Source organism: Vicia villosa, unplaced genomic scaffold (assembly GCF_029867415.1).
Source record: "Vicia villosa cultivar HV-30 ecotype Madison, WI unplaced genomic scaffold, Vvil1.0 ctg.002981F_1_1, whole genome shotgun sequence".
In the NCBI taxonomy this organism is placed as follows: Eukaryota; Viridiplantae; Streptophyta; class Magnoliopsida; order Fabales; family Fabaceae; genus Vicia; species Vicia villosa.
The window spans coordinates 71,451-143,539 of NW_026706082.1; the positions used below are offsets into that span (position 1 = coordinate 71,451).

Below are 72,089 nucleotides of genomic sequence, written 5' to 3' on the forward strand. Positions count from 1 at the left end.
TGGGGGCAACCAGAGTCGAAATTAAAGGAGGCTCTGAATTGGTCATTAAACAACTGACAAAGGAATACAAATGCATCAAAGAAAATTTGATCATGTACTTTGTCATAGCAAATAGGTTGCTCAAGAAATTTGAATATGTGGAATTAAAACACGTCTCAAGGACCAACAATCAAGAAGCAAATGACTTGGCACAGCTAGCTTCAGGATACAAGGTATCAAAAGAGAAGTTAGAAGAATTAATAGAAGTAAGAGGGAGAGCAATGTCTACTAAACTTTCCCCAAGTGATCTGGAGAATTCACAATTAGGTTACGCCAACAAAGAAGAGTTCGAAATACTAAACATAGACTCGTTGGCAGATACAGATTGGAGGAGTCCAATAATAAACTATCTAAAACATCCTTCGACAGATACCGACAGGAAGGTAAAGTATAGAGCCCTGTCATATTTCCTGATGGGAAACAAATTGTTTAAGAAAACTCCTGAAGGTGTATTGTTGAAATGCTTGGGTGAAGCAGAAGCATATTTAGCTCTTTCGAATGTACACAGTGGAGCATGTGGTGCACATCAAGCATGACACAAAATGAAATGGCTTCTGTTTCGTTATGTAATGTATTGGCCTTCCATGTTATAAGACTGCATAGAGTTTGCGAAAGGGTGTCAAGAGTGTCAAGAACATGCAGGTATCCAACACGCCCCAGCAAACGAACTAAGTACAATAGTGAAACCTTGGCCTTTTAGGGGATGGGCACTAGATTTGATCGGAGAAATTCACCCCAAGTCATCTAAAGGTCAAAGATACATATTAGTAGGAATAGACTACTTCACAAAATGGGTCGAAGCAATACCACTGGCGAATGTGGATCAAGAGGCCGTGATTGAGTTTATTCAGAAACATATTATATACAGATCTGGAATCCCAGAAAGTGTAACTACTGATCAAGGATCGGTCTTTACTGGGCGGAAAATGCAAGACTTCGCCAAAGAAATAGGTTTCAAATTATTTACTTCTACACCTTACTATGCTCAAGCAAATGGACAAGTTGAAGCAGCAAACAAGATAATAATTGGCCTTATCAAAAAACATGTGGGGAAGAAACCCAAGAGTTGGCATAAAACTTTGGACCAAGCACTTTGGGCTTGTCGAACCTCTCCAAAAGAAGCTACAAATACAACGCCTTTCCAACTGCCGTTTGGTCATGACGCAGTACTCCCAATCGAGATATATCTACAGTCAGTAAGGATACAAAGACAGGCAGATATTCCTCCCAACGTATACTGGGAGTTAATGATGAATGAGTTAGTAGATCTGGACGAAGACAGGCTTCGAGCGTTGGAGATGATAAAAAGACAAAAGGAAAGAGTATCCAGAGCACACAACAAAAAGGTGAAAGGTAAAACGTTTATTAATAATGACCTAGTTTGGAAAGTTATTTTACCTATAGATCGAAAGAATCAGGCACTTGGTAAATGGTCCCTACACTGGGAAGGACCCTTTCGAATCTTAAAGGTATTTTCGAATAATGCTTACGAAATTGAAGAGTTAGCAGAAGATCGTAGGATCTTAAGAGTAAACGGGAAATATCTGAAGAGATATAAACCAAGCATGTACGAAGTAAATATTGCAAAAACGTAGATATTCAAGGTACTACGAAAGCCAAAATGGTCAAACCATTACCAAAATGGCTTTATAATCAAAATATATGATAGGTAAAGTAAAGAGACAGAGAAACACCAAAATATTTGTCATTTAAAAGGAAAAAGTGCATGCATTACAAAAGAGATCTAAGAACGTGACCCAAGAACATTTGAGATTACAAAAAAGAAAACATGAAAACCTAGGGCAAACACTTGCTAATTGATCCTTTGATCTAGTCCTTCTAAGGACAGCACAGGCAAGCTTTCTGCCTCGAACATATCTATAGATCCAGAGGTGCGCATCCTCCTCACTATACCCTTTTTGAGGAATATGTAAGAGAGGAGTCTCCCATATGGAAGACACGTCACACTCCCTTGACGGGCAGCAGCCATAGAAACGGCTTCAACGAGCCCTTTGAAAATCATCAAGGGAAAGTTGATTTTTTTCCCTCGAAGGCCACAGAGAATGAACTCTAAGTCCTCGACCATGATGCTATTTTCGTCATGCTTCCGAGGATGGAAGTTACCCACAAGCATTTGATGCCAAATCCTTATAACCTTGGCACTGGAAGGATCATTGTCCATGAGAGTCCTCAACAAAAGATGAGTGGTCATGTTGAAGCAGTTATCATCAAAAGTCTCCCCAGAATTGTTACATCTCATCAAGTTAGCAATGGTGGTAGGAGTGATGCTAAGATGAGCACGTCGAACCTCAGAGACTATCGTGGTTCTACCTTCCGGATCTATGTGTAGAGACGCAAACATCCAGAAATCTGCTAGCATGCTAGGGTAAACAGAACCCTCCAGGATTTCACCATAGTAGAAATCCAGCTCTTGGTTAGCAAAGAGAGTATTGAGGCTGATGAAGTTGTCCTCAAGCTCTTCCTCAGAAAGTTTGAACTCTTTTTTGATACAAGCTTTGATGTTGTTATAAGAAAGAGGTACAGCCATTTCAGAAAAGAAAGCTTAGAGGAAAAAAGGATATTTTTTCTGTTGTTGGTGTTTAAGGAAATGCAGGAAAATGAAATTGTAGACGGAAGTTGATAAAACAAGAATGAAGAGATAAATGTGATGTTAAGCCCTTATAAAGACCTAGGGAAGTAAGGGGCGGTTTAAATTTTAATGATTGATTGGACTGCATTTGGTATTCCAAAAAGAGAAGTTATGGCTTCCGCCGTTTCCCGCCCTTGGAAGTTGAGAAGTAATCATGAAAACTGATGCACGCACGTCTCAAAGAAACGTTTTGAAGAAAGTGATGTTACCATTTAATGATGATTACGGCTAAGGGAGTAGAAACGTCAAGTCTAAAAGTAAGGATGCTGCGAAGGATAGTCAGATCATATGTGTTGCATTAATTGAAAATACTGTGGAAAATCTGAAAATATATTTTGGCAGAATCTGAAAGATTTGCTGAAAAAATAGTGCTTGCGAATATTGGAAATATGGACAAAGTGAAAAAATAAAAGTCAAGCATACATATATATTTCCACGAAGGGTTTGGTTACAAAATGAAGGTGCAGCATTATAACAAAATACAGAGTTTGAGGTAACTAGTTAAAGTCCTCAGGGAGACTATTTTTGATCTTCGAATATTGAGTTTCCCATAAAGACATACGAAGCTCGAGTAATGCTTGTTGTTGCTTCAGTCCTTCAATCTCTGGCACTAACTTTTGGGCAGTTTCGAAATGTTTAATCCCCAATTGCGCCACTTCGAGCAAGTCTTGTTGGTTGGCCTTTTGAATGGTTGCCTGACGAGTTTCAGCTTCCTTTATTTTCTTTTCGAGTACTTTTATCTCTTGTTTCCAGGAGTTGATATTCTTCTCACAGTCGTCATATACTTTCTGATTCTCTGAATGTTTAAGCTTGAGGGCCTCACCTTGTTTGGTTGCATCCATAGCAGAGTTCCACGAAGAGTTGTGAGAGGCCATTTTTTCGCTTAATTGATCGTCGACATTTTGTTTTCGAAGAATATTGGCCTGGAGTTGTTCGACTAGAGAACCTAGCAAGACAATTACCTCTGAAACTTCTTTTGAGACTTGAAACAAGTCCACTTTCTTCAAAAGTTGATTCAAGCTATGACTCTTAGTAGGATTCTGACCAAGAACATCCGCAAGGTTGGTCTCAAAGAATTTTTCTTTTATCTGATGAAGGAGACCAGAGATGTCCTCCTTGTCACCAGATTCTACAGGAACAGCTGGAGAGACATTAAGTTCAGAAGATGAAGTAGTGTTCACATTCATCATGGCCTTCAGGAAACTGAGGGGGTCAGTTTGCTTAAGCTGTTCCAGTTCTGAAGGAGTAAGTTGCACAGAGATAGGCGTCGAAGTTGCCCCAGGAACAACTTTTGTGTCAAAGGTTGAAGTTTCTTGAGGATTGTTTTTATCCGGTTTAGAAATTTCCTCCATGGCATCTTGTTCAGACACAGTAACTTCACTACCATTTGGTCTCTGATTCGCATTATCGCTACCTGAGCATGGATGATCTTCTCCCAGGTTTTTACCTTGGTGGGTAGGTGGGGATTCATCAGTGGAATGGCTTTCTTCGACTAGCGTATTAGGAAAGATGGTGGCAAGAGGCCTAGCATCTTCAAGAACTGGTGAGAGAACATGAGATTTGTTTTGAGAAACATCTGCGTTAAACAAACCAAAATTAATCATAGTTACAAAGTTCTGAGGAGTTTATTGATGAAAATGAAGAGGTTATGATTACCTTGGAGTTTGTCGACATTAATGGTAAGGTCAGAAGCCTTAAGATCCGAAGTAGCAGTGCCAGTATCATCCTGCAATAACAAGGTAAGATGTTAATTTGGTCGTTTAGTTAAAATTTATAAGATGATTTCGGGATGAAACCCAAATACCTTGGGTGGAATGTTGTCTGGACTCGAATTGTGGCTTTCGACAACGAAAGCATTGCTGGCAGTTTTTAAAGGTGATTCTTCAGAAGACGCCTTGTCGCTAGAGGAAACGACTTTAGAGGAACCTGACCCTTTCTCTTTTCCCAAAGGGGTAACAACTTTTTGTCTCTTTCTATGTCCTTGCCTAGTACGGGAAGGAGATTTGTCTCCATCATCTGAGATAACCGTTGAAGAGACTTTCCACTTCGAACCTACCGGGGGTTTCGAGCTCTGGAAAAAATGAATTGAGCAAAGTAAGTACTACTCATAGATTGTACAAGATTAGAATATAAAGTGGGTATGTACCGTGGGCCTCTTATCAGTGGTGACAGAATCACTCTCATTCGGCTTGTTGCTCTTAGACGCTTCAGAATCCTTCTGTGCAGAAGCTTCTTTGATCTTTCTCTTTCGAGCAACGGCTGTAGTTGAAGCTGGGATCAGTATATCATCAAAGAAAAGAAAAAGTTAGTCGAAAGATTGCCTGAGCCCAAACCTTCAGGTATTGAAGTCAAGACACAAACATGTACAAGATCTATATGAAGATGCCCTTTGAAAGTATCTAGGGTATGCTTAGTCGGAACCACTCGTTCGGCGCGTTTTTTAGTACTTTCTTGAAGAATTTTTAAAGCGTTTCCACACACAAACCAGTCAGGAAAAGGAGGGCTTAGGGCCACACCAAAATCAGCACTTGGCAATGGAGGGAATCTTGGAGGATTAAGTTTGAAAGGCACTTCATAACGTAGTCCTGGTCGAACAGACGGGGGCAATTTCAACTTATCCAGTTTAGCAGAAAACTTTTCGCGTAAAATGACTGCAGCTTCACGAATGGTCCGACTAAGATCATCAGGCCTGTAGATAGTTTCAAAGAATTTTTGAAAGGCTTGGATTTCTTTAATATGAGTCAAAGTACCTTTGTGAAAATTCTCCTGCACATCAGCAAAAGCTGTAGTTAGTTCTTGAGTAAGACTATCGGCATCAAAGATTTGTGTGGTGTAATAACTCGCCCACCATTGGTGAAAATCTGGTGTGGAATAAAAAGCAGGTTCGAAGGAAATAGGAGAGAGATTGGCAACGCCAACATATTTTTTGATTTTTTATTCACACTCTTCTTCAGATAAATGCAAGGTATGGAAACACATATGGTTCCTTTTATCGTACAAACATTTGGGTTTTATTTGAACCAACCAAACTGTCTCGAGACTAGATTTGGTTGGTAGCATACAAGAACACAATGGCCTTTGGATGGTCGAAGACGGTGATAAAACAGCCTTGGAGTAAGAAAGGCTTTCCAAATTTCCATAGACTCAGTTTGTTGATCCTGAGATATTGATGGGAACCTTCGAGTGAACCACTCAGGACCGACTGTTCTGTGTACGAACGGAGCCATGGAAGGATCGAATCGATTACGCTGGGCGAACATCATTATATATGCTAGGAAATGTTCAAGGAGTTTCCCAGTCTCTTCTTTCGGAGTTAGGTAAGCCAACCTGGTTCCTTCTACAGTTCGATTTTTAATCTTATTATCTTCTTCATTTACAATGCCTCGAAAGGGAAGATGAGTTTTAAAAGTAGCGTTAAGCCACAACTGCAATAGCCAGAAAGGACCAGCAAAAAGCAAAGTTCTATTTTTGTGGTTTTTAGTAAGGTTCACGGCTTCGCTAAGGTTCTCATAAAGAAATCCTAGGATTAGCTGGTTCAGGTTGAGTTTCTTTCCAGCATGTAGCTGATTAGCCATACAAAGATATCTCTTTGCAACCTGTATGGACCTTGAGCAGAAAACACATCGTGAGAGCCACAGTGCTAGAAAAGCAATATGCTCCTCATCGGAGACCTTTGTTTGCGTTGTGTTATGGTAATTCTGAATGAATGCAGTATAAGTGACTGTTGCCTCATTGAAATTAATAGTATCAGTATCCATATCATTTGGGTCAAAGGTTTCCCCTGTTGGTCGAAGTCCTGTAATAGCATCTATATCGAAAAGAGTGGGGGTAATCATTCCACATGGAAGGTGGAAGGTGTTGTGGGAAGCATCCCTGAAGTGAACCGCTGCTACTAACATGGGTTGGTTATACTCTAAGCCTGTTTTGGATAATTGAATTAAATCATATATTCCTAATGTTTTCCAGAAGGATTCCTTATTTCCTTCTACTTTCGTTAACCAGGCATAGTATAGTTCAGAATCTTTGGCTAACGGGATTGACCTAAACACTTTCACAAAGTTGGTCATATAGTTTAACCTAATTTTCGTCAAGACCAAAGGGGTTGCAGTTGAAGCTTCTTCAGCATTATCAGGTTCTCCTAGAGATGAATGTTCATCTTCATCTATCTTAATCTTACTAACTAAGGGCCTAGTTCTATAATAAGCAGGAAAGAATTTGTTCATAGATGGATTGTTTTCGCCTGGTAACGGACCCATAAAAGCAAGAGGTTTTCCAGAATGTTCAAAGGGGATGATTACCTGAGAAGCGTAGATAGCGCGCGCCTCTGCAGTATTAAGGTTTGGTATGTGTTCTTGTTCTCCTAACTGCGTTGGATTTTGGAGCTTTAGAACAGGATGAAGAACATTTGAAGGTGAAGCCATGGAGAAATTTGATTAAGCAAATAGGTTTTGAAGGGACTGAAGTTGTTCTTTTGAAGGAGAATAAAGAAATAGGAGTGAAAGGTGTATAAAAGTGCAAGGTCAAGTATTTAAAGGTTTAACGGAAACCCTTTTAAATCTTTTGGGTAAAAACCAAGGGACACGCGGCAGGCATTGATTTAATCCAACGGCGGTCGAATAAACTAGCTTTACTCCTAGTATGTAGGAGTAATGATCAAGAAGTAAGGTCAAAAACGTGGGAATGTAAGTTATGAGAAGACATCTTTGAAAATGACAAGACGTATTAGAAACAGGGTCATCAATGATTATGACGTCAGTCAGCAATCTTGGAACTTTCAAAGATAAGTAAGGGACGAAATCTTATGACGACAAGAAACGCCTATTTCTCTTGTTTTTCGAAACAGGCATTTATTGGGGGCAATTTGTTAGCTGAAGATTTCGTTTTGCAAACATGGTCCTTCGAAGGATAAAAACTCGAAGGAAGGATGGTTACTGATGACCATCTTTGAAGATAAAAATGGCTCCTGATGGCCATGCTTCGAGAATGAAGATTTCAAAGTTATAACGAAGATAGTGAATGCCGAAGCTAGTAGGAGTATATGTCTTCGAAGACTTAGACAAATTTCGTGAAATATGTTAAGTATTGACACTTAGCGTACTTTTTTAGTGTTTTAATGTTAAATACACTGCCACGCGTCGAAAAAGGACTTAGGCGGGAAGATTTGAAATTCGAAGACGGTTTCGTAACTGTCTAAAGACAGATGGCATTCCTGAGGTTCTTATGAGAAACATGGCATTAGATTAGCGTAGGACCGTTAAGGTCGAAACTAGTATAAATAAGGGTCTTAATATTAGGATTCCGGGTGTTCATTTTGTACAAACCACTCACATATCACTCAAGTATCAAGTGTTAAAGAGAAAGAGTTCGCTGAGAAATGTACGTATGACACCACCATTTTAATACATGTGTATTTTCCCTTTATTATCAAGTATCTTTCAATATTATTGCATTTCGTTTACTTCTTGTCATTTACATTTTTGTACTCATTATTTTCATGTTATTTATCTTTAAAGTATTTAACATTTCTGCACTTTAAGATTTCTGCATTTTTACAGTTTCGTCTCATATTTTATCTTGACTTACCTTTCGCTGAAGTTATACTCACGTGTATAATGAAGTGATTGCTAATTTTATTTGTTTCGTTCGAAGTAATTCTTATTGACAAGATGAATCATAGATATGGTTCGAATGACCATCAATAACAATCTTTTTGACTATGTCCTAGGATCAATCTAGTCGATCCTGCGAGTAACCAAATCATATTTATTATAGTTTGGAAGACTAGCGGTTGTTTACCGGAAATCACCGTAAACACATACATGCATCATAAATGAAATATTGTTTTGCCATCATGTTTCTGCATGTGTATGGATCATTAACCCTCAATCAATTGCTATTTATCTTGCACATACACGATTTCATGATCAATCTCAGAATTAGGGTTCTTCACGATTTCTAGAAAATTGATGATCTTAGAGTGAGAATAAATGAATTGTGAGGATACCATCATGTTCCTTGTGAAAAATCGAGCAAGATAGGCTATTCACTTGGTCCAAACAATTCAGTTTTCAGAAATTTCAAAATCAAATTGGGGATGTGTTCCTAGCGCCATTTTTGTTCAGAGAATTCAAATGATTCGTTTTAAAATATAATTAAATCAATGTGTATTACTTAAAAGCTGCGCGTGCAGCTCAGTTGGTTGTTGTTTTTGTTGGTGACCTCAAGGTCACGAGTTCAAGTCCCCTAGAGACCAAACCTCTTTTTTTAACATTTGTTTTCTTCATTTATTTTCACAACTTTAATTAATTAATTAACCAATCAAATTAATTCATTTTGACTTCATTTTTTGTACACTCTTTATTTAATATGTATATTTTATGAATATCCAAAAAATCACATAAAATATTTATTATTTGGTATATTTTTATTAGGTTTAAAATGACATGTTTTTAGGGTTTTTTTTAATACTTTAAATATTGTTTTTAATCACTTGTAAATATATTTTTTGTTTTGATCAAATCCTAAACATTTGGATCTTAGTTAAACATAAGATTTGTCTTTGTTTAAATTAAGTTGATTTCTTTCAAATTTCAAACCGTTTTGAAACAAACGATCACAGTTTTTCAAAACAAATAAACCATTTCTTTTTGGTTTTCTTTTCAAAAACTCTTGATCAAATCTTTTTGGATTAATCAATTGATTTTCAAAACATGGGCATCCCTTAAGGTGTAAGCCCCAAACCTCTTTGTAAATTTTTTTTTTCATTTACCTACATAACTTTAATCAAAAACAAATCTTTTTTAAAAACCTTTTTTTTCTAGGGTTTTCTCTTTCAAAAAACTCTTGATTAAATCTTTTTGATTGATCGAGTCATTTTCAAAACATTGGGCATCCCTTATGGTATAAGTCCCATTCCTTTGTATAAATTTAGGTTTTTCATTGTATATATGCCTATCTTTTTATACCGCGATCAATTTGATTTAAACCCTCGAATAACAAGATCAAAAATTAGGGTTTTCGTCAAGATCTTAGTGGGCCTCTCCTTATGAGTTGTAAGCCCCATCCCTTTCTCTTTGTATAGTTTTTCTTTAAACAGAAAACTTCTTTCAAAACAAACTTTCAAACTATTTTCGAACGACGAAACCTCGCGTCTCTTTACAAAACAATCAACCATGTTTTATAAAATAAAACATGGGCCTCCATGTAGGTATAAGTCCCAACCCCCCTTGTAAATATTTGTTTACATAGCTTGAATAAACTCAATGGGCCTCTCCCCGAGTATAAGTCCTGAGTCCCGTGTATACAAACGGATCATCCTTACAGGTATATTTCCTTCATAAACTTCATTGTATACACACACTTTGTTATATATATGTAATTGTTCATACTTGTTCATGTTTGTCCATGTTTGTTCATACTTGTTCATGTGTTTGTTCATGTTATATATACTTGTTCAACTTAGTACAACACTAGGTTCCCCATAGCCTCCTATTGGGCTTCGTGCAAAGAACTCCCTTAGTTTAGGTTAGGACATAGAGTATGGTTTCTCGGTGAAACCGCTCTAAGAGCTCAAACCAACTATACCATGCCTCCTCTTGGGCTTTGTACAAACGACTTGTCCCTCCCATAGCCTCCTCTTGGGCTTACAATGCAAGGACCCTCGATTGTCCCTCCCATAGCCTCCTCTTGGGATTACAATGCAAGGACCCTCAGACAGCCTCCTCTTGGGCTTCGTACAAGGACCCACGGGCTTCTTATAAGCATCCCCAATATCCAAAACAAATACCCTAGGAGATTAGACATTTATCATCTCTATGATAGGAGTATCTCATCTATATCATCACAATCAATCAATCAAACTTCTTTTTGCCACAAGGCTGGCTAATCAATCAAACCTTTTGCCACCAGGCTGGCTGATTAATCAAAGTTTTTGCCACAAGGCTGGCTTCGTCGAAACTTTTGCCACAAGGCTGGCTGATTAATCAAAACTTTTTGTCACAAGGCTGACTTATCAAAAGTTTTTGCCACAAGGCTGGCTAATCAAAATTTTTTTTGCCACAAGGCTGGCTAAACAAAAACATCTTTATCATTCTAAGCACCATAAGTGGCACAGCCCAGGTCTTATAATGAAAAGATTTCAAACAAAATCAAACAGATGTATGTGATGATATAGATTAGATACATCGAGCATTAAGATGACATTTGTCTCTTATCCTTTGCTTCCACTAGCATAAGTGGGAACTACGATTGCTCTGACTTTCTCAACATTCCTTTGAGAATACGTAGGCACAAGGTCGTATCCTTGGCGAGCAAAACTTCTCCCTCAAACCACTCAAACCTTAGCACCCGTAGACCTCGAGCTACAGATGCTCTAATTCCCTCTAAGGTATATGTATGCAGAGGATCGCGATGATCTTTGCGAGCATAATCAAACAAACACCTTAGGTCCCACCTATCTCACAAAAGAACCCCACCATAACATAGAATGAAATAAACATGATAAAGAAACCTATAGAGTACTATAGATACGTTGGGTGCTAATACCTTCCCTGCATATAACCAACCCTCTTAATCGGAATCTCTCCCCCACTTCTGCATTGCTTTTAATTTTGTGTTATTTGCTTTGCATTTCTTTTAAGGTTATTGCAACTTTTCCCTTTTTCATGTTTTGGAAACAATAAAAAGTTTGGTCGTGACAAAAACAAAAGAAAAATCTATTTCTTGAGCATCGAGCCCAAAGAAGGCATCAGGTGTCTCATCCCCGATCGATTTTTCCCCGCGACACTTTCCCAAATGTCTCTTCCTATCAATATGGTGCCAAGCAAGCACAAACCGATTTCTCATATCCGAATTTCCCTCTTGATTAAGATAGAAGATTCCTGACACAAGAATATTAGCGGGTCTCTGCTTCATGGGGTAGCAAAATTGACGCCTTGCAAGAATGGGGTTGTAGGTAATTCCTCCTTGTATACCAAGAAGAGGTACATTAGGGAATTCTCCACAACTATCAATAATCTCACCAATGTCATAAGCAGGATTGTACCAATGGATATTCCCATTAGTAAGAGGCATGATCTTCTGAGACCATGATAGACCATCAGGATTGCTCAAGAAATTCTTAGCCTGAGGTAAGTGCGAAATAAACCACTTATAGAGTAAAGGAGTGCAACAGTTAATAAGTCCACCTTTCTTATCAGTCCTATAGTGAATGGAATGATATGTATCCCCATGCAAAGTAGGCACGGGATTCCCAATCATGAAGATCCAAATAGCATTAACATCGACAAAGTTGTCAATATTGGGAAAGAGTATCAAACCATAGATGAGCAAGGCCAGAAATGTCTCAAAAGCAATCATACTTCCTTTACTAGACAACATAGAAGCATCTCCAATCAAGAACTTAGAAGTCAACCCCCAAATTCCTCCTTTTTTAGCCATGTTTGCTTTCACATCTGATATTTTCAACTGAAGAAGCTCTGCTATCTCATCAACTTGAGGCTCTTTCTCCAGACCACTAAATGGTATATCATTCGTAACTAGCAAACCAATCCAATAAGAATACTCCTCCAAAGTGGGCATAAGCTGATAATCAGGAAAGGTGAAACAATGATAAACCGGGTCATAGAACTGCACAAGAGTCTCAAGAATCCCCTTTTCCACTTTGGTCTTCAAGATAGAGATCAATTTCCCATAACGGTTTTTAAAGTTGTCAATATTAGGAACCAAAGTTGCTAGCTCTTTCAAATCTTTCGCATTTGAATTCCTGAAAGTGTAATTCTTGATGCTTCTCTTTTGATCCATGGTACCTGTGATGTTTACAAACAAAGTCTCTAAGTTCCTTGAAAACCATTTGTAAAGGACATTTTTTATGAATGCATGTATGCATGGTTTATGCATCAATCACAATCAAGAGCACATAATATCACATCAAATCACACAAAAAATCACACAATCCAGGTTCAAAGGTTCGGCATCACGAGCATGGAGCCATGGGTCTACCCATCCCACAAGGCGTGATCTAGGGAATTTTGTACCTGCCAATCGGGTTCTACAAAGGTTCCCAGAGTTTTCAATCTTCTATCGGATACCACCGGCACGCATAATTGCTCATGGGCGCCAATAATATGCCTAAAAAGACCTCGTCTGAGCGTAGTATCGCATGACAACAAGCTCAAATTGGTACTTGATCTTGTTTCTGCACTACATCCTAAAAAGGCTTAGATGGGTTAAAAAGGTTCTAGGTCATTCAGCTTCTACGGACACTCACTATTGAAAGTAATAGCGTTCTTACGATGGTTCGTAACAACATCTACCACCTTCCATGAGGCCTCCACTGATTGGGGTTCCACCATATGACACTCATGGTAAGGATTGCTCCTGACATGCGACTATTGGTCTTACCACCTCCTATCTCAAGTTACTCACCAAAGTTCGGGTTAGAACTTTATCTCATCACAGAGGAACCATCGAGTACCAAAAAGAAAAAAGAAAATAAACACACAAAGCACACAACAATATATACAGATAAAAACACACAGATAAACAAAAATATGCTTAACACACTTAAAACCGGATCCCCAGTGAAGTCGCCATTTTTCTGTAGCGGGGAAAATCTGAGATCGAAGCCACAGGATTGACTCGACTCAATATTTCGTTTGAAATCGCCACCGCGCTTTATTTTTTCAAAGGAAAAGGGAAAAGAACGTAAAACCCAAAGTTTTATTTTTAAAACAAGAAAGAGATCTCAGTTACGGGTGTTGATTATATGAGGGGAAGGTTTAAAGCACCCCTCATATCTGTGGTACTCCACAGGAACCTTTTTGAAATTCTGTGTCGTGTGTGCTAAAAAAAAACGGTTTGTTTTATTTTTAAAAATAAGCTCGGCAAAGCGTTAAGCTTTGTGCCTACATACCTCCTCGGTGCAATGGAGAAGTCAGAGCTAATGTAGTTCCTCTTAAAGGGAAAACTTTTTTTAAAACGAATAAACACTTTATCGTCGTCGGAGAGAAATACTCAACCATTGATCTTGAGCATGAGAACAAACGAGTTCTTTGCATCGCAAATGAAAGAAAGGCTCCAACTCGGATAAAATCAACGAGTATGCCATTAGCTCTCTCACGCGGAAAAGATCTCATTATATCAGTCAATTTCAAAATCGTGGGGTATAACCACTCGTTTCAACAATTAATCGTGTCTAAACTTTTGAAGAAAAGGCCATTAAGGGCAAAAGATATTTTAAAGAAAAGGTTTTGAAAAGATTGCAAACATAAGAATATTTTGGAAAAAGGGAGAAGATTTTGAAAATAAAGAAGGGGAGGAGATGAAGAGGCTAACCTAGTGCATAAAATAAAAGCTTAAGGAAAGAAACGGTCTAACCGAAGAAGAAGCCAACACTTGACATTATGAGTCAAGGTAGATTTCCCATCCTTTGGAATATTAACACTAAACCGGAGCATTACCACTTAGGGATCCAGATGAACTTATTATCTTTAGCACCACTTTGCATTAAGCACATTAAAATTCTGACGAAAATTGGGCAGAGTAACGGCTGTTTTCGGGTAAAATCCTTATCTCAATGCCTTGGAACTAACCATCAAGTACTTTCAAGGAAATACCTGCATACACAAACAGACAACAATCCAATGCCAGACAGACAGAATAACAGCAGAGTAATAACAGAATAAGGGTCCAGAGGCACTAAGTCCATAAGTCCGAATCTCCAAAATGCTCAGGATAGTAACTGATAGTCCGAAAGAGAGCCTTATGTGTTTTTTAGATTTTGGTTGATTATTAGTGTTTTAGCATAAAAGTAAAGTATGGTCCAAGTGGACAAAAGAAAAATAGCGGAAACATAAACATATGTCCAAATGGACAAAGAGAAAATAACGGAATGTAAATATGATGAAATGATAAAATAAAGCATAAAACAAAATATAAAGAGCAATATAATAAATTGCGGAAATTAAAGTCAATTGTTAGATGTTAAAGATAACCATCTTGAAACATGTCAAGTATGTTATCAAAGTTAGTAATAAAGATCGATGGTGAGTGAAGGATGTACTCGGATTTAAATTCAATGGACATTTATCAGAAGCTTGATAAAATCATAGCGACTACACGATAAATTTCCATAAGTCTTAAATCAACCGCATACAATTCTCTTCCATATTTGATCTTTTTTATTTTGGACACGAAATATTGCACTATGTTAAGCAGATCACCAAGTGATTTATGTAGAAATCACCCTACAACGAGGCCGGTCAAAACTTTATGTGCTAATGCATGCGAGAGAAGCGATATATAGATCACTCTCCGAAAGCAATACCGCACGAAAAGAAAAAAGGTAGCGATTTAGTCTTTACCAAGAATCATAGAATTCTCAAGGTGTTAAGACTTTCATCGATCAAAAGGAAAAAAATAAGAAGAAGAAGATAAAATGCATAAAATAAAATCAACTCACACTATCATTAATATCATTCATCTAATATTATGGATTTGGTCATTTAAAACCTATTAACATCCTAGATCCAATGATATTAATGAAGTGGAGGAAGAAGGAAGCCAAAACAAGCATAAAAAAGGCAAAAAAACCACATTCTACCAGTAGGAAATCGATTTCATGCAGGGGAAATCGATTTCCATAGTGCTGTTTTCAAAAAAACAAGTTACGTACAACATGAAATCGATTTCAGCCATGAGGAAATCGATTTCACCAGTGTAAATTTCAGCAAAAAACATCATTTAAAGGCATGAAACTTGATTTGAACAAATATACAAATATCTTGTGGTCACACATCAACTTGAGCACGAAATTTCCATCACAAAACCAGCAAATATCATCAATGTAGCATCTAAGATGCATTAAGCCAAAACAACAAAGATCTACATCATGGATTTAGCAAATTACCACTTCTTGAACAAAAATCTTGGAGTAGCTTCAAGAACAAGCACAAAGTGTGTAGATCCTTCAAATTTGGAGATGAACAAACAAAGAAAAGAGTGAAATGTTGGAGGTTTAGTTCAAATTTAGCAAGATTCAATGTGAATCTCACTAATTCTATGAAAATGAACTTTGGGTGAGGGTTTTGGAAAGGGTGAGAAATGAATTTGCAAGCAATTTTTTGGCTCTCCAAGCTTGAGAAATGAGAGAGTAGTGACCTCTATTTATAGGATGAGAGCAAGAGTAGTGGCAATTTGGTCATTTGCTCTTGGTTAATTAACTTGTGTTTAATTGGTAATTAAATGGCATTTAAATGGTAAAAAATGGTAAAATGAGGTTAAAATGGAATTAATGAAGGGAATTATTTTGGTGAGGTGGAAAATTGGTAAAATGACAAAAATGGTCAAAGAAAATAGGTGCCAAAATCAAATCAAGCTTCCCTCTCTATTTTTTTTTTTGAATTTCGCCTCAAGGAAATTGATTTCCCCAGGAGTGAAATCGATTTCACTCTGTTCCAGAAGAGAATTTGGCGCAAAATACACTAGGGAAATCGATTTACCCAGGAGGGAAATCGATTTCATGCTGTCCAGAATGTGATTTTGTTGAAAATTGCTATAGGGAAATCGATTTACCCAAGAGGGAAATCGATTTCATGCTGTCAAAGTGTGGAAAATGCCTTGCTTATGGATGTCTTGGTTTAGTACATGCAAAAGAAAAGCGTACAAAGAAACAAAACAATATTTTTGGTATTTGGTTAGTATAAAACAATCATTGGTGCTTGATGATTCCCCTCAGAGATGATCACAATATCAAAGATAGAGCTACAATATAGTGCTCTTGATTAGTGCAAATGATGTATGATCTTAAGGTCAAAAATTGGGGTATGACAGTTCCTCTTCTGGGGCAGGGGGGAAGAAGCCATACAACGGATTTGCTAAGAAAAGAGAGGGTGAAACGAGTGCCGCCTACTATGGTAAAGGCAAGAGCCATGCTTATCAACAAGTAGTCGTTGTGACCATACTAAATGCACCTCTTCAACAACAACAACAACAGAGGTATCCTCCGCGTCAGTATCAGCAAAAGCCGAGAGCACCCAGAAATTTTGACCCTATACCTATGACATATGCGCAACTGCTTGCCCATCTTTTACATCTTGAGTTGGTGCAACTTCGTACCATGGGTCCTCCACCTGCTAAGCTCCCTCCTAACTATGATGCAAATGCTCACTGTGATTTTCATTCTGGGGTTGTTGGTCATGATATTGAACATTGCATAGGATTCATGCATAAAGTACAAGATCTGATTGATTCGAAGGCTATTGAGTTCACCCCTACTCAAGGGCCTAACGTTGTTCAGAACCTTATGCCTCCCCATGGAGCTCATGCTGCAAATGCCATTGATGTTGTTGAAGATGCTCACCTAGTCAAAGATGCGATCGAACTAGGTTCGTTGTTGCCATTATTGAAGAAGGAATTATTGAAGATGGGTCTATACTCTGGTTGTGGAGAATTCTGTATTGACTGTATGGTCATTTCCTTAGTTTGTGATAAAGTGAAAAGTGGGGTTCAACAGATGATGGATAGTGGGTATCTACAGTTTGAGCGTGTGCGACAATCCTGAAATAGTCGAGAATGAAGTCAATGTGGCATCCGTCCCGTATACTCCTGCCAAGATTCCAATTCATGCCAGAGCACCTCCTTTGGTCATTACATTGCCTGGTCCTGTCCCGTATAATAGTGAAAAAGCAATCCCATGGAATTATGGGGGAGAAGTGTTCTACCAAGGGGCCAAGTATGAGATTAAAATGCCAGTTAAGAAAGAAGATGTGGATAATGTTGTTGGCATTGGGAGAATGACAAGGAGTGGTCGTATTTTCAATCCTCCCCAGAATGCCCGTGATGATAATGCCGAAGCTCTAGCTCAGGCTAAAGGGAAAAGAGTGGTAGAAGACACGGTGGAGCAAGGGCAAAGCTCTAATTCGGAAGATACTGTGGCCAAAGAGATGGAAGAGTTCTTAAAGATCATCAAGAAAAGTGAGTATAAAGTGGTTGACCAACTGAGTCAAACTCAGTCAAAGATTTCAATTTTACAGTTGCTTTTGTGTTTGGAGACACGTCGAAATGCTTTGTTGAGACTTCTAAGTACTGCCTTTGTCCTTCCGGAGATCTCAATGAATCAACTTGAAGGAGTGGTGTCAAACATCAACGCTGGTAATGGATTGGGATTCACTGATGCAGACTTGCCTTCCGAAGGCAGAAACCACAATAGAGCTTTGCATATATCAGTAGAGTGTAAAGGGACTATGTTATCACGTGTTCTCGTGGATACTGGATCTTCTTTGAATGTATTACCGAAGTCGTCTTTGATGAGGCTAGATTATTCTGGTGTTGAGATAAGGCCAAGTGAATTGACGGTGAGAGCCTTTGATGGCTCGAAGAGATCAATGTTTGGGGAAGTTGACTTGCCAATAATGATAGGTCCCCAGCTCTTCACCATTACTTTCTTTGTGATGGATATCCACCCGTCTTATAGTTGTCTCCTGGGACGTCCATGGATCCATGCTGTTGGGGCCGTGACTTCCACATTGCATCAAAAACTCAAGTTCGCAACTCAAGGAAAGATAGTCACCATATGTGGGGAAGAAGAACACGTGGTAAGTCATCTCGCGTCTTTCAGGTATATTGAGTTGGAAGGAGAGGTCCATGAGACAACATGCCAAGCTTTCGAGGCTGTCCAGACTATCAAGATCCCCTATGTTGAAAATAAGAAGTTGGAGGCCCCCATGTCTTCACTAAAGGAAGCTAAAGCTGTGGTTGAATCTGGTCATCCCGAAGGATGGGGCCGAGTCTTGGACTTACCGATCAAGTAGGATAAATGTGGGATTGGATATCAGTTTGGTCAGAGTTCATCTAATGGGGCCTCCGAGAAGCCCGGAACCTTCGTTCCGAACAAGTTCTCTAGTGCTGGCATTGTCAAGGATCATATTTGTGTTGCCGATGATGATATGGATAGCGATTATGACATCGAGGAATGGATCAAGCCGTGTGTCCCAGAACAGAAGCTTCTCAACTGGTCGTCCGAGGACATCATCTCAATTTCTTTTGATCAAAAGTAATACTGTTTGTTTTTGTTTATCATGCAATAATTCCTGTGTTCTGCCCAAGACACAGTGAACACATGTAGGGCATTCATTTGTTGTTTTTCAATGTTAAAATCATTAATAAAATGACGTTTTTGCATTCAAACATTTTGTTCCCTGTCTTTATTTTTTTTTACTTTTACATTTGTTATAAACAAATAAAAAAATGGCAACGTTTCTTATTCATCATCATCCCTCCATTCTAAAATAAAGCATAAATCATAATTCATGCAGATCCACTTCTCCTCCAGATTCTGTTGATAACGATCTTGCTATGCCTCGCTATGACTTCGACATTCCTATTTATACCGCTGAAGAAGGGGATGAAGAAGACTGTGAACTCCCTGACGAGTTGTCTAGATTGTTGAAACAAGAAGAGAAAGTGATCGTGCCACATCAAGAGCCTATTGAGACGGTGAATCTTGGCACCGAAGAGATGAGAAGGGAGGTTAAAATAGGGGCTTCTTTGAATGAGGATGTAAAAGAAAAGTTGATTGGAATGTTGAAGGAGTATTCTAATATCTTCGCTTGGTCTTACGAAGATATGCCTGGATTAGATACTGATATTGTTGTGCATAGGTTACCTCTTAAAGAATATTCTCCGCCTATCAAACAGAAACTCAGAAGAACACGTCCTAACATGTCCAAGAAAATCCAGGAAGAGGTTCAGAAGCAGTTTGATGCAGGTTTTCTCGCTGTAACAGTTTATCCACCATGGGTCGCCAATATTGTACTAGTACCTAAGAAAGATGGGAAGGAACGAATGTGTGTCGACTATAGAGATCTGAATAGAGCGAGCCCGAAGGATGATTTCCCGCTTCCTCACATTGATGTGCTAGTAGATAATACTGCTCAGCTCTCGGTTTTCTCCTTCTTGGACGGTTTTTCTGGTTCGATCAAATAAAGATGGCGCCCGATGACATGGAAAAGACAACATTCATTACGCCTTGGGGCACTTTTTGTTACAAGGTCATGCCGTTTGGGTTGAAGAATGCTGGGGCAACCTATCAGAGAGCTATGTTGACTTTGTTTCACGACATGATTCATAAGGAGATCGAGGTCTATGTGGACGACATGATTGCAAAGTCCCATACTGAGGAGGAGCACCTTGTTCACCTTAAGAAATTGTTTGAAAGGTTAAGAAAGATCAGGTTAAGGTTGAATCCCAATAAATGTACCTTCGGAGTGAGATCAGGAAAGTTTCTTGGTTTCATCGTAAGTAAAAAGGGTATTGAGGTCGACCCTGCTAAGGTAAAAGCTATACAAGAGATGGCTGAACCGAGGACTGAGAAACAGGTTCGTGGGTTCCTGAGAAGGTTGAATTACATTGGGAGATTTATCTCACACCTTACCGCCACGTGTGAACCTATCTTCAAACTGTTGAGAAAGAATCAGGCAATAAAGTGGGATGACAATTGTCAGAAGGCATTTGATAAAGTTAAAGAGTATTTGCAGGAACCTCCAATCCTTATGCCTCCAGTGGAAGGTAGACCGTTGATCATGTACTTGACAGTCCTCGAGAATTCAATGGGATGTGTGTTGGGACATCATGACGAGTCTGGTCGAAAAGAGCATGCAATTTATTACCTTAGCAAAAAGTTTACCGATTGTGAATCAAGATACTCACTACTCGAGAAAACTTGTTGTGCTTTGGCATGGGCTGCTCGCCGACTGAGACAGTATATGTTGACTCACACCACTTTGTTGATTTCGAAGATTGATTCGATCAAATATATATTTGGGAAGCCAGCATTGACAGGAAGGATTTCCCGATGGCAAATGATCTTGACAGAATATGACATACAATACACTACTCAGAAGGCCATTAAAAGTAGTGTGATTGTTGACTATTTTGTGCATCAACCAGTGGATGATTACCAGACTATGCACTTTGAGTTTCCTGATAAGGATATAATGTGTGTGGCAGAGACTTCCAATAGTCAAGATCAAGAGGAAGGACCTGAACTAGGGGCGTGATGGACGCTGGTGTTTGATGGTGCTTCTAATGCATTGGGAAAGGGTATTCGGGCTGTGCTTACTTCTCCGAAAGATTTTCATATTCCGTTCATAGCCAGGATTTGTTTTGATTGTACTAATAATGTGGCTGAATATGAGGCTTGCATATATGGTATTGAGGCTGCCATTGATTTGAGGATTAAAAATCTCGCAGTTTATGAAGATTCCGCCTTGGTGATTAGTCAGATCAACGGAGATTGGGAAACGCGCCATCCCAACTTGATTCCCTATAGAGAACATGTTATGAAATTGGCTCAATATTTTGATGAGATCACCTTTGATCACATCCCACGAGAGGAAAATAATTTGGCTGATGCTTTGGCCACTTTAGCATCCATGTTCAAAGTTAAATGGGACAATGAAGCGCCTTCAATTGTGATCAAAAGGTTGGATGAGCCTGCATTCTGTGGCGTTATTGATAACGTGCCTAATGAAAAACCATGGTTTTATGACATTAAGAAATTTCTGGAGACCCAAGAGTATCCCGAGGGTGCTTCCCTTACGGATAGGAAAACTCTGAAGAGATTATCTTCCAAGTTCTTCCTTGCTGGAGGTGTGTTGTACAAGAGGAATTTTGATTATGTGTTGCTCAGATGCGTGGATAGACACGAAGCAGCAAAGATCATACAAGAGGTGCATGAAGGATCCTTTGGTACACATGCCAGTGGACACACCATGGCTAGAAAAATATTAAGAGCAGGTCATTATTGGTCGACCATGGAGCATGATTGTTTCAGCCATGTGGTGGTATGTTACAAATGTCAAGTGTATGCAGATAGGGTTCATGTACCTCCGGTTCCTCTGAATGTGTTGACATCTCCTTGGCCGTTTGCTATGTGGGGCATCCATATGATTGGAGAAATTAAGCCCACCGCCTCTAATGGACATCCTTTCATCCTCGTTGCTATTGACTATTTCACCAAGTGGGTTGAAGCTGCTTCTTACGCAAATGTCTCCAAGCAAGTAGTGACTCGCTTCATCAAGCACAATATAATTTGTCGTTATGGGGTTCTTGAGAAAATTATCACTGATAATGGACCCAACCTTAATAATAAGATGATGAAGGAATTATGCGAGAACTTCAAGATTACGCATCATAACTCCTCCCCGTGCACGCCAAAGATGAATGGCGCAGTTGAAGCGGCCAATAAGAATATCAAGAAGATTGTGCAAAAGATGGTGGTCACCTATAAAGATTGGCATGAGATGTTGCTTTTTTCTTTACATGGTTATCGTACCTCGATGCGTACTTCCACAGGGGCAACTCCCTTCTCATTAGTATATGGCATGGAAGGGATTCTTCTGGTTGAGGTCGAGATTCCTTCATTAAGGGTATTGACAAATGTGAAGCTCAGTGAAGCTGATTGGGTTCAGACCAGATTTGATCAACTGAACCTCATTGACGAAAAGAGATTAGCAGCCATATGCCATGGGCAAGCTATTCAAAAGAAGATGAAGAAAGCCTTCGACAAGAAGATTCGTCCTCGACACTTTCAAGTTGGTGACCTTGTGCTCAAGAAGATCCTACCTATTCACAATGATCCTAGGGGAAAGTAGACTCCGAATTACGAAGGGCCTTATGTCGTAAAGAAAGTCTTCTCAGGTGCATACCTCATGTAGGTCATTCGTATAACACTTGCATGCATATCATTGTTACTGAGCAAGAAAATTGACAAAAGAGGGGCTGAGGTTAATGAAATTCTTGATGAAGAAGAAAATCTGAGGTCTTATTGAAAAGGACCATTTCCATGGACATACTCCTAAAATCAGGGTTTCATTCTCTCCAAGTCAAAGATCCGGTTAAAAGATACAATCCTTAGGCCCATCAAGGTTTTCAAAATTTAATCAGGAGTCGATTTTGAAGGTGAAATGTGGTTGTCCTGAAGAAATGTTCACTGAAGCTTCTTTGGTTGAAAATTGATTAAGAGTTAGATCAGAAACGGATTAATCGGGAAAATTCATCTGGAATCGAAAAAATCAGGAAAAGCTGACTTTTTGGTCGAAGTCAAAGTCAACTGTCAAATATTGACTTGCGGTGGAAAATCGGTCAAAGAAAATCAAAGAAATAAATAAAATCAAGAAAATGTCAAAACTGCCAAATTTGGAAATTAAATTGAAATGAGAACATGCCAAAAGAGGGAAGTCACAACACTTAGAAATTATTTTGAAATTTTTGGAATGGATAAGCAGTCAACTTTAAGCCCTGATTACACGTGTCTAAAGGGATTATTTCACATAAAGTTCAACATCAATATTGTCCACCTCATGGAGATGAACAATTTTGTAGTTGACATGTTTTCTATTTGAAGATTGGATCAAAAGTTATTGGGGATTAAAGTTGAATACTTTCATTGGAATACAAGTTAAGTAGCAAGGCAAGATTCTGGGCATCGTGACACATTTCATCAAGCACGTGGTGTGCGAACTTTGAGGCTGATTTTAGAGAAGCATAGAGGTTCATAAAATACAAACTTGATATTCACTTCTTCATATCCATGTCCTCTATCCATTGAAACAAGAACCAAGCAAATTGGATGTATATTGAATCATTCATGGAGCTTCAAAGTCTCATCCTCGCAAAGTCAAGCTTGCACTGCCGGTCAGGCCAAGACCCATGTCATGCGCGAGACATTCCACCAAACACCTGGCGCGCCAATTTTAAGATCATTTTTCGAGCTCTACAAATTTCCAGTTGGGATCAATCTTGGTATCAAAATACTCATTGCCATGTCATCTATCCATTAAGCTGGGGATCTTTAATTTTAGTCATATGGTCGATGAGATATGAATGCTCAAAGTAGTGCCCTCGCAAAGTCACGTTTTGATAAAGACATGGGAAGGCATGGACACACGCGCGCGCATAGTCTTGGCAGTGGTGGTTCCATGAGTTCATGGCCATGTTTCTTACACTTGCAAATACTATGTCAATATGTCTTCAACACCAAATCTCATCCCCCCGCCTCCTCTTTGCATTGATACCAAACTCGAATCCAATGATGAGTCATAGAGAGAGAGAGAGAGATAAAAGAGCTTGAAATGAGCATGTTCGAGTGATAGTGTTAACAATGCCTCAGGCCCGAAATGTGTTACACAACCTAGGAGCACCAGCATCTTTCCATAAAAGCCCATGCATAATCTAGCACACGTAAAAAGGTCACCAAGGATTTACCAAAAAAAATGCTACACTTGTTCATTAAGTTTAGAAAAGAAAAGCTACTCTACAATGAGTCACACTACAATACCATACACACACACTCTCTATATAAGCTTTTCACATCTCACTCTCACTCGGGCACGATTCATTTTCTCCTCTCTCCCATTTTCTTCTCACCTTTCAGTCTCTTCATTCTCTTTTCACCCCTTCTTTACAAAAGTTTGTTACGATTTGTAACTAACTTCAGTTCACCACTACTCATTCATCATCTTCTTCATCACCTTCTACCACCTTCACCATAACCAACTGTCCAAAAAGCTCCAAGATCCTCTATTGCCATTGTTCATCAAGATCTAACGAAGCATCATCATCACCATATCTTCACCTAGCTCTATTTTCGTTTTGTTGCAAGCAAGTATTGTCTCTGTTCAAGACTCTGAAAGTTGTTCTGAAAGACTGTGTTCGCAAGCATAGCAAGCTAGATCTCGGCACTACCTTCAAGATCCGGATTCAAAACGTGAAGTCTTTCGAAGCCAGTCATCCAAGAACTCTTTCAGGTACGTGCTCAAATCATTACTAAGCATGCTAGCACCATGTATAGATTGTACGTGCATCTGGAACGTGACTAATTCTTGTTATATTCGCTTGAAATTTTCGTTTGATTGAGTGTGATTCTTTTCAATATGATTGTATGTCTGCTAGGTTAATTAGGTTACCTCTTGAATGTTGCTTATCATATAGATCATCTCTGTGCCATTTTGTTTAAGCTAGGATTTTGCATTTGCTATCGGTTTGTTACTTAGAGTGGGAATTGATGAAAATTAATGGTAGAACCGTGAACTACGCGAAAAACCGAGGCAGGCTGTTACGACTGGCTTTAAATTTTAAGTTAAATAACCTAAATTACAGAGTCGCCACCTATATTTATTCTATCCTAAGGATAAGAGAAAATATGGGATAAAACCTATTTAAGAGTTTTCTAGGTAAGTTGAGAAATTAGGGTCAAGGGAAGGTGTTAAGCACCCTTAACCCTTCCTTAAGGTTTACAGTGTCTCTATAATAAGGTTTATAATAAGAGTTTTACGGTAAGGTTTATAAAAAGTTGTGGTTAAAAGTATACAATAGGGTAGAGAATAAAATCTCAAACCTACTTAATTTTTGGGGAAGGGGACTCGCCTTGTTACCAAGTGCCTACGTACCTCCTTATGGAGGATCAGAGTCTACGTAGTTCGGTGTTGGTTGGTGTTTTTTATGAGATTGTATGCATTTACTTGTATGTTGAAAGTGTTTTAGAATGTTTACGTAGTTCGCAGTTCGTAGTTTTAAGTGGTGAAAATAAGTTTTGCATACAATCCATTTTTTGTATTTTGTTTGTGTTAAATAGTTAAGGTTTTAATTGAATTAGAATAGTTGTATTAGATATGTTAAATTGCAATTAGAAAATTTTAAGCGTTTCAATGAATAGAATTTTAAATTGTGAATATAAATAATGATGTCTTTAAATGTTTTAAGTTGATTTACGCATTCTTAACGACATGCATTCGATTATCACTCAAAGGTATTAGCCAATTGCGCATGATTTTTTTTTATGGGGCTTCAAATATTTGACCGGTGCGGCATAAAGAGCTGACCAATTCGAAGACGAGATGAAATAAATATTCACCCATCATTTATCTGTTAAAGGGGGAATTAGAATTGAATATGTACAAACCAGCTAGTTTAATTAATCTAGAAAATACTAACCTAATAAAATGTTTATTTGTTTATTTTAATTTTTTAATTGTGTTTTAGAGTTATTTTTATTAAAGCCTAATAAAACTAGATTAGCTAACTAAAAGTAGCTAACTAAAACTAATAAAAAAATCATAACAAAATTAAAATGGCTGAATACGACTAATAAGATAAAAGAACATTTTTAATCTTTTAATATGTAAATTAAAATAGTGTGATATTATTAACATCATTATTTTAACAAACTCTTATTCTTCAAAAGAAATGTAGAGACAATTTGAAAAGAAAAGGAACACGAGCAGTAGCGTGAAAAGTTGCAATGTGATTCATACAAAATCACAATTAACATAAATTCTAACTTTGACATTTTTTTTGAAATTTTTTTCAAAAACAACCACATATGATGTGACACTTGGCAAACCAATAAAATAAAATAAAATAATTAACAAGCACACCACAGCATCAGTACCAAAAACATATACATATAGTAAACCTTAAAAAAAACCTTGTTTGTCTCTACAACACCTCACTGCCAAAAGCTTCTTTCCATTTCCTTTCACAACCAAGACCTATCCTTTTCATCTCCCTACCTGTTAGAAACAAGAGCCAAAAGCCAATGTAAATCAAAACAAAATAAATACTACAGCTAACATACCGTGTTCCGTCGTAGGTGTGCGGTGGTGGTTCAGCTTTGAATCAGTGTCGAGATCTATCTTTTTTCCTCTATTGAATCTGATCCATTTTTTGTACCTGAATCTGCGAATATTGTTAGTGCAAATATTTGTTTTTATTTGTAGTTTAGAAATTGTGGTTAATGAAAAATAAAGATACTGAGATGTTTATTTAAAATAAAAAGTGGGGGAGTGATTTTGTAAAGGTTGGTTTTGATGCATGTGTAGATGGTGATAGATTGATAAGTGGTGTATGTGAATAAATGTGGCGAGGAATTGTTGTTGATAGTACAAGATAGTTAGAGTTTTGCAGGTTTTTTTTTTACTTAGAAAAATATGTGGAATCCTTGTTAGTAATAGGTTTTTTAATTTGTGTGTGAACTTATGGTAGTAACGTGAACATAAAAAAAATTTGTACGTGAAAAGGGCTGAAAAAAAAAGGTGCCCCCCTGTTGATTAGACATTGGCCTCCTTTTATACTAATAAGAGTGATCTTTTTATAGCCTTCTAAATATCTCAAATGATGGAAAGAAATAAAACCAATTCAAGTCAATTAAAATGGTTTATTGTCCCTTCCAATTTGGTCTTTCTTGTCTTGGAAACAAAATATACACCATTTAACTATTTTTTAATTCTTTTTTATTTATTTTGCTATTTTATGCATAAAACATGACTTAAATGAAAAGATTATATTTTTTTTAAATAACAATATTAAAAAACCAACGAAAAATTAATAATAAAAAATAAATTTTAAAGGACAACTTTTATTCTTCTTTTTTTATAATTTTATTTATTTAATAATATAATAATTATAATAATACTAATAATAAAAATGAAAAAGTTAGTGAAAAGAAAAAATGGAAAATATGAGAACAATGAGATTCGAACTCGGGATCACTTGCTCATACTTCATTACACAAGTTCTTTCGCCAATTGTGCTATCACATTTATTCGAAATTAAATAGCGCTGCAAAACATATGGAGGTCTAACAAATACTTGTTATTAAAATATACAAATACTATTATATATTTTAAATAAGCAATCAAAAAATGTTAGTATAAATAAACTAAAACTTTAAAAACTCAAAGTTTACGATAAATTGACTATTAGAAATAGGGCGGGCAAATTTGGGGTATGACAGCTGCCCCTATTTAATTACTCTTCGATTGAAGGATGCGAGAATGTGCAGTTCTCGTACGTTCAAATCGGAGGGTGATTAAATAATGGAAGACCCCAAAATTTAACCAGTAAATAGGTATAGATGACGCAGTTAACTTATCCCTACCAAGGTTCGTGAATTGACATATCCGTTTCGCCATAAAATTGACACTTATAGCCACGATATACACTTGTCACATATTTCGCTTCCTGGTAAGGAATACAACTATCGACTATATATTTCCAATAAAGTCGAGAATGTTTAACGTATATTCTGCATTCTTACCGCGACCTAGTGGGCAAGGAATGCGGTTCCGAACTCTGTTTGAGATCCGTCCAATAGAGTTGGGGAAACATGAAGAATTAACTTGCTAAAGCCTAGAGACTGACATAGCAAGTGCTCGATGATGCGTGTGTTTAGTTGCATGCTGTGTATGTTTTGTTTTAACCTGCTTAACCTGTGAATAGGTTTTAGCCTGTGAATAGGCGCTCTAACATGTAAATAGGCGTTTTTACCTATGAATAGGTGCCTTTGGCATGTGAATAGGCGTTTAGCCTGTGAATAGGTGTTTTACCTGTGAATAGGTGCTTTTGGCCTGTGAATAGGCGCTAAGCCTATGAATAGGCGTTTTTGTCCTATGGATAGGCGCTTAGCCTGTGAACAAGCGTTTATCTGTGAATAGGTGCTTTACCTATGAATAGGTGTTTAGCCTGTGAATAGGCGTTTTACCTATGAATAGGTGCTTTTGGCCTGTGAATAGGCGCTTAGCCTATGAATAGGCGTCTTTGTCCTATGGATAGGCGCTTAGCCTGTGAATAGGCGCTTAGCTTGTGAATAGGCGCTTTACCTATGAATAGGTGCTTTTGGCCTATAAATAGGCGCTTAGCCTGTGAATAGGCGTTTAGCCTGTGAATAGGCGTTTTACTTGTGAATAGGTATCTTTGGCCTGTGGATAGGCGCTTAGCCTGTGAATAGGCATTCTTGACTTGTGAATAGGTGTTTCAACCTGTGAATAGGTGTTTAATGATTATGTTTAACCCTAAATTTGACCAAAACTTGGCCAGGAGCTTGGAGATTAAATGATAGCTTCCAAACGGGAATTGAAACATTACCAGATGAGAATTTGTTACTGAGTGAGAATCGAATTTTGACGTAAAAGTCAAACAGGAACTGACTACTAAACGAGAATTAGATTGGATGGTTTGCTAGGACGAGAACTGGACTTTGTAAGGATTTTCCAAGACGAGATTTGGACTTTGTAAGGATTTGCCAGGATGAGAAACTAGACTTTGTAAGGATTTGCCAGGACGAGAACTAGACTTTGTAATGATTTGCCAGGACGAGAACTGGACTTTGTAAGGATTTTCCAGGATGAGAACTGGACTTTGCAATGATTTGCCAGGACGAAAACTAGACTTTGTAAGAATTTGCCAGGGCGAGAACTGGACTTTGTAAGGATTTTCCAGGATGAGAACTGGACTTTGTAATGATTTGCCCATATACGACGGCTATGCATATGTCGGCTTGGTAATGTTTATGTATGTGGATAATGCTTATGCTTATGTATATGTTGATTGATGTAATGAGTGGAGCGAAATAACGTCTTATATAAGACTACCTGAAAAGGTTTCTGGATTGGATATGAAAATTTGTCTTAAAGAAGACTACCTGAAAAGGTTTTTTAGAAAGGATAAAATTTGTCTTAAAGAAGACCACCTGGAAATGCTGAAAGATGTCTTAAAAAAGACTACCTAAAAAGGTTCTTGGAAAGGACGATGAATGTCTTAGAAAAGACTACCTGAAGAGGTTCCTGGAAAGGATGACAATTTGTCTTAGATAAGGCTTCCTGAAGAGGTTCCTAGAAAGGATTGTAAGATTTGTCTTAAAGAATACTACCTAAAAAGGTGTGGTGTAATGTATCAACCAATGTATGTAATTGTATTTGTGGTTTGATGTACGTAATGTTTTAAACAATGTATGTAATGCGTGACTTGGGCATGGATATTGAAGTGCCGATAATGGTCTACGAAGTTAGGTTTATGCTATATCATATGAATGAAATGATATGTATGACTTGACACAAGGGCAAAGTGCTTTGATGAATGCATGATATAAGTATGTTTGAATGATGCCCCGATGATGGGTCGTGGATAACGAAGGCGTAGAGAGGTTACTAATGTAACAAGGTTGTTTATCATACGATGGTAGGGTGTTATGCTAGCATGATTTCTTTATACTCGTTTTAAACTCGAAGATCGCAGGCATAGGAGAGAGATTCACTGGGAATTGTGAAGATATGAGGATAATTTTCCCATTTGTGGCATGTCTTGCCCCAATTTATTGGGTATTTGGAGAGATTTGTCTTGATATGAGCTTGGACGTAGTTTTGTCGTAGTATGCGCTTGAGTTGGCTAGCCTCACTAATTTGAATTCACAACATGATGCCCCTTGATTAAACGACTCTTGGAATGATTTCAATCTGATGATCCATTTCGAATCAACTCCTTTTGATCAAGCCTCATAGTGATTGCCTCTATGAAACTATGTTTTGAATCAATTCCTTTGGTCAAGCCTCGTAGTGATTTGCCCCAGTATTTAAAAGATGTGCCCCTTAATCTGAAGGAAGTACCCTTGGAGGGAACTTGAATTTTACCAGTAAACTTGATATGCACTACCCCAATATTTGATAGTTGAAAGATCTTCCCTCAATCTCCAGGATATGGAGGGCTAACCATGTGTGATATCAATTCGATATGAATTGCCCCAATATTTGGCCCCTGATTGTTATTGCTTCGAGATGTGACCCAAGTTGATTGAATCTTATGATGAATGCCCCTAGTCCATAGGATATTTTGATTATGCGCCCCTATAATCATTGGGATTTTGCCCATGATTAGGAGAAACTCTTAGATGTTTTCCCCTAGTTAGAAGCTTCTTGAAATGACTCACCAATGTCAAAATCTCCTTGATGCTAAGTATTGATTTGAAAGTAAAGTTGTACCCTTTAAAAAGTAATTCTTAGTTATGCACATGCCAGTTTTGAAATTGAAGTTCGTTATGAAATATAAATGGATGATTAGAGATGGATATTTGCAGAAGCAAAATTTTTAGCAATAAATTAACAAACATGGGAGTTAGTATAACACAAACTTTGTCGAGTATGCTTTCAAAGTTAACCTTGCTTCAATTAGGGTTTTTGAATGTTGTATCCTGGTCGTGGTTCGTGGTTTAAGAAACAAAGGATATATGGCTCAAAATTTATTTAGCCCACCCCATTCTCCTTGGTATTCTCTAATCCTTAGTTCGATTAATCCAAAAGGTGTATTTGATCTGCAAGAGAAGTTTCGTAGTCGTGCAAATGGGGAGCGTAGATATGGTTCAAGCATTTGATGATAAGCTTTGATGACTCTTGAAGTGGCAGTCCCAAGATTATTCTCCAATTTCTTTTGATTTTAATCCCTAAATTTTGCATGGACCAATTCTTTTGAATTTCGGTCAATCAGGATGTTGCCCTAACTTTTGCCTAAGTCATGTTTATTTTATTTACTTTATGGAATTTTCCATTTGACTTAGCGGGCTCTTTTTTTTTTTTTTTGAAATTCTTCTTTGGAAATTTCTCTATTGACTTTGAACAGTGTGACTGCCATGCTTATTTTGAGAGCTTCATCTTCGTGGTTTCATTGACTTTAGATGATGATTGCGAGATAATGGGTGTGCTTGAACCTTTGCTTAGATGGACTGTTTCTCTTGAGATAAGAATGCATCATTGAATTAATCGAAGTCTACCCTGCCCCTGGTTAAAATTAAGGTTATTTGAAAAATAGAAACAAACTCCAACTCTTGGCTCGAGGGGGTTGACTATGGATTAACTCCTTATTACTCCACGTGTTTAGGAATTGAAACAATGCCTTACATCGTCAGCTAAGGTCTTAACATTGAAAGCATACGTCAGCCAATTTAGTTATTTTAATTCTTCATTCTCCCTCGAAGTTTATTAAAAGTGAAAATGGAAAGTTGATAATGGAAAAGTATTGATATTCATAGATACGAAAGAGTGAAACGAATGGATTTCATTCAAAACATGCATGATTATTTTATTAGAATTATTAATCGAAAGGTACAACGTTTATATCAAATAACACTTAGCGATCATAGAAATTACAATTTGAAATGATAAAACCTATTGATCCTAGGGACATTATCCTTTTTTGATCCAATGACTTTGTTTTACTTCTTAGTTCTTTGACTTGTAGAAGTAAAGGGTGATCTTTTACTCTCCTTGGGTATACCAATCTTGTTGAGAAGGAATTTGATCTTGATGTAAGGGATCTCCAATGATAATTGAATTTGAGGTGTAGGTATGGGCGTGGGCGTAGGCATGTAGCTTGCATAGTGAAGGGCAACCTTTTCTCCTTGTAGGATCAATCTCATTTGAATATCCATTGATAAATCTCTTCTCTCCACAGTTTAAGAATTTACTTGAGTTTATTCACGAGTCTCGGAAAATCAGCTAGCATAGCAAATATTGGATAATGGCGAAGGTGGAAATGCAAATGCAAATGCAAATGTATGAACGTATGAAAATGCGTGGGTACGAGGAAAGAAATTCCTACAGGCTAAGGATTACGAAATATAGATGGAAATCCTTACATAATAGGGACTATGACATAACGAAGGAAATCCCTATAGAATAAGGAATGCGTAGAAGAGAGTAAATGGTGATCGTTCAAGACGGTCACCAGATCTCATGGCTATCTGGAGGCCATGTGACGTGCATTAACGAAGATGTCCTTTGTGGGAAGAACAAGATCTTATAAAAAATACCAAGACATACAAAAAGGAATCCCTACAGACTAGGGATTGTAATAAACTAAGGAAACCCCTACAGGCTAGGGAATGCGTAGAAGATAGCACCTGGTGACTGTTCAGCAGACGCCAGATCCCATGGCCGTCGGGAGGCCATTTGACGTGCATTAATGAAGATGTCCTTCATGGGAAGAACAAGATCTTCAAAAGGAATCCCTATAGGATAGGGATTTCAATAAACAAAGGAAACCCCTACAAGTTAGGGAATGCGTGGGAAAGAACACATGGTGACCGTTCAAGATGGTCACCAGATCTCATGAGTCGTTCGCTTCAAATCTAATGCCCCTCTAAATAGATATCCAAGGGCGTAGATTCAAAGGCTAATGAATGGATGGCTTGGATTGCCTATTAATGTCTACAGATCCCATGGATAGTTTGCTTCAAATCTGATGGTCCTCAGAATAGATATTCGAGGGCGTGGATTCAAAGTCCAATGAACGAATGACTAGGTTTGAATATTGATTGATGATATACGGTATGCGAGCGCTCGAGGATCCATCAAGAGTCTCCTCATCATGTGGCCATCACGAGACCACCTGTTGCGCATTAAACCGAAATCTGAGAGGTCTTATAAACAATGTCAGATTAAAAGGGCATCCCTACAGGCTAGGGATCCAGGTTAAACGAAGTATAACCTCAAGATTTTAAGGGATGATAATTGTAAGAGGTGATCCTACGTAAAATTAGGCTTATAAAATAATGTCCCTCGCGGGTAAACTTTCTATGATAAAAGTTTTCCATAGTACGTAGGTTCAAAATTTCGACCTACGTATTTTCTACCCTTTCCCAAGGTGGTTTAATTCTAAGGGACTCATGGGGCTCTTTCGTACCCTCTGAAACTTTTAGTTTCGTCGGATTTTTTGAAAAAGCTTTTTTTGTCCATGAGGTTCGAATTTTAGGGGTAGGTTCTAAGAGAGATCAGCCAAATTTCGCATCCTACCCTCGACAAAGTCTAGCCTCGTCTAAGATATTTCTCGGAATTCAGCCCACTCTGAATGGAATTGTCACTAAAGCTCGTAGGCGATGCAAGTCTCCTCTTACTTAGTGACAATTCCCACACTTAAGGTTTAACAACAATTCATATATTTATAACCCAGCAATAATAAAGCAAATATATTCACAATAATAATATTTAACATTATGAAAGAAATAAAATAAAGAACAATATATAAAGAAAAAGAAATTACCAAACAAATATAAACCGAAAAACCAATGCCTAAACCAAAGAGACATGCCCCAAACCTTAAGTGCTTCTCTGCTTTAAGGGTCCCCAACAGAGTCGCCAGCAGTTACGACTGGCTTTAAATTTTAAGTTAAATAACCTAAATTACAGAGTCACCACCTATATTTATTCTATCCTAAGGATAAGGGAAAATATGAGATAAAACCTATTTAAGAGTTTTCTAGGTAAGTTGAGAAATTAGGGTCAAGGGAAGGTGTTAGGCACCCTTAACCCTTCCTTAAGGTTTACAGTGTCTCTATAATAAGGTTTATAATAAGAGTTTTACGGTAAGGTTTATAAAAAGTTGTGGTTAAAAGTATACAATAGGGTAGAGAATAAAATCTCAAACCTACTTAATTTTTGGGGAAGGGGACTCGCCTTGTTACCAAGTGCCTACGTACCTCCTTATGGAGGATCAGAGTCTACGTAGTTCGGTGTTGGTTGGTGTTTTTTATGGGATTGTATGCATTTACTTGTATGTTGAAAGTGTTTTAGAATGTTTACGTAGTTCGCAGTTCGTAGTTTTAAGTGGTGAAAATAAGTTTTGCATACAATCCATTTTTTGTATTTTGTTTGTGTTAAATAGTTAAGGTTTTAATTGAATTAGAATAGTTGTATTAGATATGTTAAATTGCAATTAGAAAATTTTAAGCGTTTCAATGAATAGAATTTTAAATTGTGAATATAAATAATGATATCTTTAAATGTTTTAAGTTGATTTACGCATTCTTAACGACATGCATTCGATTATCACTCAAAGGTATTAGCCGATTGCGCATGATTTTTTTTTATGGGGCTTCAAATATTTGACCGGTGCGGCATAAAGAGCTGACCAATTCGAAGACGAGATGAAATAAATATTCACCCATCATTTATCTGTTAAAGGGGGAATTAGAATTGAATATGTACAAACCAGCTAGTTTAATTAATCTAGAAAATACTAACCTAATAAAATGTTTATTTGTTTATTTTAATTTTTTAATTGTGTTTTAGAGTTATTTTTATTAAAGCCTAATAAAACTAGATTAGCTAACTAAAAGTAGCTAACTAAAACTAATAAAAAAATCATAACAAAATTAAAATGGCTGAATACGACTAATAAGATAAAAGAACATTTTTAATCTTTTAATATGTAAATTAAAATAGTGTGATATTATTAACATCATTATTTTAACAAACTCTTATTCTTCAAAAGAAATGTAGAGACAATTTGAAAAGAAAAGGAACACGAGCAGTAGCGTGAAAAGTTGCAATGTGATTCATACAAAATCACAATTAACATAAATTCTAACTTTGACATTTTTTTTGAAATTTTTTTCAAAAACAACCACATATGATGTGACACTTGGCAAACCAATAAAATAAAATAAAATAATTAACAAGCACACCACAGCATCAGTACCAAAAACATATACATATAGTAAACCTTAAAAAAAACCTTGTTTGTCTCTACAACACCTCACTGCCAAAAGCTTCTTTCCATTTCCTTTCACAACCAAGACCTATCCTTTTCATCTCCCTACCTGTTAGAAACAAGAGCCAAAAGCCAATGTAAATCAAAACAAAATAAATACTACAGCTAACATACCGTGTTCCGTCGTAGGTGTGCGGTGGTGGTTCAGCTTTGAATCAGTGTCGAGATCTATCTTTTTTCCTCTATTGAATCTGATCCATTTTTTGTACCTGAATCTGCGAATATTGTTAGTGCAAATATTTGTTTTTATTTGTAGTTTAGAAATTGTGGTTAATGAAAAATAAAGATACTGAGATGTTTATTTAAAATAAAAAGTGGGGGAGTGATTTTGTAAAGGTTGGTTTTGATGCATGTGTAGATGGTGATAGATTGATAAGTGGTGTATGTGAATAAATGTGGCGAGGAATTGTTGTTGATAGTACAAGATAGTTAGAGTTTTGCAGGTTTTTTTTTTACTTAGAAAAATATGTGGAATCCTTGTTAGTAAAAGGTTTTTTTAAATTTTGTGTGAACTTGTGGTAGTAACGTGAACATAAAAATAATTTGTACGTGAAAAGGGCTGGAAAAAAAAGGTGCCCCCTGTTGATTAGACATTGGCCTCCTTTTATACTAATAAGAGTGATCTTTTTATAGCCTTGTAAATATCTCAAAATGATGGAAAGAAATAAAACCAATTCAAGTCAATTAAAATGGTTTATTGTCCCTTCCAATTTGGTCTTTCTTGTCTTGGAAACAAAATATACACCATTTAACTATTTTTTAATTTTTTTTATTTATTTTGCTATTTTATGCATAAAACATGACTTAAATGAAAAGATTATATTTTTTTTAAATAACTATATTAAAAAACCAACGAAAAATTAATAATAAAAAAGAAATTTAAATGGACAACTTTTATTCTTCTTTTTTTATAATTTTATTTATTTAATAATATAATAATTATAATAATACTAATAATAAAAATGAAAAAGTTAGTGAAAAGAAAAAATGGAAAATATGAGAACAATGAGATTCGAACTCGGGATCACTTGCTCATACTTCATTACACAAGTTCTTTCGGCAATTGTGCTATCACATTTATTCGAAATTAAATAGCGCTGCAAAACATATGGAGGTCTAACAAATATTTGTTATTAAAATATACAAATACTATTATATATTTTAAATAAGCAATCAAAAGATGTTAGTATAAATAAACTAAAATTTTAAAAACTCAAAGTTTACGATAAATTGACTATTAGAAATAGGGCGGGCAAATTTGGGGTATGACACAGGCGATGGTGGTTGTTCAAATTTCTGGAAATTTTCATTGGATCTCTGCCGTTAGTTGGCCGGAGAAGACGACCGGAGGTGGTTCTCCGGCGTCTGTGCATGGTTTCTTCTCTCCCTTCTGTTATGCACGCGTGGCACGCATGTGTTGGCCATTGTTCCCATTTTACTGCGTTTTGTCTTTTAGTCAATGATTAGATGACGCGTTGTTGGTGCGTGATTGGCCATAGCGTTTTCTTTTTATTTTATTTGACTTAAATGGCTGTTGTCCGATTGATATGAGGTTGATGTATATATGTCACGTAATGATAAAATCATGTGAATAATAATTGTATGCTGAGTGTAACAAGGAGAAAGTAAAATAAAAAATGGTGTGTGATGCTTCTGTGTGGGCCATGAGCTTGTTCTAGAGACTTGGGGCCTAGCGAATTTATTTTTTACACCTCCAAGTTTTGGCCCAATGCGCCTGTCAACAAAGACTTCAGTTCATTTGATAAATGCTAGTACACCCCCCTGTTGACAGATTTAATAAAATACAAAAGTAGTTTTTTTTTTTATTTTCCTTTTATTTGTTAATTCATTTTTGCTTGAATAAAATACTAAAAATTGTTTTCTAAACCAATTAGAGTTTTTAGAAGTCTATAGATTTTATTTTAGATTTTTAAATTAATTTGTTTGTAATTTTGGTATTGGTAAATGATAATAAAAGATACTTAGTTTTTTTAGTTTTAATTCATGAAAAATAGTTTTTAGCTAGAATAAAAATACCATTTGCTTGTGAATATTTCATTGAGTATTATAGTTTTATTTTCCTTATTTTTGTGAATATTTTCTCATATTTTGTGAAAAAACAAAAATAACCCTAGTTGTTAAAGTTGATTTTAATCAACTTAAATAACTTTTTCCCCATCTCTTTTATATTCTATTAGGTTTTAGACTTTTAAGACAACAATTAGGCTAGAAAGTAAGATAGTCTCCCCCATTTCATTCTTTTTCTTTTTCAACATTAAAACACTAATAAATAGAGATGCGAATCACACCTTACTAAAAGTGGGAGAGAAATGAGTGGGATCTATTCCCTAATCTGTTTCTCAATCACTTGGTGGGAGAGAAATTAGTGGGATTCATTCCCTAATCTGTTTCTCGAACACTACATAATGGGAGAGAAATGAGTGGGATTCATTCCCTAATCTGTTTCTCGATCATTATACATTTTTATGTGATTCAAATCGCAGATAAATTCCCCTTAAAAAATACCCAACCAAAAACATTTAAAACACCTAATAAAGGCTCTTAAATTAAAACAAAGTGATGAAGTGGTGCGAAACCTTGTATTGGGTTTTGTTCATCATGTAGTTACATGAAAAACACAAACCAAATCCTTGCTTTTCTTTTGTCTTGTTAGGCACCTAAGAACAAGTTAAGTCCTTTCCAAAAGTAGGCGTATAAGTCTCCAAAGGTCGAGCATCGTGGATTGTGACCTTAACCGTTGTTCAACTAAAAAACACAAAACAAATGGAAACTATTAAGCCGAACTACGGTAGCTCTGATTCCTGGTAAGGGATACGTAGGCATTGGGTCGTGGGGCTTAAGCGAGCACACTTGTAAATAATTCCTTCTTTTCCTCGTGTTTCTTTTGCATTCGTTCGCATTTAGGTTTAGACATTAGACACCCTTTAGATAGAAACAAACATAGGTGGATACCATCGAGTACGATGGGCGTGAGGGGTGCTAACACCTTCCCCTTGTGTAACCGACTCCCGTGCCCTGTTCTCTGGTCGAAAGACCTTGTTCTTATTCGAGTTAGGTTTCCTAGTATTCCTTTCCTGTGATGGGATAAATATATTAGTGGCGACTCTGATCCATTTTTCGCGGTAGCGACACATATATATGTTCAAGATGTTATTTGCAAGGTGCCTGGCTAGTTTAATTAGAGTTTGAACCAGCATATAGGAATCCACCATTGTTAGGGTTCTTGTTCTTTGAATTAGAGATTTTGTGTATAGGCAATTGCAGGACAAATCAGTGGTTTCAGTGCATTCATGAGGTCCTTCACAGTCGATCTGGGCTCTTTATTGGTGTTTATCGGTGACGATTAGCAGGTTTCGAAAGTAGGGACATACAGCCACGGTGGAAAACCGTGGGTAAAAGCGTGTATGTTTTGTGCAGAAACCCAACGAAGAAGATAAGTCTGGGCGCGGGACCCTTCAGTTCAAATTTTATCTAATTCGTTTTTTTAACATATTAATTTTGTTGCATTATTATATCAGGTTGATAATGCAGTGCAGACGGTTAAGAGCTTAATGGCAACCAAAGGGATTTGAGTTCGATCCCTAGGCCGAACAGGGTTCTTTTTTTCAAAGTGTTGTTTGCAGATCATGTACCTCCAGCGCACACAAGTCTATGGTACACCCTTGGATCACAGCCCTTAGATCTTTCTAGCTTCAGATCCAACGTCTTCAAAGCTGCATGCGCACCATGGAGCTTCCAGACCTCACCTTACCTGATAAGAGCTGAGTTTCTTTTCATTTTTTTTATATTTTAATTGCATAAATCCTCCTTTTATTTCTTTTTTTATTTCTTGTTTTCTTTTCCTTTTATTTTTTATTAAACTATTCTATTTAAACTTTATATTTTTATTTAATATTTGTATAGCCATTTATTAAATCGAAGGTTCGTTTTTCTCATGATATTAAAAATACTTTGTTTTTTTATAAAAGAGGGATATTACTTTTCATATGTTTTTTCCATAAATTGATTAAATAAAATTAGTACAATATTTATTTAAATTCATGTAAATATCCTATTTAATCGCACATCTGATTTCTCTTAATTCTAAACAGTTATTTAATTCTAAACAGTTATTTAAAATATTAATCAGTTGCTTTGCCCGTTTTGGTTTAAACTAGGGTTTGTGTAGATAATCAGCGGATCTTTAATGCACTAATCATTTCTCTTCTTTGTGTCTAATTTTCAGGGTAAACTAGATCGATTAAAGCTCAAACCTTGTGGTAACCCTAAACTTATCATCTATTTAATTATTTCTTTTTTTGTGGTTTTCCCACAAACCTTTTTTTGCTTTATTATGTAACTGCCCAGAGGTTGTAATAGTAATAAGGATTTAATTTTGCTGATTTATTTTCTGATTAACTGCGTGGTTAGTAATTTAGGGCGTGAAATCCTTGAAATTGATTTAGAATAATTAATTACAATATAATATATCTGAACCATCCACGTGATTGTGCACCCACATACCTTTAAAGGTAACCCCTCTTGTTGCCTGTTGTCTTATTTGCTGCCTTGTTGCCTTAATTTTGTTACCTTGTTTATTACAGAATTGTTGATCGGAAAAATAGCAAGTGTACTATTTTGCCTCTGTAGTAATAAAGGGAAAATTCCCCGAATATCGATCTCGAGGACTGCGTGATATTATAGAGTTGGTAGGAATTCAATTAAACAAAAAGCCTTGGGGGTTTTGGTTTTATAATTATGAATTAAATTGCAAATAAACTTAAAAAGTTTGATTTGGCCAAATATGAGTAACATGTCAGAGTAGGTGTGTGCATTAACATGTAGCAATTCTGAACCCTTGTTTCACTAACAAAATTCAACTAGTCAATTACCGGTTCTTAAGGGTATTTGCTCCTAAGTCCTTAGTGGGCAAACCTTTGAACATTCAAATCCTAATCCCAAAGTCCTTCGAGATTAGTGATCAAATCAAGTATTATTATGACAAGAATAATCCGGTTACTATAGAATATCCCTAGTCCTAGGTGATATCTACTATAGTATAATGGTATAAAAACCCTAACAATGGAGGTCAATCCTAATTGTCAGTCCTAAATCAATCCAGTTGGTCCGACGAGGAAAGCATTAAAAACCTTATACCATTAAATTGAACGTGAAAGAGAAATATGTTATTGAAATTCGGAATTCAAAATCATCACAAATGTTAATCAGGGACACCCCCTAGCATTGGGGGGTTTAGCAACTCATAGCATCCAAAGAAATTACAAAGATATCAAATAAAGAAATTACAATAGAGATGATGAAATTTGATCTTCAATGGCTTCCGCTCATGAGAGTTCTCTATTCTTCTCCAATTGCATAGGCTTCTTCTCTCAATCCTCCAATTCTTCGTGTGGCAAAATGATCCCTAATTCTTCTTCAAAACTCTCCTAAATAGTGCAGACTCACTTTAAGTTGGTTGGAAATCTCAAAAACATCCTTGCAGTCAAACCACTGAACAAAAACACAAAAATCATTGAAATCAGCGTCAAACCCAACACGCGCCGTGTTGAGCAACACGGGCACCCGTGTTGGTCCCCTAGTATTTTTCTTTTTCTTCTTTGGTCCCTGGCTTAGCAACACGGGCCATGTTGAGCAACACGGGCACCCGTGTTGCACCACTGTTTTTCCTTTCTTTCCACACTTTATTCTAGCGCTCTTCCTGACACGGCCCGTGTTGAGCAATACAGCCACCCGTGTCAGGCCTCCTGAATCATGTTTTCTGAACATCCTCGAAACTCCGAGTTTTGCAGTGATTTATGCCGATTTATCCATATGAGTCTGAAAACATTAAAACATACAACCAAAGCATAAAATGACTAATAATTAAACAAAACACTAAATCACTTAACTTAAAAATGCTTAGAAACAATGGTAAATATATGTGTGAAAACCACTGATCAAACTCCCCCAAACTTAAACCGTTGCTTGACCTCAAACGACAATTACAAGACATAATGACCTTCATACGTGAGATATCCGTTTGTGTTACTCAAGAGACAGTTGGTTCGACATTCACATGACGCGACGAGTTTCTGTTACAACATTAAACCTCAAGCTCCTCTTTTGGATACCTCTCCAACTATGCTTTGCACTTAAGTCTCTTTCCAATTTTCCTCCTTTTTCATTCAGACAATCATATTAAGGCACTGCATTTCTTAGAATAATCATCACCTGCATGAGACAAATCAAGGCTTCTTATTTTCTTTTCCTGGCACCAAACTAGCAGCATTTTCTACTTTTAATTATCGATGAAATTTTCAAACTTTGCAGTTATATATTGTCCTTTTGGACGACGTTTGGGGATCAATCTCCTTTGGGCTGAATAACCGGGTGAGGGTTACCCAACTTAGCGAGCCGATTGCCTTTTACCGCCCTTTCATCATTTGGTGCCAACTTTATATCCCTTTTTTTTCTCAACCAGTCATCATGCAAGTACTATGGTGCAAATCTACACGTTAGAGTCGTATTTATTTTAGGGAACCAAGGGTGTTTAAACAAACCTCTTCTTGTCACATTATTCCGAACATCCTGTCCTCAAACAATCCTTGCTTCATCTTTATATACTATTCCCGATCGCTCTTTAGGATCAAAACTTCTTCAACAAAAATTTAAAATTTCGGTCAAAAATTGGGCAGAATTGACTTCATGGTTTCGCATCGTACCCATAACATAAAAATATAAAATGCAAAGAGAAGAGCCTCCCCCAAACTTGAACTAAACATTGGCCTCAATGTTTCAGAACGAGCCTGAGAGAGGTGACTCACAGAGGGTATTGCACTCCAATGATCACTTCCGAGCTTTCACCAGAGACGTCCTCTTTTATTTCCTGAAAATAACATAAACAAACAGAGAAATTAATTATTAAAACCGTGGGTTGCCTCCCATGAAGCGCTTCATTTAACGTCGCATGGCTCGACGGTCCATTACCCTTTATTATGGAGGGTATTTCCTTTTCCAAACCTTGTTGCTTGTCACTTCCGCAACCACGAACTCATGAAGATGAAAAGCATGGATAACTTTTCTCTTCAATTTGCTTCCGACATTCTTCCTGACTTCCTTAGCTTTCTTAGGACTTTTGACAGCTACATAAGTTGGTTCCACCCGAGAGGCTATGCTTGAAACTTTTTCTTGGAGATTTTTAGGACTTTTGTCTTCTTTTTCACCTTCTGTCATACCAGCTGAAGTTTTCTCATTCACACCTGTCCTATGTTTCTTGACTCCTAACATCTTCAAAGTTACTTCTTCATCAAATGATTTCAACGTTAGCGTTCCTTTTTCAATGTCAAAATTACAGCGGCCTGTCGACAAAAAAGGTCTCCCAAGAAGGATAGGAGTTTCTTCATCTTCCGGAATGTCCATGATGTGGAAGTCAACAAGGAAAACAAACTTATCAACCTCCACTAGTACATCTTCAGCTACCCATATGATTTCTTAACGGTATGGTCGGCAAACCGTAACTTTGTCTTACTTTCACTAACTTCTCCCAATTCAAGCTTTTTGAAAATAGAAAATGGCATTAAACTCACACTGGAGCCAGAATCGATGACTACCTTTTTAAATGCTATATTCTTGATAGTGCATGGTATCGCCACCGCTCCAGGGTCTTTCCTCTTGATTGAGATCTTTCTTGCTGACGAGACTATACCACACTTCTCATTTACAACTTTTGGTTCTCCTCCTAGTGATCTCTTTTTTGTTAACACCTCTTTCATAAATTTTTTATACACGGGCATGTGTTCGAGTGCTTCAAAGAATGGCAGATTTACCTCTAACTTTTTGAACAACGCTGTAAACTTCTCAAAGTCTTTTTCTCTTGAACCCTTCTTTGTCACTCTAGAAGGGAAAGGTAGTTTGATCACCGGTTCAGCGTCTTTCTTATTTTTTTCTTCACATGGTTTAACTGGTGGTACCACAGCTTCTGGTTCTTTTGGATGCTCTCTTATTTCCATATCCACCTCTATTACCATGTGGTCATCTATTTCCTCTCTCTTTTGGTTCGATTCTGACAAATTTTTACTCCTTGTTGTAATTGCATTAATCTTCTCTTGGTCTTTCGAATTTTTCATAGTTGAGCTCGGAAGGGTACCTTGTGCCTGTAGAGTGAGATGATGTGCTATTTGACCCAGTTGAACTTCCAGATTTTTAATTGAGGCGGAGGTGTTTTTGTGGTTGTTTCTTGTTTCTTCTTGGAACTGAGAGCACTGCCCCGCCAATTTTTCAATTGCCACTTCCCACTCTGCCTTCTGGGGACCTTGTTGTTGTTGATCTTTCCAGGCAAAATTTGGATGATTCTTCCACCCTGGATTATAGGTGTTAGAATATGGATTGTTTTGCCTCAGGAATTTGATTTCTTCAATCTTCTTGGGAGTAGCAACACAGTACACTGTTTGGTGTGGCCCATGGCAAATTTCACAACTTACAGGTTGAGCTTGTTGAACTTGAGCCACCTCTTGTGTACCTATGTTCATAGCCTTCAGTTTCTTTTCAACTTCTGCAGCTATAGTATCTTCAACCCGAATTTTCGAAGTTTCCAGCTGAAGATCAATGACTCCTTCGGGTTTGCTAGCACACCTGTCATACAATTCCAAATGCTCATTTGCAGCTATTGCTTCAATGATTTTGATGATGCCTGAGGCTGTTGTAAAATTTGTCGAGCCTCCCGCTGCTATATCAATTAACTGTTTTGTTTTCATTCTGAGCCCATTGACAAATACTTGCATCTGTTCAGTCTTGTCCATATTGTGAGTGGGAAATGCTACTAGAATTATTTTGAATCTTTTGTAGGCATCTCCTAAGGGCTCACCCTCCTTCTGCTTGAAGTTCAGGATGTCATACCTCTTCCTTATGAATACAGATGCAGGAAAATACTCATTTAAGAAAGCTTTTTCCATCTCTTCCCATGATGTAATGCTGCCCGCTGGAAGGGAATAAAACCACTATTCTGCTTCTTCTGCCAAGGTGAATGGGAACATTCTCAGCTTCTTGGCCTCTTCTGTATGACCTTCGATTTTTAAAGTTGTACTCATGGTCAGAAACCTCTGTAGGTGCTTGTTTGCATCTTCATTAACCTTTCCAGTGAAAGGCTTTCTTTTGAGCTGAGTGATGGTGCTTGGATGTGTAACACCCCGTAATTTCATGAATTAATTTAATCAAGTTAAATTAATTATTCGGAAATTATTTAATTATTTAATAATTAAAATTTGGATTTTGGAAGAATTATGGAATTATTGTTATTGGGCCATGACGTAGTTAGTAAAAAGGGAGGTGCCAATGGAGAGGCCTTACTAACTAATTATCCTATTTTTATAAAATAGTGAGAGGATGAAAATAAAGAAAATTGGAAAAAGAGAAGGTGAGAAGTCTGAAGAACAGAGAAGTACGTGAAAGAGGGAAGAGCGAAAGGAGAGGAAGACCTTCGAAGATTCGGCTCTGAGGTAAGGGGGGATTCTTCGGGTTAGTAATCCTTATGTGATTGTAGGTAGTAGGATTGATTAGGATTGTTGTTCATTTCAATCGTACGTGTCGGGTTTGGGAATTTTGTTAGGTTTTGATGAACTTGTATGAATTGACAAGATTGTGATAATACTCATGATATATGATGTTAATACATGTCTATAACTTGTTTGAAATGTGTAATTGTGTGAAAAATTGATGATGATTGTGTGTATGTTCGTATGTACCTGAAATTGGGGAAATGGGATAGGGTAAATGCTGTTAAAATGGTGAATTTGGCTGTGCAGGTACGTAGGAACAGGTTCCCATGTGGGACGAACCGGTTCCCCCTTATAAAAACAGAAGCGTGTGGATTCTGGGTAGCTGGGAACCGGTTCCCATGTAGGGACAACCCGGTTCCCCATAGTAAAAATCAGAGGCGTGTTTTGGGAAGCAGCCAGGAACCGGTTCCCATGTAGGGACAACCCGGGTTCTGCAGCATTTTTCTAAAAATGTTTTATTTTTAAAAACCCACAACTTTTGAACCGAGTATCCGATTTATGTGCCGTTTTGGGCGTTGCGAAGCTAATTAGATGCTTTATTTGATAAAGTGATAAAAAGGGCAGTGGCCGACTTTATTTTTAAAACTCGATTTAATTGTTGATGAATTGAAATATGGTATATGTACATGTGCTTATATATATATATGACTATTGGTGTATGTATTTATGTTGATGATGGGATTATGATATCCAATGAGTGATGTTGTTATATAACATGTCGTAAATGATACATGTTTTTGTGATTATACTGTCGGGTGGTTTTGACAATTTATTACATTGTGTGTAATGATGATAGATGTACGATGTATGATTGTGATGAGGATTGCTGATTTGTGAATATTAATATGTTGTTAATATTAATATGTTGATTGTGATGAATGTGTGTGAATGATTTAATGATGCTTGGACATGTACATACTTGTTGTGATGATGGTGATGAGATGAAATGAAGCGATGTTAAGCATCGGATTAATGATGATATAAGTATGTGTCATGTGTGCATTCATTCATATATCATTTGCATTTTGACGGCTAATTCCCATTGTGCGGAGATTAGCAGGGAGTCATCGTGTGCCCATGTGGGGTGTGAGCGATGAGGCAGTAGTCGTGTGCCCATGTGGGGTGTGAGCGACTAGAGGGCAGTATCAAAGAGAGAAGTCCTGTGAATGTGATTCACGAATTTTGGTACCACATGCATAGTGTCAGTTGAATCACATGCATTGGTTATAACATGATTGGATGAAATCCAGTGTTATACCTTGGTGTGTTTACATGATTGATGTGTTAATGAGTTGTTGTTAATATAATTTAATTATTTGATGAAATGAAGAGTTGTGGGCCGATGGCCAATATTGCTGGATTGATGCTTGCTTGCTGTAATAATTCCGATTATATGTATGGTTGAGTGGATGATAATTGCTATGATATTTTATTTCTTATGACTGCATAATGTTTATTAATTCGAATGAAACTTACCCTTACTTTGATGATTACAGATTAAGGAGTAGCGGCATCAGAATGGGTGAGGATAGCTCATAGGCTAGTCCGTAGTCGTGTCGTGTCATGCTCTGATTGTAACACTGGGAAACGCTAGTTTAGAGACGAATTACCTTGTTGGTTTTGTTGTTTTATAATTGTATTGTAGTGACTTGCACAGATGATGAATATGCAATGTCATGAGTTGTAATCCGCTGTGTTGAACATGAATTGTGTTTTATATTAAATGGTTTCCTGTGTGGCATGACAATTGACTAAGATATTTTATATTAAAGAAATTGTGATACCCTTGTATTTCATGTTTACTCTGAATTTTTATTATATTTTCCGCGGGGGTTTAGAAGGGTGTTACAACAGGGGTATCAGAGCATAGTCGGTCCTTGTGACCAGAGTCTTGTTGTTAATTTCCTTTCGGTACGCGACATGTGTGTGAAACACTGTTGGTACTCAGTGTGTTCTAACTGTTTGTCTGCAGAAGTGGGATTGAAACTAGTGGGGGAGAAGCTATGCTCCTCGGATATGTCTTAGATGCAAGATGTTAGAGTGATTTGCAGAGCAGCAGTACAAGAGTGTGGAGTTATTGTTTTCTGAAGTGAAGGTGACATGGGCTGAAGAATGTGGTTGTTATTTTAGTTGGATGTGTCTCGGGTAGATGATGGTTATTTCTGGAAAATGGAATTTCGAAGTTGCGATGCTTCAAGTGCTACGGATGGACTGTAATGTTGTTGTGTGAGTAGCCCTATGTGAAAGGTCGCTGTTGAAGCGGTGATTAAAGGAAGTATTGTCGTAGACCATGCAGTAGGATTACTAGTACGTAATTGAGATGATGGTAGAGGTTATCGATGTTGTTGAGAACGCTTTAAACAGCGAGTAATGCGAAGAGACGAGTACGATCTCAAGGATAAGAAGGTTGATGATGGCGTACATGAATTTGGTTTCGTGATGTTGTAGAAATCGAACTTCGACGATGAAATGTGTTGTTTAAGTTATAAGAAGTTTGGAAGTGAAGAGATATGATGAGGGGCTGTCGGGGATGTGATCGAGTTGAAGAGAATGAGTTTTGGAGTGCAATTTTCGTAAGCAAAACGCAGGAAAACTGCTGAATCGTTATGAAACTTCGAAAATTCATAACTAGAGTTTTGGACATCCGATTCGAGTTCCGTTTGGAGCGTCGGAAAGCTAACGAGATGAACTTTGTTATAAAAATGGTTGTAGCAGCTGTAACATATTTAATGGTGTCAGGATGATGTTAGAAAGAGGTGAAGTTACGGTTGCGCTTGCTCTTAGAACTAGACTGTTCGTTGGTGCTGCATGGGATGTCAGTGTCAGAGTTGAACGGAATAAAGGAATAATTAAAGACTTATTGAGAAGCAATTTTAGGAATTAAATGTACCAATTGAAGAGTTTGGAGATATTGTATAGAATGTCGCAGCATGGTGTCGGTGTTGCAAATTTGGATAACGATTGGAAACGTTCGTATCTTGAGCTCTGAATGTCGGATTAATGTGTCGTTTGAACCCACGAAGATGAGAGATTATGTTCTACCTTATGGAAGAGTTATAAATACCATAGAGTGGTCCTATGAGGAGATATTATGATGTCGGTTAAAGAAGCATGAACAAGTGTTGAATAGGGATGCCTATTACCATGATTGTTTGAAACGAAGTCGAGTAGAATATGTCGTTGATGAATAAGATGATAAAGATGATTTAAGTATCGATGGATTTGAGTGATGAGTGAATCAGTAGAAAAAGTGAAATAGACTTTGGAACCATTTGTGGTATATTGTGATGCGTCGTTGATGGGTAGTGTATTGATGTAAAATCAGTAAGTAGTAACTTATGCGTCGGGACGATTGAAAGCGCATGAAAGGAATTATCTGACTCATGATTTATAATTGGCAGCCATGGTTTTGTTTTGATGTTGCAGTGACATTATTTGTATGGTTCGAGATTGCCTCTAAAAATGTCGATGCGGATGGTGAAAGAGTTGGATTTAATTGAACAATTCAGAGAATTAAGTTTGGTATGTGAAGGTGCTCCTAATAATGTTGGATTGGGTATGCTGAGACTGACTAAGGGTATTCTCGACGAGATCCGAGAAATTCAGAAAGCCGATGTTGAGTTAATCGATAAGTCGACTTTAAATTACCAAGGTAAAGACGTTGAATTCAGAGTTGACGGGGATGGTGTAATGAGGTTCGGAAATCGCGTTCGTGTTCCTGATGTTACCGAGTTGAGAAAGAATATTCTAGGGGAAGGACACCGTAGAGAATTATTAGACTATGACGCTGTTAACGAGTTGAGTGCAAACTCAGGAAGGACACTATTATGTAGTAACAACGGTTTATGCTTAAATATGATTGTTGACTATCTATTGACAAATTGAGGACTTGATCACCCTTAATCTCTTGTTGATAGTAGACGGACTCATATAGATGGTTGAGATTGTTGTTACCGTAATGGTATAAGATGTGATTAATGCCAGGCTGTGAGAATAACCACTCACCATTTTGTGGAAGCTTATGAAGAAGTGAATATGAAAGAGTTCAAAGTATTGGACGGTGACCTAAGACGGGTAATTGTAGTCGCACAGTGAAAGTATGATGTAGAGTGGTGTTATGAGTGTGACTCGTGAGCAGTGAGGAATTAATATGTCGGAATCCTACAATAGATATGTGTTGATCTATATGTTGAATTTGGAATCTCGTGGACGTAAGGATGTTGTGCCAAAGGATTAGAACCCTTTTGAATAATTGCAGAGATGATGAGTATGTTATTATGGTTGTACGTAGTTAACGAGTATATATTCGGAGGAGTTAAGACGAAGAGTTGATACTACATGATGCGATAATAATCTTGTGCTGTTGGAAGGTGTTATGTAGATTTCTAAATATGAGGAGGGATTATACTCTATGAAGGACAAAGTTGATTTGATTCTTGGTGAAGAGTGGGACTCAGTTAAGCTATTTTGTAAGCAGTGGTAGATTGAGGCTGATGAGCTGTGTAATTATAACTGCTTGTGTGTACTCGTTCCGATGGTGGGAATGTTTTAATAGATGTAGTAACTCGGGAAATTGTTTTGAGTAAGTATAAGTATTACTTTATCGCTCAGATGGAAGGATGTGTTTAAGGTTGGTACATAGATAGATGGGATCCATTACTACAGTGCGGATCAGTTGTGATCATACCGTGGATTGTGTAAATTGTATTAGTCAGTTACTGAGCATATTGTATGGGTCGCATCTCGACGTTTCATTGTCGTTAACCTTTGGAGATATAGCAAGTGGTATACCTTGGGATGGTCAAATGCGACGTAAGAGCTGAGATTGAGTTCATGAGACATGCGTATGTCAGATGAAATTTTAAGACTCGACTAAGAAGGTGTTAATGGAGAACGGAAGAGTCAGATGAGGGACTCTTATCTGGGACTTTTCATTTGAAGTATGTTTTCGAGGACGAAAACTATTTTAGTGGGGGAGAGTTGTAACACCCCGTAATTTCATGAATTAATTTAATCAAGTTAAATTAATTATTCGGAAATTATTTAATTATTTAATAATTAAAATTTGGATTTTGGAAGAATTATGGAATTATTGTTATTGGGCCATGACGTAGTTAGTAAAAAGGGAGGTGCCAATGGAGAGGCCTTACTAACTAATTATCCTATTTTTATAAAATAGTGAGAGGATGAAAATAAAGAAAATTGGAAAAAGAGAAGGTGAGAAGTCTGAAGAACAGAGAAGTACGTGAAAGAGGGAAGAGCCAAAGGAGAGGAAGACCTTCGAAGATTCGACTCTGAGGTAAGGGGGGATTCTTCGGGTTAGTAATCCTTATGTGATTGTAGGTAGTAGGATTGATTAGGATTGTTGTTCATTTCAATCGTACGTGTCGGGTTTGGGAATTTTGTTAGGTTTTGATGAACTTGTATGAATTGACAAGATTGTGATAATACTCATGATATATGATGTTAATACATGTCTATAACTTGTTTGAAATGTGTAATTGTGTGAAAAATTGATGATGATTGTGTGTATGTTCGTATGTACCTGAAATTGGGGAAATGGGATAGGGTAAATGCTGTTAAAATGGTGAATTTGGCTGTGCAGGTACGTAGGAACCGGTTCCCATGTGGGACGAACCGGTTCCCCCTTATAAAAACAGAAGCGTGTGGATTCTGGGTAGTTGGGAACCGGTTCCCATGTAGGGACAACCCGGTTCCCCATAGTAAAAATCAGAGGCATGTTTTGGGAAGCAGCCAGGAACCGGTTCCCATGTAGGGACAACCCGGGTTCTGCAGCATTTTTCTAAAAATGTTTTATTTTTAAAAACCCATAACTTTTGAACCGAGTATCCGATTTATGTGCCGTTTTGGGCGTTGCGAAGCTAATTAGATGCTTTATTTGATAAAGTGATAAAAAGGGCAGTGGCCGACTTTATTTTTAAAACTCGATTTAATTGTTGATGAATTGAAATATGGTATATGTACATGTGCTTATATATATATATATGACTATTGGTGTATGTATTTATGTTGATGATGGGATTATGATATCCAATGAGTGATGTTGTTATATAACATGTCGTAAATGATACATGTTTTTGTGATTATACTGTCGGGTGGTTTTGACAATTTATTACATTGTGTGTAGTGATGATAGATGTACGATGTATGATTGTGATGAGGATTGCTGATTTGTGAATATTAATATGTTGTTAATATTAATATGTTGATTGTGATGAATGTGTGTGAATGATTGAATGATGCTTGGACATGTACATACTTGTTGTGATGATGGTGATGAGATGAAATGAAGCGATGTTAAGCATCGGATTGATGATGATATAAGTATGTGTCATGTGTGCATTCATTCATATATCATTTGCATTTTGACGGCTAATTCCCATTGTGCGGAGATTAGCAGGGAGTCATCGTGTGCCCATGTGGGGTGTGAGCAATGAGGCAGTAGTCGTGTGCCCATGTGGGGTGTGAGCGACTAGAGGGCAGTATCAAAGAGAGAAGTCCTGTGAATGTGATTCACGAATTTTGGTACCACATGCATAGTGTCAGTTGAATCACATGCATTGGTTATAACATGATTGGATGAAATCCAGTGTTATGCCTTGGTGTGTTTACATGATTGATGTGTTAATGAGTTGTTGTTAATAAAATTTAATTATTTGATGAAATGAAGAGTTGTGGGCCGATGGCCAATATTGCTGGATTGATGCTTGCTTGCTGTAATAATTCCAATTATATGTATGGTTGAGTGGATGATAATTGCTATGATATTTTATTGCTTATGACTGCATAATGTTTATTAATTCGAATGAAACTCACCCTTACTTTGATGATTACAGATTAAGGAGTAGCGGCATCAGAATGGGTGAGGATAGCTCATAGGCTAGTCCGTAGTCGTGTCGTGTCATGCTCTGATTGTAACACTGGGAAACGCTAGTTAAGAGACGAATTACCTTGTTGGTTTTGTTGTTTTATAATTGTATTGTAGTGACTTGCACAGATGATGAATATGCAATGTCATGAGTTGTAATCCGCTGTGTTGAACATGAATTGTGTTTTATATTAAATGGTTTCCTGTGTGGCATGACAATTGACTAAGATATTTTATATTAAAGAAATTGTGATACCCTTGTATTTCATGTTTACTCTGAATTTTTATTATATTTTCCGCGGGGGTTTAGAAGGGTGTTACAGGATGCAATTGAAAATTAGGAACATTCACCAGTTGGTTGACAATCGTTAGTCTTCCTCCCGGTGTGTTTCAAGCACCATAGTCTCCGAGAAGTCTCTCTCGTGGTGGTACCTCACCCATGATCTCTTCTTCACTTTCAGTGTCTGAACCAGAATGAACTGTAATCACATCTTCCTCGGATTACAGTTTAGCTTGACGAGCTTGTCTGCGCCTTGCGTGCAAAGTCCTCTCAATTTCTGCGTCAAAAAGAAATTTTGCTGAGGACTTACCACGCATAAACAGATTAGACAATTATTAGAAAAAGGAACAAAAATTAAATAATATATAAATATATATATATATATATATATATATATATATTTTTTTTCGCAGAAAACAATATTTTAGTCGCACATCAACAAAATTCTAATTGAAATAAATCTAAAACCTCTATAATCTTCGGCACTCCCCGGCAACGGCGCCAAAAACATGATCGGAAAAATAGCAAGTGTACTATTTTGCCTCTGTAGTAATAAAGGGAAAATTCCCCGAATATCGATCTCGAGGACTGCGTGATATTATAGATTTGGTAGGAATTCAATTAAACAAAAATCCTTGAGGGTTTTGGTTTTATAATAAGAATTAAATTGCAAATAAACTTTAAAAGGTTGATTTGGCTAAATATGAGTAACATGCCAGGGTAGGTGTGTGCATTAACATGTAGCAATTCTTAGCCCTTGTTTCACTAACAAAATTCAACTTATCAATTACCGGTTCTTAAGGGTATTTGCTCCTAAGTCCTTAGTGGGCAAACCTTTGAACATTCAAATCCTAATCCCAAAGTCCTTCGAGATTAGTGATCAAATCAAGTATTATTATAATCAAGAATAATCCGGTTACTATAGGGTATCCCTAGTCCTACGTGATATCTACTATAGTATAATGGTATATGTAGCAACCTGCCTTAAATTCGAAGGTTTAGAGTCGCCACCTATTCTGAAGGGCGAATAGGAAACCCTACGCAGTTTTAAAGATCCGGGGTAAGTTATTATAATCAGGTTGAGGGAAGGTATTAGGCACCCTCAACCATTTCCTAAAGGCTAACATTTCAAAGATAAGGGTTTTATGGCAGGGTTTATAAAGAAGGGTAATAGATACAATTTAATTAACATGATTAGGATTTGAAGGAAGGGGACTCGCCTTGTTGCCAAGTGCCTACGTACCTCCTTAAGGAGGATCACAGTCTATGTAGTTCAGGGAGGGTTGTACGCCCTTAGAGTTAAATTTTGATTTGAGATGATTTTTAGAGGCTTTTTGAGTGGCCTACCGTAGTTTGATAATTTGTAATTTTTTGAATGAATTTGAGAAGTATTTTAAGGTTTGGGCGTACAACCCATATTTTGTACTATTAACCGCGATGATCAATAGATTCGATCACCATAGTTAAAAGATTAGAAATTGTATCACTACCAATTTTAATCGATTGATTCGATTATCACTAATAATGAATTAAGATATTTTTTAATAATTTAATGAATTTATTTGTATTGTCACCCCTCATAATCGATTGATTCGATTAAAAAGAATAACAAATTGATACGAGAGAAGAAGAACGGTTAATCATCACAACTAATAAAATAGTTGAAACCATTTAACCAAATAAAACTAATTTTATTTTAATTAAATAGCATTTTAATTAAAATTATTGTTGACCATAGCGATTAATTGATTTAATCGGAACGAACAACAAATTATAATTTAATATAAATATTACATATTAATTTATTTATGAAAAATAATTATTATTAATTAAATAAATATATTAAAAGAATTAATTAAAATAAGTATGTTAATTAAAATTTATTTAGTTATTTAGGGTTTTTGATCCAAGGAGGTTGTTATTAAGGTTCATGTTATAGGGACTGGATCTGGCGCGCTTGATTAAGGCTAGGGGGAGATCTAAGGGCCAGAGCGTGAGGGACATGGCGGTCTTCTCTACTAGCGCAGCAGGTAACCAAGGGGCCAATGTATTCATAAAAAATATGTTGAGGGGTGGATTCGAACCCACGCCCTTCTGTACACGCACACACACGCCAACCACTCAATCACACGCCACTTTTGATACAATCAATACACGCAGTGAATAATAAAACAAACAAGAAAAGCATGGCAATCAGAAACGCGCGAAATTTAAACGGGCCAGTGATGCGCTGCCACGCAATCATCTTCCTCACAGCAACCTGTAAAAAAACCTGCACTTTTCGCTATGAATTTGCTACGAATTCCTTCGTAGCCGATTGACCTGAAAATGCTAAAAACCGCACACATGTATATAAATAATTCGCGACCGTCCCAATCGCTTCGTCCCAGTCCCACGAACAAGATTATCCCTGCAACTAATCCTAATTTCTTCTAAATCGAAAAGCCCTTTTTCTAACCCTAAAAAATCGACCATGGCATATTACGGCACAGACACGCAAACTTCACATTGATCAATCACAAAGGTTCAGAACATCATTATAAACACGTATATACATTCAAATCATGATTATGCACCGTGAATCAATGCATCCGAATCAAAGAAATTCGAGAACGAACCTTGGCTTAATGGAGATTGTTCTGGGGTTGTTGAAGCAGAGTAGCGATCCCAATAGGTTCAGAAACCTTCAGGGAACCTTTTGCAATCTTTAAAACTCCCTGAGATGCCTTAATCCTTTCAAACCGATTTTGGATTTTGGATGACTTTTTTTGTTCTTGCAGGTGTGTTTGCGCCCAGATTCTCAACCCCTAGTCCATTGTTCTGACTTGTATACTTATAGGAGAGCAAAATTAGGTCAAAGGAATAAAGCCCAAGGCCCTTGAATCAAATATTGCAAGTTTGTAAGAATTGATTTTATTTTTGAATATAATCTATCTATTTTGGCCAAAGCCTTGTGTTGATCTTTTCTACAATCAATATGCACGAAAATTACCTTGTATTTTGCCATAAATGCTGATTAAAATCAATCCATATGCACATATTTAACAAAATATTTGATTTTCTACTTAATTAAATCATTAAAAATAAGATAAAAATTCTATTAAATCAAATAAATAAGTCAAATTTTGTGGCATATGCTTTTGGGCATGCTAGTGACTTGTGGATCAAGATTTCATCATAATACCATAGGCCCGTTTGCAAAAATTTATAGTTTGAACCCTCCTATTTCACATTTTGCCTCCAAAAATTGCTCCACTTTGATCAAGCATATCTCACTCAATTTTTTAGCTATGAGGGAGTTCTAATACTTTTTGGAAACCTCAAGAGGTCCTCTATAAGCCACTTTGGAACATATTTTTCATTTGGAGATTTTATCTTGATCATATCTTCTTTGACAAAAAACTGCTTTCGAAGGATGCCTGAGAATGACCTGTAATCTTTTGCATTGTATCTCTCAAATGAATCATTTCTAGCCTTGGCTTGTGAGAGGCAAAATTGCAGGGAATCCAATTTCCTTCAAAATAGGCTTTAGGTGGGGAATTTTTGATGTTCCATGTGAAAGTTATGCCCAGACAAAGTTGGGTTGACTTTCTCCTAAGAAACCCTAATTTGAACCTTTTTGTATATGTTCATCTCTGAGTTTCTATTAATGGAATCATGATCAATATTTGATCAAATGATGGTTATGCACCTCTATACTTGATGTTTTACCAATGATCATAGGTTTGAATCATGCTTTGATTGCAGTTGGCCTTCAGGTTTGAACCAGTTGATTGTGGATCTTGGGATTGTTTGAGCAAAGCTTTGGAATTGAATCTTGAACTTTGAATCATTGTAGATGGAATATGGAAGGCAAATTTCGGGGTATGACAGCTGCCCCTATTTAATTACCTTGGATCGAATGGCGTGAGAATATGTAGATCTCACGTTGTTCGGATCGAAGAGTTATTACATAATGGAAGACCCCTAAATTTATCCCGTGCTTGGGTGTGAGAAACAATCGTCCTGCTAATGCTTGAGTCTTACACAGCGAGGACTTGTAGTTAGTTGTATGATCAGCTTACTATCATTGATAGTAACCTTTCGTAGTTTGTGGACCCCATTTACTATAGTTTTAGTAAGTTTCCGTAACTCATGAACCTCAAAGGGTCACTTGCCATAGTTCTAGCAAGTTCATCTGTACCAAAATGATTACTTGTCACAGTTCTGACAAGCTCGCCTACACCATTCGGATCATCTGTCCTGGTTCGGACAAGTTTCACCTGCACCATTAGGATCCTTTGTTCTTGTTCGGACAAATTCTCCGGCACCGAGGGATCATTTGCTATGCTCATAGCAAATTCACCTGCACCAATAGGGTCCTTTGCGAGGGTTATCGCAAATTTGCCTGCGCCATTAGGGTCGTTTGCGAGGGTTATCGCAAATTTACCTGCACCATTAGGGTCCTTTGCGAGGGTTATCGCAAATTTACCTGCATCATTAGGGTCCTTTGCGAGGGTTATCGCAAATTTACCTGCACCATTAGGGTCCTTTGCGAGGGTTATCGCAAATTTACCTGCACCATTAGGGTCCTTTGCAAGGGTTATCGCAAATTTACCTACACCATTAGGGTCCTTTGCGAGGGTTATCGCAAATTTACCTGCACCATTAGGGTCCTTTATCCTTGTTCGGATAAATTCACCTGCACCATTAAGTTGCTTACCCTGGTTCGGGCAAGTTTACCTGTGTAGAAGTTTGTTTTGTAAATGCGTATGCATCATGCTTATGCATCGTGCGCATGCCCCTGTTGTCTGTATAATGTATGTGTATGAATGTTTACACACGTAAATGTTGCATGTATGCCAATGAACATGTATGATATTTCCAACGTCTTATCTCCTTGTCACCCATTGTCTTTGTTTAGCCCCTTTTGAAGTGTTGGTGAATCCTAGCTTGGATTGTATTTGAATGACCTACCGACATTATCTTTTGTGAAAGAGCTATATCAAGTCAGAGTGATCGCAGCGTAGGGTGTATGTAGCCTTCCGGAGATTTCGTAGTTTTATCCTATTGCTTTTGTATTGAAAGTTTGCAAGTTTCTCATATTAAATCCAAGTTAAAGCTTATGAAAATAATTTATCCTTTACAAATGGTATTGAAATGAGAAAGAAAGCGTAGTATGGAAAAAGGGAACTTTTATTGATATTGCCTTGAATTGGCGAGTGTACAGAAATGCGAAGAAAGAAAATGACAAATAGAAATGATATTAATACTGCCGTTGCTCTTTTCGTTATCGAGGGCCCCAGTTATCCTTCGACCTTAGAAGTAGATGATTGCACGAACCCCTATCCTTCGTAGTTTGCCTTCGGCTTATGTCCAGTAATCCTGCCTTTGCTAGGCATAATACTTCTTGACCGCATCAGAGTTGATTGGGTGCGGTAGCTCATCCCCATCCATTGTAGTGAGAACTAATGCCCCTCCTGAGAACACTGTTTTTACAATATACGGACCTTCGTAGTTAGGTGTCCATTTTCCCCGAGCGTCAAGTCGAGGTAATAGTATTTTCTTGAGGACAATATCACCTTCTTTGTAAGTTTGAGGACGAACCTTTTTATCGAACGCCTTTTTCATCCTTTTCTGATAGAGTTGTCTGTGACACAAAGCCGTCAGTCGCTTTTCTTCAACGAGATTAAGCTGATCAAAACGGGTTTTTACCCATTCCGATTTTTCTAACTTTGTGTCAGCTATGACTCTTAATTAAGGGATCTCTACTTCAATGGGGAGGACTGCTTCCATACCATAAACTAGGGAAATGGGGTTGCCCCTGTAGATGTGCGCACCGAGGTTCTGTAACCGTGTAGGGCGAAGGGAAGCATTTCGTGCCAATCCTTGTATGTTTTCACCATCTTTTGTACTATCTTTTTGATATTTTTGTTTGCAGCTTCGACAGCGCCGTTCATTTTGGGCCTATATGGTGAAGAATTGTGGTGTTCAATCTTGAACTCCTCGCACAGCTCCCTCATCATGTTGTTGTTCAGATTCGACCCATTATCGGTGATAATCCTGTTTGGAATCCCATACCGACATATGATATTATGCTTGATGAACCGGGTGACTACTTGTCTCGTCACGTTGGTGTAAGAGGCAGCTTCAACCCATTTGGTAAAGTAATCTATGGCAACCAATATGAATCGGTGCCCGTTGGAAGCTTTCGGTTTGATCATCCCTATCATGTCAATTCCCCACATTGCAAACGGCCACGGTGAACTCAGAACGTTCAACGGATTTGGCGGTACGTGTACCTTGTCAGCGTAAATCTGGCACTTGTGACATGTTCTTGCATATTGGAAACAATCAGCTTCCATTGTCAACCAGTAATACCCTGCTCGCAGTATTTTTCTAGCCATCGAGTGTCTGTTTGCATGAGTTCCGAAGGTTCCTTCGTGTACTTCTCTGATAATCTCTTTGTCCTCATTTTTGTCCACACACCTTAATAACACCGAGTCGTAGTTCTTTTTGTATAGGATGCTTCCACTCAGGAAGAACTTAGATGCTAATCTCCTCAATGTTTTCTTATCAATTGTAGAGGCGTTCTCTGGGTATTCTTGCTTCTCCAAATACCTTTTGATATCGTGGTACCATGGTTTGTTGTCAGATTGCTCCTCAATCGTGAGACAATAGGCAGGCTCATCGAAGTGTCTAACCGTTGTTCGTGGTTCATGGTTTGGCCAAGTCACTTTGAACATGGAGGAAAGTGTCGCTAACGCGTCAGCTATTTGATTTTCTTCCCTCGGGATATGAGTAAAAGTGATTGTATCAAATTCAGCCATTAACTCCAGTATAAGGTCTCGATATGGAATTAGCTTTACATCTCGAGTATCCCATTCCTTATTGACTTGGTGAATTACTAGCGCCGAATCCCCATACACCTCAAGTAGTTTAATCCTTAGATCGATCGCAGCTTCTAACCCCAATATGCATGCTTCGTATTCTGCTATGTTGTTGGTGCAGTTAAAGCATAGTCTCGCAGTGAAGGGTAAGTGCCGGTCATCGGGAGATGTCAATACTGCCCCTATGCCATGTCCTAGTGCGTTTGAGGCATCGTCGAACATGAGTTTCCATACCAAACCCGGTTCGGGTCCTTCGTCGGGTCCTAGTATTTCGTAGTCTCTTACTAGCATGATGTCTTCATCAGGGAAATCGAACTTCATGGATTGGTACTCTTCAAGGGGTTGGTGAGCAAGATGTTCTGCCAGTACACTCCCTTTTATCGCCTTTTGAGTTACGTATTGTATGTCGTACTCTGACAGTAACATTTGTCATCTTGCGATTCTACCTGTGAGAGCCTGTTTTTCGAACACGTATTTCAAAGGATCCATTCTCGATATCAGCCATGTGGAATGGTTCAGCATATACTGCCTTAGACGTTTGGAGGCCCATGCTAGGGCACAACATGTATTTTCCAATGGTGAATACCGAGATTCGCAATCCGTGAATTTCTTGCTAAGGTAGTAAATAGCGTGTTCTTTTCTGCCTGTTTCATCTTGCTGCCCCAGTACACACCCCATAGATCTTTCGAGGACTGTGAGGTACATGATCAGCGGTCTTCCTGGTACGGGAGGTAAGAGTATCGGTGGTTCTTGTAAGTAGTTCTTTATAGTTTCGAAGGCTACTTGACAATCGTCATTCCACTTGATAGGTTGATCATTCCTGAGCAGCTTGAATATGGGCTCGCATGTAGCCGTCAGATGTGAAATAAACCTTGAGATGTAATTCAACCGACCCAAGAAACCCCGCACCTCTTTTTCTGTCTTTGGAACAGGCATTGCTTGTATAGCCTTTACTTTATCGGGATCCACCTCTATGCCTCGTTGGCTCACGATGAATCCTAATAGGTTTCCCGACCTTACACCAAATGTACACTTATTCGGGTTTAACCTCAGCTTGTACTTCTTTAAGCGCTCGAACAACTTATGTAGGTGTGTGATATGCTCTTCCTCGGTGCAAGACTTGGCAATCATATCGTCTACGTGTACTTCAATCTCCTTGTGAATCATATCATGGAATAGTGTGACCATGGCTCTTTGATATGTTGCCCCTGCGTTTCGTAACCCAAAAGGCATTACTTTGTAGCAGAAAGTGCCCCAGGATGTCATGAAGGTTGTCTTTTCCATATCTTCGGGAGCCATCTTGATCTGGTTATACCCGGAGAATCCATCCATGAAGGAAAACCACGAAGCTTGTGCTGTATTATCCACCAAGATATCTATATGTGGTAGTGGAAAATCGTCTTTTGGACTTGCTTTGTTTAGATCCCTATAATCCACACACATGCGTACCTTCCCGTCTTTCTTAGGAACTGGCACTATATTGGCAATCCATGGTGGGTAGTCGACCACAGCAAGAAACACGGCGTCGAACTGTTTGAGCACTTCTTCCCTGATTTTACCATCCATGTCCGGTCGAACTCTTTTGCGCTTTTGCCTGACAAGTGCACATCCCTCTTTGAGAGGTAACCTGTGTACCACGATATCCGTATCCAACCCCGGCATGTCACGGTATCACCAACCAAATATCTCTGCATACTCGTGGAGGAGCTTGATTAGCGTTGCTTTCACGTCCTCGTTCAGTGTTGCCACAATCTTAATGTTCTTAGGTTCTTTATTTGTACCCAAGTTTATGGTTTCGATGGCCTCTTGTGGAGGGAGCATGCTTTTGGATTCCTTATCCATTAACCTCGACAACTCCTTCGGAAGTTCATCGTCTTCCTCATCCCCTTCTTCGGACTGATTAGCGAGAGCCTCGAGTTTGTACAGAGTTTCAGCAGTATTATTATCGGTAGTGTTAGAGGGTGATCTGCACACGTTTTATGTTTTGTTTTTAGTATGCAGATATGAACGTGCTTTTTGTGCGAGAAATTTATTTGTCATTTTGAAAGGAAAAGAAATAAATGCGGGAAAAGACAATATTTTCAATACCGAAATGCAAAGAAAAATTTTATTAATAAACTTTTAAACTTGAAAGTAAATGGGGCCCTTACAAACCAACTCTATGCTTCGGGCGAGGCATGAGCGTTATTGTTTTTCTTTATTTTGAAAGGGAAATAAAACACACAAAAGCAAATTACTTTGAAATAAAAACTATCTCCGGTATCTCCAGGCTTGTCCAATTCTGAAGTTGTTCTCCTGGTCTGATCTCTCGGATGAAGTTGGACGTTCCTTCCTGAGAATCCTTGTTGGACACCATAGCCACATGTTCATACCCGCCAGTCACAAAAGTTTGCATTATTGGAGGGAATTGTTGTTCCCCCTTCTTGGTGCTTGTGATCTTTGTGGGTTGGTATCCTAACCCTAGGCGATCTTTCTTCTCCAAAACCTCTAGTAGCTTGCCCCAGCCCTTTATATCTGCGTCTTGTAGATCTTTTCATGATGTTACCGCCCTCTTCACCTTCTCCACAGGTAGTGTAACAGCGGTTGCAATCTCCAGCGCTTGGAACGCAGTACCCAATGCTCCTTCTCCAGCCTCAATATATCTGTATGAGTTCAGATTGCTGACAAATATATCCTCTTCTTCATTGACGGTCACTACGGAGTTCCCATTCACAAACTTTAATTTCTGATGGAGGGTGAAGGTGACTGCCCCAGCTGCGTGAATCCAAGGACACCCTAGCAGGCAGGTATAAGCTGGTTCAATTTCCATCACTTGGAAATTGATGCAGAAGGTGTGGGGACCAATTATAACAGGAAGGTCCACTTCTCCAAACACCGGACTCTGTGATCCATCGAAAGCCTTAACCACCAGACGACTAGGTTTAACCACAAGTCCTTCCAAGGCTATTTTGTCGAGTGTAGCTTTTGGCATCACATTTAATGATGAACCTGTGTCAATCAAAACTCTAGCCAAATGAGCCTTTCCACATTGTATGGAGATATGTAAGACTTTGTTGTGTGTCTTTCCTTGTGGAGGAAGATCACTATCACTGAAACCCAGGCATGCCCCAGCAGTCAGATTAGCCACCATCCCATCGAATTGATTGACCGTGATGTCCTTAGTTACATGGGCGGCATTGAGAATCTTCATCAAAGCATCTCGATGCCTCTCGGAGTGTATCAATAGTGATAAGAGTGATATTTTAGATGGTGTCTGTTGCAGCTGATCTACCACCCTATAGTCACTCTTCTTAATCAAGGGAAGGAACTCCTCAGCATCCTTGTTAACAGTTTCTTTATCCTTAGGCTCCGCCTCATTACTCGGTCTCATAACAGCTTGTTCACCAGATTGTGTCGAGCTTTCATCAGACGTAGGTTGTGCTTGCGCAGTTTTGAATATGCGCCCACTACGGGTCATGCCCTCAGGTCCAACAATGCTCGATACTGCAGTATTGGTATCAGCCTCGTACTCCCATGGTACTGCTTTCATCTTGTCCAAAGGATATGGTCCTCTGATTGGGATGATTTTAGTGTGCTCTTGCGTGGGTATCATCAATGGTAGTCTAGAGCATGGGATGATTAATGGCTTTCTTGTCCCTTGTGTGGGTATCATTAAAGGCTCGTTTCTTTCCACCATAGCCACATACTCTTCTTCAGGGTGTTCTTTCAGTTGGATCAACCCTTGATCCGTGAGCCTCTGCAAAGTGTCTTTGAAAGCTTCGTTATGTTCTAGGATAAACCCTTTTATAAGAAGATACCTCTTAAGTGCATCTATGGGGGAGTTCCGTTGTTGAACCAACTCTCGCTCATTAACGACTTCTATTGCATTGACTGTGCCATCATGGTGTGGCATCGGGTTTGTTTTCATATTGGGTTTGTCAAAAGCGATTGCCCCTGACTCAATCAGATCTTGAACTATGTGCTTGAAAGCCCAACATTTTTCCAAGGTATGTCCGGGAGAATTGGCATGATATTCACACCTCTCATTTGGTTTGTAATTGGGTGTGACTTTGCCTGGAGGAAGAGGCGCCAATGGTTTGACTTCTACTAAGGACTCGTTTATCAAGTATCTCAGTATTTCCTTTTTGGAAGTAGGTAACGGATCGAATCTCCTTTGGGGCCCTTGAAACCTATTTTGTTGCGGTGGGAATGACATAGGAGGTCTAGCTTCCTGATGCACTACTGCATTAGTTTCTCCTTCCCTTTTCTTTGGGAAGTTGGGAGTAGGCCTCTTCGACTGATAAGATCCAGACGATGCCCCTTGTATCTTCCCATTTTTAATTCCATTCTCGATCCTTTCCCCAATAACTACTAAGTCTGAAAACCCTGAAGATACGCTTCCGACCATTTTATCGTAGTATGGTCCTTGTAATGTAGCCATAAACATGTCTACCAGCTCCTTCTCCAACAAGGGAGGTTGGACTCGGGAAGCCATCTCCCTCCATCTTTGGGCAAACTCCTTAAACGATTCCTCTTTTTTTGCGACAAATTTTGGAGCTGGATCCGGTTAGGTGCCATATCCAAATTGTACTTGTATTGCTTCAGGAATGTATTAGCAAGGTCAGTCCAACTTCGGATGTGAGACTTCTCTAATTGCATATACCAGTCAACAGATGCTCCGCTTAGGCTGTCCTGGAAGAAGTGTATCATCAGCTTCTGATCATGAGCATAAGCAGCCATCTTCCGCACATACATGCGCAAGTGATTCCTTGGACATGTGAGCCCCTTGTATTTTTCAAAGTTAGGAACTTTGAACTTGTGTGGAATAGTCAGATCTGGGACTAAACTCATCTCGAAGGTATCCACATCGAAGGCATCATATCCCTCCATAGCCTTTAACCTTTCCTCCAGCGCCTTGATTTGTCCGCTATCTTTAGAATCATCCCCAGAGTTAGGGGGAGTCAGCTTGGGTTGAGGGACCTAATTTGTATCCTCATTGTCCCCATATTGTAAGTCCAAGTAGTCTTCATCCCTAAGGGAGTTGTTGACAGGAATGCGAACTGTGCGGGATGCCCCTTCCTTCGGAGCAACAGGAACAAATCCTTCTTGAGAGGCCTCTCTCTCTTCCTGAGTAGTGGTAACCTTCTTAAAGGAGCGAGCGTTTTCCTTATGAGGGTCAGATCCTCTGACATATCCTAACAGTGGGTTACCATCGTTAGGTATCTCCTCATACTGATCCTGAACCTCCTTAGCCTTATCTTGCTTGTCCTTGAGATCTTTCATGAAGCTCAGCATTTGGGTCATTCCTCCCTTGAGGTCCTCCACAGTGCCTTTCAGCTGGGTCATTTCCTCGCGAAGGGCGGCTTGATTCTGTTCCAATTGTTCCATTGCCTTTTTCTTTTGGGATCTTGTCTGGATTAGCGGTCGAGTTGCAATGGCGTGACTGGAGATGAAGATAGTTTTTTTTTTATGTTTGGAAAAAGTAAATATGATATGCATGCTATGAATGTTATGATTATGCAATGTTCACGTCTTATCCACATTATTATAATATACATATATATATTTGTATACTATTTTATTCTCCTTTTCTCTTCTTGTTTGTTTTTTTTTGTATATATGTACACACACATTTTGTTTTATATACATATGTAATATTTTTCTTCTTTTTTCCCTTTTTTTTTACATATGTACTATATTTTTTTTATATACATATATATATGTTTTTTTTTTAGAGAAATAATTTTTCTTTGGTGAATATTATAGGAACCATGAGTAACGGAAAAGAAACACACTTTATTAAAAAGAAAATACTAATCCATTGTTGGTTCACAAATAAGAAATTGAAATTGAAAATCAAAATACTTAAAATAAAAATAAAAGCAACAATGAAAATAGAATAGATTTAAGAACGCCTTTGGATGTCTTCTTTGAACTTGTCCACCATGTCCCTACAAAGCTCTATAAACTCTTTGACTACTTTAGGAAGGATGGTGGGAGATGATTCTGCTTTTTCCAAACTCTTTGGAATATCTAGGATCAGATCGTTACACAAGAAGACTAGCTTATCATAATTATCGCGACACTTTTCATAGTCTTCAAGCATCTTAGGAACCATGCTCACATGTTCATTTGCCGTAGAAACAATTGTGTAGAGTCTCTTCCAATGGTCTCTTTCGTTCAAGGCTGCCTCGTGTACCTCTTTTTGTCTTGTGAACACTTCCCTAAGTGATACCATTGCTTGAAATGCTCTATTGTACTCACCGGTGCGCTGTAAAAGTGCTTCGTCCGTGGTTAATCTCCTTGCGCGCTCTTGTTGTCCAGAATTGCGAGCTTCTTGAAGATCATATTTGAGGTTCCTTATTTCTTCCTCTTGATCTTTAGTCCTATCAGTCAATTCAAAGACTACAGCTTCTAGATTTTTCTCGGATTCTGCTTTGTCATGGGAAGCCTTTTCATAACGCCTTCTCCACCTTGCAATTTCTATGTCCGCTTGTTCCAACCTCTCATTATGTGCTTCTAGATTAAAATTAGCACTTAGAACCCCTTCGGTTGCACGTTTCCTTTTACTCCTTTGTCTATCATTCTCCTCCTTCATTGCTTGAAGTTCTTGGTTTTTCTCTTTAAGGTCAAAGCGTAGTTGGCTCTTTTCATTAGTAAGTTGATGCAAACCAAGTTCTAATTTCTCTTTTTCCTTTCGGGACGCCTCTAGGGCAGCCTTGATCCCTTCTATCTCTTCGATGGATAGAGGAACAGGATTAGGAGAATCAGGCTTGTATGCGGGATCCACAACAAAAGGAAGCAAAATCTTTCTAACTCTTTCTTGAACCCATGCGGTGTAAGGTGCTTTTGCAATTACATTCTTTGGCCCAAAGTCTCTTCTTTGAACATGCCCCCAAGCTTGAATTACTTTCTTCCATGTTCTTGGTTCACCTTTCCCATTGTCATGCAAGATTAATTCTTTTATTCGTTGTTCGGAAGGTTCTTTATCCATGGAATGGCCCAATTGGCGTAATGCTAAGATGGGGTTATAATTAATACAACCAAGAGTTCCTATTAATGGCACATTGTTTAATTCTCCGCATTTGTAAATAATCTTATCTGAATTTAGTTTCTTTGCATACCATAGAATAGAATCCGCTTTAAGGGCCCTCAATTTTTGAGACCAATCGTTTCTAGTCAATTCTTTGATAAAGCACCTAGCTTCGTAGAGATGAGAAGTCAACCAAGAATAAAGCAAATGGACACAACAAAATAGCATTCCTCTCTTCTTTTCATACCTCATATGGATAGCATAATAAATATTCGCGAGGATGGTCGGAGTTGGATCTTTGTCAAAAAGTCTAAATGAGGTGAAGACATGAATCGCGGTAGGATCAATATAATCAACATTCTTTGGCAATAAAACAACACCAAAAATCAAGAGATCTAGTAAATATCCACAAATGTCCCATTGTTTCTTTTGAGCATACATCAAAGCTTGATTTTCTAAATAAGATCTTTTGATCCCATGCACCTCTCCATCAGTTTTATAATTAGTCTTTAATTCCGTAGCGAATATTCCCAAAGCCTTCCCCAAATCTGAAAAATCAACTTCTTTACCCACATCAGTATAGAATTCCTTTTTTATCTTTGAGAAACCCAACATAGCATCCATCTCTTCTAAGGTCGGAGCCAACTGAAAATCCTGGAAAGTAAAACACCTAAGAGGCGGATCATAGAATTGTACCAAAGCGGTGATAGCTTCCTCTTGCACTTTTACCCTTAGCAAATCCAAAATATTCCCATATCGGATCTCGAACCTATCCAAAGCACCTGATGGTAGTTTTTCTTTGATTATTTTCAATTTCTTGATATCTGGATTAGAAACGGTAAAGTGGACAATTGTCTTCTTCGTACTCATCTTTCCTACATATTCACCAATGAAATACATCTTACCAAATGTATATATATATGCGTATATTTTTTTTTTTGCGGATAAGACATGATGAGAATGCAAATGATGGATGATGCATGCAAACATAAAAAAAACATAGCAATACACAGAAAATATATAAAAACACCCAAACATACAAGACAAATAAAAACAAATATGACATAATATTTCAAGGAACCCAGGTTCATAGGTTCGACGTAGGGGGCTCTAGGGAGCCAACCTTTTTATGGGGGGTTCTAGAAGGTCTCATGGGGTCGTTCGTAGCCTCCGAGACTTTTTGTCTCTTGGGATTTTAGAACAACTCATTTTATCCATGAGGTTCGAATTTTTGGGGTAGGTTCTCGGAGAGATCAGCCAAGTATCCAGTCCTGCCCTCAACAAAGTCAAGCCTCGTTTTGGACATTTCCGAATACTCAACCACTCCGAGTGGAGTTATCAATGAGACTCGTAGGCGATTCATGTCCCCTTTTGATCTCAAAGTTAACTCCCACACTTAGGGTTTAACATAAACATAAAAATAACCAACAATGCATATAATATAAATCAGATAACATTTAATGAAAACAAAAAAACAATAAATAAATAAACAAACAATTAAATATTTATTATAAAGATAAACCTCCCCCCAAACCCTAAAAATGGCAGACTTGCCAAACCCTAAAGATGCGCCATAAACCTAAACCCTCTCAAGCCTTAGGAGCATAATAATTAACCTAATGTGTTTTTCCCCAGCAGAGTCGCCAGCTGTAGTAACCTGCCTTAAATTCGAAGGTTTAGACTCGCCACCTATTCTGAAGGGCGAATAGGAAACTCTACGCAGTTTTAAAGATCCGGGATAAGTTATTATAATCAGGTTGAGGGAAGGTATTAGGCACCCTCAACCCTTTCCTAAAGGCTAACATTTCAAAGATAAGGGTTTTATGGCAGGGTTTATAAAGAAGGGTAATAGACAGAATTTAATTAACATGATTAGGATTTGAAGGAAGGGGACTCGCCTTGTTGCCAAGTGCCTACGTACCTCCTTAGGGAGGATCAGAGTCTACGTAGTTCGGGGAGGGTTGTACGCCCTTAGAGTTAAATGTTGATTTGAGATGATTTTTAGAGGCTTTTTGAGTGGCCTACCGTAGTTTGATAATTTGTAATTTTTTGAATGAATTTGAGAAGTATTTTAAGGTTTGGGCGTACAACCCTGATTTTGTACTATTAACCGCGATGATCAATAGATTCGATCACCATAGTTAAAAGATTAGAAATTGTATCACTACCAATTTTAATCGATTGATTCGATTATCACTAATAATGAATTAAGGTATTTTTTAATAATTTTATGAATTTATTTGTATTGTTACCCCTCATAATCGATTGATTCGATTAAAAAGAATAACAAATTGAAACGAGAGAAGAAGAACGGTTAATCATCACAACTAATAAAATAGTTGCAACCATTTAACCAAATGAAACTAATTTTATTTTAATTAAATAGCATTTTAATTAAAATTATTGTTGACCATAGCGATTAATTGATTTAATCGGAACGAACAACAAATTATAATTTAATATAAATATTACATATTAATTTATTTATGAAAAATAATTATTATTAATTAAATAAATATATTAAAAGAATTAATTAAAATAAGTATGTTAATTAAAATTTATTTAGTTATTTAGGGTTTTTGATCCAAGGAGGTTGTTATTAAGGTTCATGTTATAGGGACTGGATCTGGAGCGCTTGATTAAGGCTAGGGGGAGATCTAAGGGCCAGGGCGTGAGGGACATGGTGTTCTTCTCTACTAGCGCAGCAGGTAACCAAGGGGCCAATGTATTCATAAAAAATATGTTGAGGGGTGGATTCGAACCCACGCCCTTCTGTACACGCACACACACGCCAACCACTCAATCACACGCCACTTTTGATACAATCAATACACGCAGTGAATAATAAAACAAACAAGAAAAGCATGGCAATAAGAAACGCGCGAAATTTAAACGGGCCAGTGATGCGCTGCCACGCAATCATCTTCCCCACAGCAACCTGTAAAAAAACCTGCACTTTTCGCTATGAATTTGCTTCGAATTCCTTCGTAGCCGATTGACCTGCAAATGCTAAAAACCGCACACATGTATATAAATGATTCGCGACCGTCCCAATCGCTTCGTCCCAGTCCCACGAACAAGATTATCCCTGCAACTAATCCTAATTTCTTCTAAATCGAAAAGCCCTTTTTCTAACCCTAAAAAATTGACCATGGCATATTACGGCACAGACACGCAAACTTCACATTGATCAATCACAAAGGTTCAGAACATCATTATAAACACGTATATACATTCAAGTCATGATTATGCACCGTGAATCAATGCATTTGAATCAAAGAAATTCGAGAACGAACCTTGGCTTAATGGAGATTGTTCTGGGGTTGTTGAAGCAGAGTAGCGATCCCAATAGCTTCAAAAACCTTCAGGGAACCTTTTGCAATCTTTAAAACTCCCTGAGATGCCTTAATCCTTTCAAACCGATTTTGTATTTTTGATGACTTTTTTTGTTCTTGCAGGTGTGTTTGCGCCCAGATTCTCAACCCCTAGTCCATTGTTCTGACTTGTATACTTATAGGAGAACAAAATTAGGTCAAAGGAATAAAGCCCAAGGCCCTTGAATCAAATATTGCAAGTTTGTAAGAATTGATTTTATTTTTGAATATAATCTTTCTATTTTGGCCAAAGCCTTGTGTTGATATTTTCTCCAATCAATATGCACGAAAATTACCTTGTATTTTGCCATAAATGCTGATTAAAATCAATCCATATGCACATATTTAACAAAATATTTGATTTTCTACTTAATTAAATCATTAAAAATAAGATAAAAATTCTATTAAATCAAATAAATAAGTCAAATTTTGTGGCATATGCTTTTGGGCATGCTAGTGACTTGTGGATCAAGATTTCATCATAATACCATATGCCCGTTTGCAAAAATTTATAGTTTGAACCCTCCTATTTCACATTTTGCCTCCAAAAATTGCTCCACTTTGATCAAGCATATCTCACTCAATGTTTTAGCTATGAGGGAGTTCTAAGACTTTTTGGAAACCTCAAGAGGTCCTCTATAAGCCACTTTGGAACATATTTTTCATTTGGAGCTTTTATCTTGATCATATCTTCTTTGACAAAAAACTGCTTTCGAAGGATGCCTGAGAATGACCTGTAATCTTTTGCATTGTATCTCTCAAATGAATCATTTCTAGCCTTGGCTTGTGAGAGGCAAAATTGTAGGGAATCCAATTTCCTTCAAAATAGGCTTTGAGTGGCGAATTTTTGATGTTCCATGTGAAAGTTATGCCCAGTCAAAGTTGGGTTGACTTTCTCCTAAGAAACCCTAATTTGAACCTTTTTGTATTTGTTCATCTCTGAGTTTCTATTAATGGAATCATGATCAATCTTTGATCAAATGATGGTTATGCACCTCTATACTTGATGTTTGACCAATGATCATAGGTTTGAATCATGCTTTGATTGCAGTTGGCCTTCAGGTTTGAACCGGTTGATTGTGGATCTTGGGATTGTTTGAGCAAAGCTTTGGAATTGAATCTTGAACTTTGAATCATTGTAGATGGAATATGGAAGGCAAATTTCGGGGTATGACAGTATAAAAAACCCTAACAATGGAGGTCAATCCTAATTGTCAGTCCTAATTCAATCCAAGTGGTTCGACGAGGAAAGCATTAAAAACCTTATACCATTAACTTGAACGTGAAAGAGAAATATGTTATTGAAATTCGGAATTCAAAATCATCACAAATGTTAATCAGGGAGACCCCCTAGCATTGGGGGTTTAGCAACTCATATCATCCAAAGAAATTACAAAGATATCAAATAAAGACATTACAATTGAGATGATGAACTTTGATCTTCAATGGCTTCCGCTCATGAGAGTTCTTTGATCTTCTCCAATTGCATAGGCTTCTTCTCTCAATCCTCCAATTCTTCGTGTGGCAAAAAGATCCCTAATTCCTCTTGAAAACTCTCCTAAATAGTGCAGACTCACTTAAGATAGTTGGAAATCCCAAAAGCACCCTTGTAGGCAAACCACTGAACAAAATCTCAAAAATCACTGAAATCAGCGTCAAACCCAACATGGGCCGTGTTGAGCAACACGGGCACCCGTGTTGGTCCCCTGGTATTTTTCTTTTTCTTCTTTGGTCCCAGGCTTAGCAGCACGGGCCGTGTTGAGCAACACGGGCACCCGTGTTGCACCACTGTTTTTCATTTCTTTCCACACTTTGTTCCAGCGCTCTTCCTGAAACGGCCCGTGTTGAGCAACACGGACACCCGTGTCAGGCCTCCTGAATCATGTTTTCTGAACTTCCTCGAAACTCCGAATTTTACACTGATTTATGCCGATTTATCCATATGTGCCTGAAAAAATTAAAACATACAACCAAAGCATAAAATTACTAATAATTAAACAAAACACTAAATCCCATAACTTAAAAATGCTTAGAAATAATGGTAAATATATGTGTGAAAACCACTGATCAAACTCCCCCAAACTTAAACCGTTGCTTGACCTCAAATGACAATTACAAGAGTTAATGACCTTCAGAGCATCCTGGTGTTCATACGTGAGATATCCGTTTGTGTTACTCAAGAGACAGTTGGTTCGGCATTCACATGACGCGACGAGTTTCTGTTACAACATTAAACCTCAAGCTCCCATTTCGGATACCTCTCCAACTATGCTTTGCACTTAAGTCTCTTTCCAATTTTCCTCCTTTTTTTATTCAGACAATCATATTAAGGCACTGCATTTCTTAGAATAATCATCACCTGCATGAGACGAATCAAGGCTTCTTATTTTCTTTTCCTGGCACCAAACTAGCAGCATTTGCTACTTTTAATTACCGATGAAATTTTCAAACTTTGCAGTTATATATTGTCCTTTTGGACGACGTTTGGGGATCAATCTCCTTTGGGCTGAATAACCGGGTGAGGGTTACCCAACTTAGCTGTTAGAACAAGATTTGTTCTGATCAATATTCTTAGTTTTGATGATAACAAGGATATGAATTTTGTGTGAGATAATGTGGTACTCTAATACATTGCAATTTCCCTTTCAGGAAATATATAAAGAGTATGCACAAATCAGCACTCAGAAGCTTTGTCTCAGAAGGTTCAGCATGCAACATCAGAACATGGTCTGGCAAGACATCAGAAGACGGTCAAGGCAGAATCAGAACATGGGTCTATGGAAGCATCAGAAGAACTTGAGATCAGAAGCAGAAGCACTGAAGTTCTCATGGTATCACGCTCAGAAGCACTTCAAGGTCAGAAGACAAGAAGATGCTATGCACCAAGCTGTTTGACTCTGATGATATTCAAATATTTTATTCAAACATCAGATCAGAAGAAAGTACAGGTGGCAGGCTACGCTGACTGACAAAAGGAACGTTGGAAGCTATTAAAGGCAACGTCAGTAGACACAGCGTGAACAAGGCTCGAGGTAGTTGACAAAAGCGT

General features: G+C 37.8%; 1 protein-coding gene across 1 annotated transcript; it reads left to right on the top strand.

The window, feature by feature from the left end:
- Positions 1–16,805: 16,805 nt before the first annotated feature.
- Positions 16,806–19,672, top strand: LOC131640166 (uncharacterized). The gene is made up of 5 exons (XM_058910573.1): positions 16,806–17,151; positions 17,255–18,474; positions 18,523–18,740; positions 19,003–19,131; positions 19,348–19,672. The coding sequence occupies exons 1-5, from the start codon at positions 16,806–16,808 to the stop codon at positions 19,670–19,672; spliced, it is 2,238 nt and encodes a 745-aa protein (XP_058766556.1).
- The last annotated feature ends 52,417 nt before the right edge of the window (positions 19,673–72,089 follow it).

What these genes read in the sequence shown, in the direction of transcription:
- LOC131640166 (XM_058910573.1), top strand. Translation starts at nt 16,806, where the DNA reads ATGGGTCCTCCACCTGCTAAGCTCCCTCCTAACTATGATGCAAATGCT. An exon ending in TGGAGAATTCTGTATTGACT is followed by an intron (nt 17,152 to 17,254) that starts GTATGGTCATTT and finishes ATCCTGAAATAG; the next exon opens with TCGAGAATGAAGTCAATGTG. An exon ending in ATCCCGAAGGATGGGGCCGA is followed by an intron (nt 18,475 to 18,522) that starts GTCTTGGACTTA and finishes ATTGGATATCAG; the next exon opens with TTTGGTCAGAGTTCATCTAA.